Source organism: Fundulus heteroclitus, chromosome 9 (assembly GCF_011125445.2).
Source record: "Fundulus heteroclitus isolate FHET01 chromosome 9, MU-UCD_Fhet_4.1, whole genome shotgun sequence".
In the NCBI taxonomy this organism is placed as follows: domain Eukaryota; kingdom Metazoa; phylum Chordata; class Actinopteri; order Cyprinodontiformes; family Fundulidae; genus Fundulus; species Fundulus heteroclitus.
Window position 1 is genome coordinate 33,952,166 of NC_046369.1, and position 71,750 is coordinate 34,023,915.

Sequence of the window (71,750 nt, forward strand, 5' to 3'; positions counted from 1 at the left end):
CAGAGCCAGTTCAATCACGAACAAAGCTCCCACAGCACTGTTCAGTTCATCATCTGAAAACAGGAAGAGTACGCTACAACTGCAAATCGACTAAGGCATGGATGGCCATCCACCTCAAATTACACTCTGGGGATAGAGTGCATTAATCAGAGAAGCAGTCGAGAGACGTTTGGTAACTTTGGGAGGAGATACAGAGGCTTTGAGGTATTTTGCAAAGAAGAATGGACAGATTTTGGTGTGTGGATGTGTAAAACTGGTAAAGACATGCCCCTAAAGACTTGCATCTCTGCAAGGAATGGAGGTTCTACAATGTCTTCACATAGGTGGCTGGATACAAATGCATAAATTGCATTGAAGTTTGGGGTAATATGAAAAAAATGCTAAAGACTACTTATTCAACACAATGGGTGCTATTAAAGTGCAGGAAACCTGTTATTACAATGGGACGTCACAGTATAAAATAACAATAAGGGGAAGATCTTGGTAACATGTTCTGCTTGTAAAAACATTGTCATGTTTCCACTCTGCTTGCATGGTGCTTCTGAAGCATCTGGTTTTTAAACAGACTGGTTTTTACATCTTTTATGTTGCAAAATCTCCACCCAAACCAGTACCCGTTTGTACATGTGTGTAATCATCAGGTCTGAGAACTCTGCAAAAACACCATGGCTGCAGCACCATATCAGCGCTGCAGCTAAAGTGAGGAAGATACTTGTACTGTTTAGAGGGCAGATAGTTTTTTTTCCCTGCGGCCCCCACCTGGTGAAATGAGAGCAGTGGATCTTATACAAATAAATCAAGTACATCATGACTTTTTGCAAGTCATATCTAAACTTAATTTATAATGATGTCCCCTACATATTTTCAATGTTAAAGGCTTCATCTATTAACAGTCAAGCGCTTCCTAATTCTTATTTGCTTTTCCAGATAATTGGGAGCCCATCCTCCCCAAATGTTGTGCACGCTCATCACGGCTGCCAAATGAAGCTGAAGTTAAATCAGATTTACAGGTTTTCTTATGTATACTTTAACTTAAAAATCAACAGAGCTTTTTAAATTTGACCTGTATATAGATTACCTTTATGCTATTTGTAGAAAAACCATGCAACAAACAAATTTCAATACATATTCAGCCTTGGAACTACCTTAGCTTGAAGGAAATTTGAAGATTTCCCTGCCATTCATGCAAGAAGAATAAGAACAACTTAATGTTACACGTGTTTAACTAATGCAGCTCACTTCTGTGGTGTAGTTCCCTCTAAATAACTTTTTTCTTTTTAGGGGGATTAGGAAAACTTTAATTTCTATTTAAGTGTAACTTTTTAATTTAAATTTATCTTTAAATTAAATTTAACTTTAAATTTATCATTTCCCGATTATTCCTCCCAAGATTGGAAAATAATGATTACGTTATTGTGTTTTTTGCGTTTTGGGTGGCATTTTCGGGATCTTTGTTTTTCTGAGTTACTTTATATTTTTGTGTGTGTGTGTTTTCTCATTCAAATCGAAACGAGAAAAGAACTTCACGACCGCGCATCGAGTCCTTGTGAAGAGATCTGGCGCCCCCTCGTGGCGGACTGCGCTCATCGCTTACTTCCGCTTCTGGCTACGCAAAATCCGGCTGTGCAGCAGCCATTTTGTCTGTTCGGGCAAGTCTACCCCTGACCGTTGCGAACTGCAGTTCCACCTTAGCAAACAAATTAAAATGTTGTTTTGGCGCGTCCGTTTCACGTCAACTATAATCTAGGGGTCTCATAAAAATCGCACATCTCCCCCGAGGACCGAGGAGGCCTCTCTAACTCGAGATAAGGCCGCGTTTCTGCGGGAAACACGCGGGTAAGCCGAGCCATGTCGTGTGAAGAAAGCTACTTGGCTATCATACGCTATCTGACGGATGAACGGGAACCATATGCGCCGGGGACGCCCGGTAACACAAAGAGAAAAATCCGCAAAGCGGCGGCGTGCTACGTGGTGAGGAGCGGGACTCTGTTTTACCAGCGTCGGCAGAAAGGCCAGAATGAGTTCACCGAGCTGGAGGTGGTGCTGCAGGACAGCCGGAGGAGGGAACTCATCCACCAGGCGCACGTTACAGAGGGAGGGGAGCACCTCAACCAGCAGCTCACCTGGGAAATCATCTCCCAGAAGTACTGGTGGAGAGGTAAGAGCCGGGGCCAGCCTCCCCGGCAGACCGCCTGGACGCAGACCGAGCGGGCTCGGTCAGGCAGTCCGTGTAAATATTAGGAATAAGCGGACGTCGCTGGTTAGCTGCTTCCAGGCGCCGAGCTACTCTGTGCTGCCACCTAGCGCCGAACTGACGCAAGGGTCGTTTTTGGGGGGAAGAAAACGTTCTCAGGTGTACTTTAATTCATCTGGGGGCGTGGCCAATGGGTCACTAGGTTTGGCCACCCAGCACAATCTAACCTGCAGCCCTAAAGCAGTGACCTAAAGCGCCTGTGTCATGCAATGCATAGATATGTCCCTCGCCTCTCCCCGTACGGGTCTTTTCAGCACAACAACAGCGGATTGATTTCACGTAGACATCCTGCTGCCATCCGAACAAAGGCTTCAAACTTAAATTGCACTTCTCACCTTGTCATTCTTCTCGTCTGAAATGATTTCTGATTGTTTATATTTGTAAATCCTGCCGCTGGCTGTCAGATGAGCGCCTACGTCATCGCTACAACACCCCCTCGACCCATTAAGGCCGCTTTGCCCCCGTAGAAGGGCAGAGCGGATGCACCTTGATCCTGCCGGTGTGTTACCAGCAGGATCTACTATGCATGTGTGCCACTGAGCTATATAATACACTGGAGTGCTGATTTTGCCGAAAAACTGAAGTCACTGGCCGCCATCTTGCTACTCCCTACTCTCACAGAATCCCACAGGATTTGGTTGCAACAACAAGCAGCTTTCTGGCTGTGTGAAAACGGTTCACAGGTAATTCTACAGTCAGTGGATGTACTAACACTATCAACTACTAGGAAATTAGGTGCTGAAATATTTTACGTTATTCATATTAAATATATATAAGTTTGTGTATATGTATATATATGTATACACGCATGTAAATATATGTTTTTGTATATTGTTATTTATATATTTATAAATGTTAAACATATATATTTAAATGAATAAAATGCAAAATATTTCAGCACATGACTTTCTCAGTACTTGATATTTTTAGAACATAACATAAAACTATATGGCGTTTGTCATTTTAAAATTCTTAAGCCCCCCCTGAACATGAGAAAATCCTCGTTATTCGATGCTGTAGCGCACATATTCCCTAGTTACTGAGGGGAAATAGGGAGTACCAATATGGCGGCAGGTGGCTTCAAAGATGTGTGCATGTAAATCACCAGCGTTATCACAATACAATGCTACGTGGATTGGTTTGGATGGCGATATTTCATAAAGTCTGTTACGATTTTCAAGCAATTGACCAATAATGATGCGATATTATCTGCATATTATTTACATCGAGGTCAACTCACAAAAAAAAGATAAACATGATTTGACCATTTTATTTCTAAGCTGTTACTTCTAAAACAACAATCAAAAACAGCATTCTTCTCATTTTAAAATAATAATAATGATGATGGTAGATCACCTGATCATTATAGTCTCATGCCTGAATGTAAAAAAAAAAACGCATCTTAAAAATGACTATGGATCAATTTTTTCACTAGCATTGATTTAATTGGATAATTAATAATTTAATCGATATATGCATGTGCGTCGATGTGTTGCCACACAGCTATGCACAATGTACTTTTTTTGCACAAACCTCTGTACTGGAAGTCCAGTCTATTGCGACCAGTTTGACTAAATTTATAGAATTTTAGAAATAAATCATCTTAAGTTACGAAAATGGCCATCAAGTTACAGTGGTCCTCTCGTCATACCCTAAATACGACTTTATGTCACAAAGGTGACACAGATGATTGATGGTTGATTACTCCGTCAAGTTTTCATGTCTTGTACTATACATTCAGATAAAGTAGTGTTGCAGTGATTTACAGTATTTGCAAAAGGATTGCCTGAGAAATGGAAATGTTTGGTGCTCCTTAGCAGCAGGACGGACGGCAGTCGGCCAGATGAGCTGTTGTTGGTGTTAATGTTGTCTCTCTGAAACCTGCAGGTATCCTGAAGAATGTCAAAGACCACATCAGGGAGTGCGCCCAGTGTCAGAGCAAGCGCAGCGTCGACGAGGGCTCCGGACCTCGGCCCTTCTCGCGGCAAGGGAGGCGGAAGCTCGGGCCAATGGAGGAAGAGGATGACGAGGAGGAGGAGGAGGAAGAGGACTTTTTGTTCATGACTGACGTGTCTTCCCAGAGACCCAAGTTGGCCAAGGGGATGGCCAAGCATGAAGTGGTGTTTGTACGTGGCTTCTAATGTGTCATGAACGTGGAACCTGCGGTCGTTTGAGCGCGTGATCCCAGAGAGGACGTTGTTTCAGTCGTTTCTGCTTTGCGTCGTTTTAGGTGGACAGCAAGGGGGAGGTGAACCAGTTCCTGCCCAAACACAGCCAGACCATGTTGGACAAACTCAACCAGCAGCGCCTCAGTAACCAGTTCTGCGACATCACGCTGCTGATCGAAGGGGAGGAACACCGCGCCCACAAAGCCGTGCTGGCCGCCTGCAGCGAATACTTCAACGAGCTCTTTTTTGAGAAGGGGGCTATGGCCACCCACGAAGCTGTGGTGGACCTGTCTGGTGAGCGCTTTGCTTCTCTGGGCCAGGGTACCTGTGGGGCTAGCATGGATTGGGACTTCAGGGTTTTTCAGGTCTGAATAAGTAAAATGTTTGTGTTGCCACACTTAAATCCTTCGTCCTTCCTCCTTTGTCCCTTATGTCTTTCAATTCCTTCTCCTTCGTCCTTCCTCCTATCAGTTAAATTTTATTTTATTTATAGTGCCAATTCACAACACATGTCATCTCAAGGCACTTTACAAAATCATATTCAATCAAATCATACAGATAGTAAAAAATCTGTATGATTGCATCAAGTCTTGACAAGCAGCTTTCACTCCTCCTGAAAGAGCGTAGAGCCACAGTGGACAATCGTCTGCATTGTACATGGCTTTGCAGCAATCCCTCATACTGAGCATGCATGAAGCGACAGTGGAGAGGAAAACTCCCCTTTGACAGGGAGGAAAACCTCCAGCAGAACCAGAACCAGGCTCAGTGTGAACGCTCATCTGCCTCGACCCACTGGGGGTTAGAGAAGACAGAGCAGAGAAAGAAAAGCACAGAAGCACACACTGATCTTTTCTACGTTATATGGTAGTAGCGAGTGATCTGTCTTCTCTGGATGATGTCACAGCTAACAGAACGCTAGACCAGGTGTACCTTCTATGAAGAAAAAAAAAATGACAGAGAACAAAAAGTTAAAAGCTGAAATAACAACAAACAATTCAAATTGGAGAGCAGTAGGAGAACTCAGCAGAGTGAGATAAATAGACCCTGATGTCCTCCAGCAGCCTAAGCCTATAGCAGCATAACTATAGAGATAGCTCAGGGTAACATGAGCCACTCTAACTATAAGCTTTGTCAAAAAGGAAAGTTTAAGCAGATCTGCAGTCAGGGAGTGAAGTGCTCATATGGGGTAATCAGATCTCTGATATATGATCATCCATCCTCTGTTATGTTTGCATATTTAAACCCCACCCACTTTAGAAATGTCTATTACAAAAAAAATCGTGTTCAATTATTTGTCTGTAATGTTTAAATTAAAATGTTGCTAAAAGGGATTCATCTTCCACCGTTCTCTCCAGGTTTTGCCAAGACCAGCTTTCTGCCGCTGCTGGATTTTGCGTACACCTCTGTGCTCACGTTTAATTTCTGTGTGATGGCCGACATCGCCAACCTCGCCCGACACCTGCTCATGACCGAGGTCCTGCAGATATGCGAGTCTGTGCACAGGCAGGTGGAGGAGCAGAAGCTGACGGTGTATCAGAAAGGAGACGTGCACACCGTGGTGGCGGGACCGGTGGTCACCAAGGAGGAGCCCGATGCCTACATGGTGACCGTCCAGGGCGACGAGAGCGCCGTGGTCACGCAGAGCGCCGTGGCCGTTTCAGGTGACGCCTTGGCTTTCATCGAGCAGCCCAGCGAAGCCTGCATCCAGCAGCCAGTGGCAGTTCTCACTCACGTAGTGGAGGGCGACGCAGTACACGCCGCCGAGGCTGGACAGGGTGGGACTGTGGCGCTGATCGCTCACAGCGGGGAGGTTGAGGCCGGCGAGACCCTCACGCTCATTTCGGGATGTGCCGAGGGGCTGGAGGGCGACACCATGACTGTGGTTACCCACAGCGGGCAGGCCGGGGCCAGCGAGTCCCTCGCTGTGGTGTCGGCCTGTTTGGCCATGGAGCAGCCACAGGCCGCCGAGGCCGGGGCTTTTGTGATAGACGTGGACTCGGACAAAGACGGCCACTCAGAGGAAGTCGTGCTGGAATCTGAGGCGGCTGCTCCCCAGGTAGAAATGACAGAGGCTCAGAAAGAGGAAGCTGTGCCCGTTCCTCCAAAACGCAAGCGGGGCCGTCCGCCCAAGGTGAAAAAGGTGGTGGAGGAGGAGGGGCCGATAACACCAGAAGAAGATCCTTCTGCAGACGACGAGCATGCCGACAAGCAGGAGGGGACCGCCGACGACCGAAGCAAAAGACGACTCCGGCAGCGCTCTATGGCCGAGGGCGGCTATGCCCGTCTTCATATGGGGCTGGAGGAAGAAGAGGAGGGGAAGAGTACAACTCCACCACCTGCCACTCTCCCAAAGGTACAGGTGAAGGTACGAGGTCCCGATTTACACGTTTGAAGTTAGTTTAGTCGGATGCTAAAGAATGCGTTTGTGTTATGCAGCATACAGAACTACAGTGTGGCCCCTCCCCCGCTTGTTTCTGCATAATACTAGCCAGCTGGGTGAATACAGAGACTTTGTGCTGCTGAATGCATCAGTTTTGCATCTAAGCGAACCAAATGAATCCAGACAAACCCGCTAAAGGTAGAGTCAGCATTTTTTCCAGAAATCTTTCCAGAAACACGAACGCCGTTCGCTTCATATGACTCACAGCCATGTTCAAAGTCTACTGTGAAAGCAGTGGAGCTACAGTGAACGGCTAACACCGAAGCTAGCCGCTAAGCTAACTGGATACATAAACACTAGAAGTTTGCATGTGCAGCCAGGAAGTGAACGAGCACGCACACTGGCGTTACGTGAGCGAGTCAGAATGATCGGCATGTGGGACAAACAATAGATATGATGATACCCCCAGAGCTTGAGGAACAGAGGGGGGTGTTTTATGAAATGTTTATTTCGGGATCGGGAGAGATCGGCAAACACAAATAGGGACTCAAACACTGTTTCTGTTAGAATATAAGGCCCACATTTATTATTCCCCACAGAACACAGCAACACAAAACAGCAAGCACTTCGCACACGCAAAGTACCAAGCACTTAAAGCCGATAAGCTTTCAAACAGGCGTGTTGTTCCATCTCTTAGGACTGGGAAGTCGGTCAGTCCGGTTAGAGAGCAATCCACGCGGCCGGGCGTCCATACAACCCACGGCTGACTTCAACGATTGAGGGCGGTTCTCTCCTTTTTATACCAACAAACAAAGTATCAGATGGGAGCGAGAGTGGCCACTTCTCCCTCCCATCTGAGTTGTTCGTCCCGTTTCCAAAACGGAAACCGTTCCCAGCATCTCAGCAGTGTGTGAAGCAAAATAATATTGCAAACTCAGATAATAGCGCTAATATAAGCAAAATAAGGAATACAGAATCAGTCTTTCCCACAACACATTGTCATAGGTTCCCACCATAAGTTAAAAGAAGTTAACGCATGTTGTTCTTAGTTTTATGTGAGCAACAGAACAGGCACGAGCATATATGTTGCTCTTAGTTTAAAACTAAGCAGTTTTTCCCAAAATACATTGTCAAAGAACAAAAATAATTATTTAATATATCAGGGGGTGAGGGCAGGACCAATCCTCTGACCAGTCCCTGCTCTTCAGACTGAACGGCAGGGATTGGTCAGAGTTTTTACAGGCCTGCAGCTTTCACAGAGTTTTTTTTTAACTGCCTTTTCTGAATACATAATGTGTTAGCTATTGTCAGGATGGAAGGACCATTTCACCCAGAATAACAAAAAGTCTTCCTGAACAGAGATTACCAGCTATAGCTTTAATGATGCATGCAGTTCATTAGCCACGTCATCCTGCTAGCTTAATCTCCCCGACATCTTGTCACCTGCAGCGGTTTCCATCATAGTCAGTGGTCTCCAGGCCAGTTTGCGCGCTACGTTTTCTCTGGTTTTGCGGCTCAGACCTGTGAAAGGCCTTGTAAACCTCGGACTGTAGAGGAGCCCGACTACTGACGGCGTTGTAGGGAGTTATTGTTAACAAATTAGGCCAGGGGCATCCTATGTTTCCCCTTTCAAAGGTCCTTCCCACATGACATCCCCGTTATTCCATTTTTTTTAAGTAGAGTTGCACAATACATGGAATGAGTTGGTGTAATTCTGCAATCACAAAGGACCACTGGGAGTATCAGACAGTCACGATCTGCATGCATGTGCTATACATGACCAGGTTTGCATTTGTATTTATTTATTTGTAAAGGGACAATGTATATCAGTGAACATAATGCCAGATTATAACCAGTGATCTGTCCCAACCACAGCTGATGTTTTCATTACCATTACACAATGTAATGGTAACAAAAGAAAAATGTGGGTTAGTTGTAATCAATGCCGTAATGTTTTAGCAATAGTATCGCAATAACCTATTTTCCTGAAATCATGCAGTCCTAGTTTTAAGGAAGGCTGTAATAAAGATGGGCTTTCTTTTCCTATACAGCTGTACTTATGAGGACATCTTTCTTTAAACAAAAACGTTGGTTTTCACTGAAGGGAAGCTAAAGCTGCCGATGCTTAAATGTGACATGAGTAAACGCCTTTATTTATACTGTGACAATAGTAATAGCAATAATCTTCTTAGCCTCTACAGTCTTAACTACAAACAACATTATAAATAGATCGAATGACGGATTGGTTCTTACCTCGGTGCTCTGTTTCTGTTTATGAACGAGAATTTTGTTTCTCTGTGATGTTCTGATATGAGGCTTTTAGATTTTAGTTTATTTAATTAATAACGGTTGGTCTTCAATCACCATGAGGCACTGCAGAGGGTCAGACTCCTTCTGGCATTATTTATTAGTGATTTATTAGTCGCCATCTGGTTTTCTAATAGTTCTGTGATACTTCCAGTAGATGGCGCCACGTCTGTTTATATTTGCTCAACGTGCCATTGCTGGGATTCTATTTAGGCTGAAAACACTATCAAGATGCAGGCTTGGTGTATTTAGCCTTATTTTATCATGATCAAACGGTTTTGGTCTTTTTTTTTATAAGCATATAATGTGGCTATATACCTTTTAAAAGCATCAGAGTTCAGATATTTGTTTGGTTGGTTTGCAGGACGCGCTGGGTTCTCATCAGTACATCTCAGAGTAACGGGCTTTTACACTGAAAGTTGTCAAAATTACGCTGAAATTAAGCGTAACGGCCAGTACAACATGGAACAGTGTAGCCCGGATGTTTGAGAGTAAATAGAAAGGCCAGTAAAGCTCTTGAGCGTGCATCAGCGCGGCTCTAAACCTCCTGGACAACATGAGCCAACGTTAGCTGCTATCAGCTGGACAAACAGCCCCGCTGTAGCTGCACTACGCTCCGCTGCGAGAAGCCGCCCAGAGAAGCAGCCCGTACGCTGCTGAGGACCCTGATGTGCTGGCAGACATGGCTGCTCAGAGCCAGGCTGAAACAATCTGAAGTCAGGAAGTTAAGGCTGTAAAGAAGAGGCAGGGGATGTCTTTCTGAAATCAGAATGACCAGAGATCCACGTTTAATTAGTCAGTTACGTTTAAGTTTGCATATTAACTTAAGGAATCTTATTTAAATTGAAATTAGAAACACATTTAAAATAATCTGTCTTAAAAAAAATTATTTTCTAGGTGGGTCCCAGGAAAAGAGGAAGACCGCCAAAGAGACCGACAGAGGCGAGATCTGAGGGCGAGGGCGAGGCCGTCATCGTGGTAGAGGACGGCGCCGTGGAGAGCGTGGCAGCTGCAGAGCTGCAAGCAGAGGAGGCGCCAGCTAAGGGGGCGGAGCCAGAGGCCGTAGCCAGGCAGCAAGGAGCCCCGCCAGAGAGCACCGTGGACGGAGAACACACCTGCTCCGAGTGCGGCATGTCCTTCCAGAGGCGCTACTCTCTCATCATGCACACGCTGAAACACGAGAAGGCGCGCGGCTACAAGTGCAGCGTGAGTGTCGGCGAGTTCACGGCAGAGCGTCGCCGCATGCTTGATTTCACAGATTCAGCCTGACATCATTACACACAGAGGGATTTACTTCAGCCGTTTATCTCTGTTCATGTGACTTACAGCTGAAGAAAACTCAAGATTGAAGGTGTTCAGGAAATCTGACTATAATCCAATAAACAGGATTGTTAGTACAGAGATGCAGGCCTGCTGGAACTGTCTCCATGTCCAGTAGCTCTGCTCTGTCAGGGTCAGGGTGGCAGCGGTCCGCCTGTGGTGCTGCTGAGGGGGTTTATCAGTGAGAATGCTGATTGTTTTCTTGTTTTTCTTTATTATTATTATTCCGTCGGCGTCTAACTACTCCCGCATACTTCAGCCGATTGCAACAATTTTGGTATCAAAACGTTCGACTCATTCCCGGCATGACTGCGATACCTCATGGTTTTGCTGACTTTTACACTTTTTAAAATATTTCACTTTTTGTGCGTTTTTTTTTGCTTGCTCCCATTGAAATCAATGCAAATTCCCTCAAATTCTTAAATTCCTTCAAATTCTTCACATTCTTCTATTTCTTGACATTCTTCTATTTCTTTTTATTCTTATTTCAATTTTCTTTCAAATTTTTCAAATTTTTTTCAAATTCTTCATTCTTCAAATTTTTGACATTCTTCTATTTCTTCTAATTCTTCAAATTTTTCAAATTCTTTTTAAATTCTTCAATTTTTTCAAATTCTTCAAATCTGATTTCAATGTTTTTCAGCTACTTTATCTTTTCTGCAGGGATCTTCTGCATCTTCTGCTGAAATCATTCTGCAGATTAGCATTCTCCCTCGCTGTTACGCAGGAACAGCTTTTTCTAGTGTAGTTTGCTTTTCTCAATCCAACTCCAGCAACGATCCTCTGTGTGTTCAGCTCTGCAGCAAGGAGTTCCAGTACGCCGCCTCGCTCCAAGCTCACCTGGCCCGGCACAAGCAGCAGAGGAGCCAGCGAGGGCCCGTCCTCAAAGCGCCGGCCGAGCCGGGCCCCGGGGACAGGGCGGAGGACGAGCTGCTCAACAAGTCGCCGTCGTCGTACACCAAGAGGGAGTTCGTGTGCGACATCTGCGGGAAGACTTTGCCCAAGCTGTACTCGCTGAGGATCCACATGCTGACCCACACGGGCGTGCGGCCCCACTCCTGCAAGGCGTGCGGCAAGACCTTCGCCCACAAGCACAGCCTGAAGATGCACCGCGTGCTGCACGACGTCACCAAGCAGTTCCAGTGCGAGTACTGCAAGAAGACGTTCGTGAGCAAGAGGAGCATGGAGGAGCACACCAGCCTGCACACAGGTCCCCCCCCCCCCTCCCCGGCTCCAAGCGTCTGGAGGTTAGACACGTAGCAGCAGTGGTGACGGTGTTTCTTCTTCTTCTTTTACAGGCGAGTCAAAGTACCTCTGCAACACGTGTGGCGCCACCTTCCACCGAGCCTCCGCCCTGAGCAAGCACCTGAAGAAGCACCAGCCCAAACCCGAAGTGCGGCCCTTCTCCTGTTCTCAGTGAGTAGCCGGCGGGGTGGGCATGTGGGAGCTGATGCAGCAGCAGGACTCACTGACCCCGCCTCTCCTCCTCCCTCCTCCCCCCGCAGCTGCGACAAGAGTTTTTATGAAGCAAAGGATCTGCAGCAGCACATGAACAAGCACATGGGCCTGAAGCCCTTCCAGTGCCAGGTGTGCGGCAAGTGCTACAGCTGGAAGAAGGACTGGTACTCGCACGTCAAGTCCCACAGCGTGGCGGAGCCCTTCAGGTACGTGTGAGCACAGGCTGGCAGCTTCACAGGAAGAACGTCGCAGTAGATTGAAGATTCTCCTGCTCTCCTCCTCGTTAGGAGCCAATCTAGATATTACAGAAGTAGTCCCACCTCCATATTAGGTTGTGTCAGAATGGGTTTTAATGGGGTTTGAAATGGTAAGAGCTGGAAGAGGAGCAGCTTATGTTATGGCCACTTCTGATCTCTGGTTCAGTTGCACCATGACGTCCATTTATCGTCATAAACTGCTCAGTATATGAAAACATTGCTTTAGGCCAATTCTCCCAGCCCCAGTGCAGCACTTTATCAAGTCCTGAGGACCCCAAATGGCTTCCTGCTACACTCCCACATTCACCCGCTGACGGTGGTGAGCTCCATCGTAGCCACAGCTGCCCTGAGCAGACTACAGGAGCGAGGCTGCCACTTGGCGCTCTGACCACCGTCAGCAGGCAATGGGGTGAAGTGTCTTACCCCCGACTTTTGTCCAAGGACACAGTTAGCATGGAGAGAGCAGGGATTTGAACCTGCAACCTAGCCCCTGTGTAGCCCCTGTGTAGCCCCTGTGGATGAGACGGAACAGCACACATAATTGTGAAGTGGAAGGAAAATGATACGTTTTATGCAAAATCTGTCCAAGAAAAGACGCTCTGGAAAAGTTTATTCTGCCCCTTTACTCTCCAACCAGTGGATACAATCCAGAGCTTTTGACCAATCACCGTCAGACATCGTGTGATTAATCCCTGAGCAGAGGTTCACCTCCCAACCCACTAACCTGATGAAAACTGGCCTCTGTAATGTTTGAACAATAGCAGCACACAGGGAGAGTCCTCCCAATACCTCCCAGGACCACCAGAGGGAGACATTTTGACTCTTAAGAGGAAGCTGAATAACGCTTTAAAAAGCTGTCTTACTTCATCTTCCCTGCTAAAAGTTAATTGACCAACAAATGACAAAGAGTATAAAACAATCCGTGTAATGTTGGCGTTTTACTCCACAGCCTATACTTTTATTTATTAGTTTATTACTATAGTTCTGGGGCTGTTCTGTGTTGGGCCACAGAGAACCCAGGAAATCCTGCTCGGTCATAAGAGGCCTGAGTGTCACAGCCCTGCTGGAATATTCCTCCAGCACCTTTCAAGCTGATCTTAGTATTGTTTTTCTGGGATGACTGACGGCGTTCTCCTCTTACCCCTCCAGGCAACGCTTTAATTTAAGTCTGGATCCAACTGTAGTTTCCAGCGCACTGCAGTTCAGTTCAGACCCATCTGTGCTCCTCTATCTAAACCAGGGTCTCTGCTCTGTGGCCAATATAAAGTTGACCTAGATGCACTGCAAAGGATGGGATTGATTTTAGAAAAACAGCACGATCCGTGAGGCTAAACAAAGTGGAATGTGGCTCGGTTTGATTTGATGACAGAACAAAAAGCAAAAGAAATGATCCGTGCAACCGATGATAACTAATTAGTTACCTTGATTTAACAACTACGTTAGACGAGCAGGTCCCGTCTGACTAGTCCGCCTGACTTACAGCTTCCAGAGACAATGGAACCCAGCAGGCTACAGATGAGCCCGACACCCATTCAGTAACTCAGCAGCAAAATGCTTCTCCTATTATTACAACCAACCAACACAATGTTAGCTTTCAAGAGTTTTTCTTCTCCAACCTCATAGAAACCATGTGGCGTCGCGCCATAAGGCCGGACGTGTTTAACGAAGGCTGCGGCTTCGCATCTGTTTTTAAACGAGCAGCACTGTCTGAAAGGTGCTGGTAGTTAGCCGGTGTACGCATCACCACCACCATCACCATCTTTAATCATGGTTTCTTACCTTCACTCCCGTAACGCCAGGTGTGGCGTGCTTTCTAACAAGCAGTGGATGTGAGCCAGAGGCGGAAACCCCATTAATAGACTGATGCGAAATCATTTTCCTTCCACTTTTCACCTACTTTCTGTTGCCGTGGGTGTTGATGCTTCTGTCGGAGCACGAATCCGTCCAGCGGGTCACCCCCCCCCCCACGCCCCCCCAGATCCCGGCCTTTTGTCAGGTTGCCAGCGATTGGTTGATGGGAGAATGCCCAGCGTCAGTGAGCATCTCTGTGTCGGCAGGTGTAACGTCTGTGGGAAGGAGTTCTTTGAGAAGGCTCTTTTCAGGAGGCACGTGAAGAAAGCCACGCACGGCAAGAAGGGCCGCGTGAAGCAGAACCTGGAGCGGCAGTGTCAGCAGTGTGGCAGGAAGTTCACTCAGCTCCGAGAGTACCGGCGCCACATCAACAACCACCAGGGTGAGCCCTCAGTGGGGCACATTCATTCATGAACAACCTGTGTGTCTGTGAACGTCCTCTGTTTTTACTCTAATTATTATTATTTTTTTAGGAGTGAAGCCTTTTGAATGTCTGACCTGCGGGGTAGCCTGGGCCGACGCCCGCTCTCTCAAACGTCACGTCCGGACTCACACGGGGGAGCGGCCGTACGTGTGCCCCATGTGCCAGGAGGCCCACATCGACGCGCGCACGCTGCGCAAACACATGACCAAGTTCCACGAAGACAGCCTGCCTGGCAAGATCATGCTGGAGAAGGACACCCTCCAGTTCCACAACCAGGGCACCCAGGTGGAGCACGCCGTCAGCATCCTGGCCTCCGACCTGCCCCCCGAGCTCAGGCCCGCCCACCAGGCGTCCACGGATGAGCTGGAGACGGTGCTGATCACGGAGGAGACGGTGGAAGCCGTGGAGGCTGTCCAGGCCACAACCGAAGGGTCGGTGGCGACGCTTTCTGATCAGGGCATCATGCAGGTCGTGAACTACGTCCTGGCCCAACAGGCCCTGTCTGGGGTCAAGTCGGAGGAGACCCCCGAGGAGATCCAGACCATGGAGGTGGAGGTGGCCCATGTGGCCGAGGTAGAGTGACGAGCCTGCTGGCCCTCGGAGCCGGGCTCTGGACTCCTCTCCGAACTTGTGCAGACTTTTTTACAGTCTGTATGAATGCAGAAACCAGTACGATTCTCTATGAAACGATGTAAAAGAGGCCTATTTTTGTGTCGATGTACATTAATGTAAATTAATCTGTCTTTGCGACTTGAGAGACGTGTCAGCGCACAGCTTTGTGGTTTTCTGTAAATAACTTAACTGAAGCAAGACCTGACCAGTAATGTGTACGAAATCAGGAGAAATAAAAGCAGAAACAACAAACATTTTATTATTTGGTCTTTTTTTTAATTAGTGCCTCAGCTGGCAACCGCCACCATTTCACACACCGGTTCCCATGTTTTCAGGCTCAGATGCTGATCAATGTGACATTCTGGATATTTGAGTACAGAATTTGCCAGGCTGGACTTTATCATCTGTACGTCCAACAACCCAGCGATGGTGGTTTCTAGGTGGGCACGTGGTTATGGGTTGGTTCTCTTGGCATCGGATCGGTCCTACTGTACATCAACCCTGTTAAGATTCTTTAAAGCAACGTTTTGTGATTGTAGAAAGCCTCGCTCAACAAAGAAAGTGGTAAACACAATGCCCATATAGCAGGTTGCTTAATCAGGTCTACTTAGAACCAGGCTCTGTAGTTTGTCTTATCTTTCAGACACAGAAACCATCAAAATGAGTTGGAAGAAAAGTAAATTTATCTACTTTATTGTCCAAGGTATTTGCTCACAGACCAAACAGAAAACCCTCTCCCAAACAGTCCTTAGCTGTCAGTGGTATTCAAACAAAGCAATATGCCACAAACTGATGGAGCAGCAAACATGAGGTCATAGGGCTAACTTTGTGGGGACCGTTTGGAGATGGCCCCTTCTTCTTCCAACCTGCCTGCACCTGAGCATGAAGCTCCATGAAGGTCCAGAGACATGGAGCGTTTGGTGTGGATGACCTTGACTGACCTTCACACAGCAGAAGCTGTTAAAGCTGCGAAGGACCAGAACTCTACGGGTGAAGAATGGGAGGTCACTGAAGATCATGTGACTCTAGGCAGGGGAGCGAATACTTTCTGGAAGTCATTTTTTAATCTTTTTGATAATGAAACAAAGTGTATTGTCCAACATTTTTCCACACTGACTTCTATTTTCTTGACTCCTTTAGATGTTTTAATCATCTTTATCGCTGTAATGTACATTCCTATACAATGTGTTCTCTGCTTTTAACCCATCCCCTTGGAGAGCAGTGGGCTGCCACTGTGCGGCGCCCAGGGAGTAATCTGGGGTTAAGGGTCTTGCTCAGGGACCCAGAGTGGCAGTTGAACCCAGAACCTCCGGAACAAAAACACTATGCTCTAATCACTAGGCAAGCACTCCCCTAAAAATCTTTTTTAAATGGACGTGTTGGAGCTTTGGCTTTATAGCCCAGTGCCGTATCCCCAACTGTAATTGAGCAAACCTTGACGTGATTGCAGATGTTTGAAGCCAGTAGAGGAACCCTGAAAACATTCAAAAACAATCAACGTGTACTTTCCTCAAGAAGACAAAAGAAATGACAAGGTATTAACATGCAATACAGCAAGTATGGAAGTTTATTTTGGATTTATATCAAACTAAGCTTGATGTATTTACATAAGATACAAAAATATGAAACAGCATGTACTTCCTGCTTTCTTACCATCATAACTCACTGATCTAAGCTGAACCGACTCTCGGACGGTTCCTGCATATGAACCCCTGGTAATACTTGGTTCCTCTTGGAAGACTATACAAAGGTTATGTACAAACATTTTGGGTTCTGGTCACTTATTCAATGAAAGAATACCAAAACAAGTCTGCAGGGTTTAAAACAAATCCCAGCATGAAAGAAAAAGGGAGGCGATGCGTCGCGGTAAACAAAACTTAAAGACATCAGTCATAGTAAAACATAAAGTAAAACACTGGGTCAAGAGCATTAGGCCTATAGTTGGCTACATCAAATGAATGACCTGTCGATGAAACGCATACTTCAAAGCTGGCTGAATAAGGTGACACACAAAGAACTACAGCTACAGTGGAAAACAAGTTGTCCCTCCTGTCACTTAATACTTCTTAAAGAAGAGCGCATGAAATGTTTACAATCTATTGCGACTTGTGCCACAAATGCTTACCAGTGTACCGGACTAACTTACAGAATAGTGTCACAGAGAACAGTGATGACCCACCATTAAAGCTTTATTTATACGGGTCGTCCCACTTGAGACGTGAGACCTTGCTAAGGTGAAACAACAACCCAGACAAGCACACCAGCTTCCAGTCATCCTTTTCAAACAAAACAAAACACAAACGCTTGGCAACAACATTGAAATACTCAGCATTTCTTAAGTGCTCTCAAGAAATAACATAAAAAAAAGCTGTTACTCGTTAACAAAAATCTCCTCTGCTGAAAAAAAAACAAGCGATACAAAATGAAAATAAGTGCACTTCGGCAATCGGTATACAGGATTCCAGGGTAGAGCCTTTGCACCAAGAAAGTTTTTTTTTTTTCTGAAATGTTCCATCATCTGGCGTGAAATGAGAATCTGGGGGTATGGAGGGTGGGTGGGGGGGGGGGGGGGGGAGTCGTCGTCCTACTCCCCTTCTTCCTTGATGCGCTGCTGTTTGTTGCGGCGAGAATCCAGATCAAAAGAAAAGTCGGACCACTCGTCGCGCGGCGGGAAGGAGATTGTCTGGCGAAGGGTGAAACGTACGGCGTCAATGACGCGCTCGCTCCGGGCCTCAGAGGAGCCCACGCTGACGGTGGAGGCTCCGCTGGAGGTGCGCACTATGTGTGGAGGGGGGGGGAAATCAATGACCTGTCGGTGCTCCATGATGCCCTTCCAGATGATGTGCTGGAACTCTGCAGGGATCTTCAGCCTGGACAGGTCCTAATGGTCATTACACAGGGGAGCGTTAGTATTCGCAGGCGGCGCCACTCTTCTCTCTAACCCATCATATGACTCGTGTTGGATAGGCAAGGGCTCACCTCCATGTTATAGTTCTCAATCTGGTACATGTTGCTTAGGCCTTGTGCTGTGAAGTAATCCAAGCAGCCTGCACAGCCCAGCCGTAGGAGGAAGCTGCAGGAGGAGGAGGAGGAGGAGGAGAAGTGTTGATCTACTTTGTCATCAGACCACTGGTATATGTAAAAACATTTAGCGTCTGCTACTGCTTCCATAAATGTCCTTTAGTATTCAAAACTCTTTAGCTCATGATGTGACCACATAAGAAATCTGAAACCAAGCATGCCAAAGGTTTTTAATCAAAGTGTGATGCTGTCAGATGAGGTGTGATTCCTAGCAACTATCAGGGTAAACTAGCTGAATTATCCATTTAGTGGGTGCTGTTCCTGAAACATTAAAGCCTGCAAAGGTAAAACCAAACAGGACAAGTCAAAGAAGCAGCAAGGATGTGTGGCGTCAAGCGTTGCTTAGATACCTGGAGATGCTGCTGTCCATGGGGTATGGAGGAGGGGGGGTACAGTGGGAGGAGGGCACCAGGGGCAGCTGTTGCTGCAGTGGGTGTGTGGGGCTCAGTGAACTCATGTCAGCACTCATGGGGAGGTGGGAGCCCATAATGGGAGTCACTGCAGAGACAAAGGGAGCTAACGTGAGCCTTCTCTCACTGCTCTGGGTGGACAGGTGATGTATAGTCAGCTGAAACCCGGGAACGGGACGCGCAGAAGTTACTTTTAATGACTTAAGATGCTGGTGGACGGAAGCGGCAGGTTTTACCCAATCAGAAAACCCACCGTACAGAAGCACCGTGTGGTCACGTTGACAACAACACTCAAAGAAAAGTTTTTTCCCCATCTGTGAGCTGTTCTAAATGAAGTCAGAGGACGTAGTGAAGAACCTGCTACACAGGAAACTGTGTTCTACGGCTCTACTGCAGCTGCTCACTGAGGCTGCCCCACCAGAGAGTGAGACTTCAGCAGACAACAGGAAGCCGCCATTTGGTTGGATTCTTCAAAAGGATCAAAACCAGAGCGACTTTACTGCATCACCCCTGCTACGTACGACGCACTAGGAGAAGTGGCGGTCGTTTAGAAATCTCACAGATAAGGAAAACAGAGTAACAGGGTTCTCATCAGTGCATTTCAGCATCATGGACGCTGAATGTTGTCAAAGTTACGCGGAAATAAGACGGTTTGCTAATATTTAATGAGCGTAAGGGTCAGTACGACCTGGAACAGTACAACACAACTATGCTGCTCTATGCTGAGAGCAACATAGAGAAGTCAGTACAGCTCTTAAACGTGCATCAGCGCAGCTATAAACCTCCTGAACAACATGAGCTAACGTTAGCGGCTATTAGCTTGGCGAACATCACTCCCCACTACGCAACACTGCTGTGGGAACGCATCCAGAAAAGTAGCAGAATGACACAACACCCCCCCCCCCCCCCAAACACACAAACGCACGCACGCGCTTGCACGCAAAAAACTCCTGGTGAGGACCCAGAGTAATGCTAACAGTGCTAACCGTAACCAATATAAGGCTACGTTCACACTGCAGGTCTTGATGCTCAATTCCGATTTTTCTACTGGACTCGGATTTTTTTGAGGTGGCCGTTCATACTACTATTAAATGCGACCACCATCACACTTTTGTTTTGTCTGAACAGTTCAAGAACACAAAGCGACACGCGTGTGCAGATAACGGAAGGAGACGTCACACAGCAGAACCGAAATAAAACAAACAGATTCCGGCCGGCATCTCTCCATGTGATTATTAGAAAGCTGTTGAGCAATGAGAGACGACAATATTAAGACCACATCATAGCAAGACCAAGTAAGGCAAGAAGAAAGCAGCACAGCTATTAATGGTCTTTTATGGAGCACTAACCGCTGCTGTGTGTTGATGTGTGGTTGGAGACAGAAGAGTGATGTGAAAGACGGATGAAATGCAACAAGACCGTTCAGACAGCGGACGGTTTGAAAAAATTCCAATACGTATCCGAATTAGTACCATGTGGAAGTGGCACAGATCAGATTTTTTTCGGGGCCGTTGACATTGCCATGAAAAAGAGGGATGTGGGTCGCATTTCCCTGCAGTGTGAACGTAACCCAATCACGGTTTAAATGTCAACTCTGTAATCACGCTGACTTGTAGCACAGACTCTCACACAGTGTGACGTCGCCCCTGCTCTTGATAATAAAATTGCTGATTGCTTTAAAGACTCCTGTATAGTTACAATAAGTATATTAATTATACGTAAGTATATAAGTATAAGTATAAGTATAAGTATGTTAATTATTTAACAAATCAAGAGACTTTTCCTGTCAAACATTAGGCTGGACACAGCTGTTACTTCTTTACTTGTCTCTTATTTGTGGATGCCCATAACCTGGGGGGTATTTCAGTGGGTCTGCTCTGCAACTGTTTTTTTGGCCACAAACCTTCTGATCGGAGCACCTCTACTTTTAACATGATTCGTACCAGATTCAGCGGAAACATCTGAAGCTTTCTTTAGCCTTATTTGGGGGTGAAAGGACATGCAGTAAGCCCAGAGGGTTTTGGGTAAAGGCGTGTGGGTTCTGGAGGATATGTCAGGGGACAGACGGCAGGAGAAAAGAGAGGATAGACTTACGGTCAGTGAGGCCTCCAGACATGCTGGATGGGGTGAGCGTGTTGCGCTGCTGGGGGTTGATGAGCTGGCTCACGGATGGGAGCTTGTTGACTTTTCCGTGAGTTGGGGAGCTGGAGCCGAAGGAGGTCGGAGACTGCATGGAGGTTCTGGAGCAGGAGACAAGTGGTGACGGGCTGTTAGCAGCATCTTCCAAGACTCAGTCCAGGAAATATTCAAGTGTGAATACGATCATCCTCCTACATGTGCATTATTAGCTCATACTTATTTTATTTATGGCAGAAAAAGAATCAAACTTCAGCAAGAAAAGCAATTTATTCCATTATATGACAGATGAAAGTGCAGAAGCCAGCAGGATAAAAGGGTCCGTTTCAAACAGAGAGGTCACATAGTGCACATCTCAAGATTGATCTATAAGAAGCCAACTTTAAGGAAAACTTCAACACACAAACTGTCCTGCAGTGACTTAAGAAGACATGACCTGCACTAGCAAATAGTTTACTTATGTCTTTACCCTCAAAACCCCCCAAAAAACGTTTGAGTCCAGCTCTCATGACAATGCAAAGGCTCAAAATGTTTACTTAAGTAGTCTCTGTAATCAAGTACAATAAAAAAGAATCAATCAGGCAATGTTCCTGTACAAACCTCAGCCCACAGGCTGAAAGATGGGAACGCTTCACAAACAGCATGCAAGGCAGTCAAACAAGTCTGTCCAGCAAAAGGAGGAGGGGACATCCTAGACAGTTCATATCCTCAAAGCAGAAACCCAGGACAGGATGAAGAAAGGACAGATCAGGGAAAAAAAATGGTAAAAAGGAGACAGAGAGGAGGTCCGTGTAGGTCGGAGGAAGATGAGCAGGAGGAAGAGGAGGAGGAGGAATGTGGTGCAGAGTTTCAGGAGGAGCTGCAGCGCCGCCTCTGCTCTCCTGCAGACTCCAGGAGCTGGCTGCCCAGACGGCTTTTTATCAGGCTGCAGGGAGGAACCAGAGACAAGAGAGAGAGCAGAAATAAGGGCTCACCGCTGGAGGAGAAAAGAGTTAGAGACCCTGGAGAGGTCTGGAGGTGAAAAAAAGCTGCACAACTTGAGTTACAGGAAAATAAACACACTGTTGGATCACAAACTTTTCACTAGCAGTCAACTCATGTACAACTGGAGCAGAGCAGTACAGCTACAGGCCAGAAGGTGGCAGTATACACACACACATCACAGCATTCACCACAGGGCCGTACAGGGAGGCTTAGTATGAGTAAAACACTATCCACAAAACTATTAATTGGAGAAGCTGCGAGGGAGATGGAGCTGCTACCGGGATTCTGTGAGCAGGAACAAGCAAAACCACAAAGTCCAAACAAGTGAAACACCACAGGAAACAAATCCACCAAGATCCTGAGAGAAATGTTGATCTCTGGTGTTCTGGGCTGGAATCAACAAATCCTCTAGCTGTTAAACGCCTGTTTACTGAAGGAGCTGCAGAGCCTGCCAGGTAGCAAAACCCAAGACAATGTAAGCATGACCTCACAGTGAGGCTGTCAGCCCCTTAATGTGAAACCAGAACATAAGCAGTAATTACCATCACAGGCCTGTCTCCTGCTTTCCATGGCTTTAAGTAAAAAAGGGCAGGAGCAGCAAAGTGGAGGCAGACATGAGCATCTGACACGTTTTCTAAGTGTGCAGAGGCCGGCGCTGTTAAAGCACCCAAAGGTGTTACCGCAAACTGCTGAACACCTCTCACTTAAAGCGCAGCCAGGTAGACTTGCTGGGCTGCCGTCCCATGAGAGAGTGAGAGGGCGAAGCAGAAAACGAGCTGTGCTTAATGCGAGGCTCGCCCTGTAAAGCTGGCAGCGCCGACAACCTCTGGGTTATTTCTCTGCAGCTGCAGAACGTCGTTACAACATCTGTCATCTTTTCTAGACAACTGCAATGCTTCATCAGCCGCACCGTCAACACGTCACCCACGGCCTTTATCAGTGGCAGCAGATCATTCACGTAAAGCCAGTTAGTCACATTTAGCTGCAGTCAGACGGCAAAACATGCAGTTTAGGAAGCTGAGGCAGAAGACAAGGAAGCATCTGAGCTAAAAGCTGAACCTAGCAGGTAGAAATGCACCAAGAAATCAGCTGGCGACTGGATCAGCCTGACCCGCCCTGACGGGTGAGCGGCCCGTTGGGACCTCAAACCTTTTTCTGATCCGTGAACGCACCACAACTAAGTGCTAATGAGTCAGACAACAACGATGTGTGGTTACTGAGGAAAGACTCAAAGTGAGCTATTTTCACTGAGGTGTTGGACATCAGGGGAGGAACAGAGATGTTAAGCAGCTTCTACGATGGCATGACTGCGGTTCCATCAACCTACAGCCTAAACGGGGGCTAGACTTCAGCAGATAACAGGAAGCTGAACAATAAGCAGCACGTTTCTCTCTGTTATCCTTTGGTGCATTCAGCCTCTGGTGTGGAACATGTTGGCTTTAGCAATGTTTCAGAAATCTTAACGTTCAGTTTCTAGTGAATACACACAGGAACTGTGGCAGCAGTGCTAATCAGTAACAGAGGAGGCTAAAGAGTAATGGCTCACAAAAGCACTCCTTTTATCGTTGTTTTAAACGATAAAACCCTATTTTAAGGTGAACGCTCCCTCACCCAGTGTGACGTCGCCTCTGCTTCTAATGGGAACCGTTCAGGACCATATGTTGAGCACTTTTAATTCTGGTCCCTAAACAGAAATCAGGATTGGCTGGGACTGATTCTGGCTAGTAAGCGCTATTCAAAAACCAGAGAGAGAAGTCGGCCACAAAGCTGATGGGTGCATTTCTACTCTTGCTGGAGAACATTCTGGTTGGAGCCGGGACTCACTGCTTCTGAAGGAGGTTCTGCTGCTGCTGTCTGTAGGACTCTATTGTGTGCTGTGGCAGGAACTGCATTAGCTCCAGAGACTCTTTGATTTTCACCAGCATCTCATAGATTTCACGACCTTTGATCTACAGCGGATGGAGAGAACAGAGTTAGGGATCAGCGGTGAGATCAGAACAAGGTTTCACCATGAGATACGACAAGTCAAACTTACGGGTAAACAAAAAACTTCCTCATCTGTAGATCGTCTCTTCTTGATGGTGGACATTTGGATGCTTTGGGAAATTTGGCGGTAAGCTGAAAAGAGGAGAATAAAACCGAGTGAATAAAAGGTGCTGGTGTGTAGAGCGGTTAGCCTGAGCTACGACAGGAGGAAAACAAGCAGGGCAGCAGGCAGAGGGTCCAGTCAAGGGTTGCTTACATTCCCTGAGTGTTAGTGGTTGAGGCTCCTTGACGCCGTCAGCATGCCACGTAAAGCCAAAGCTCATCAGCCCGTCACCAACCCCAGCCCTACTTACGGCGTTTCGTACCCTCACTGCTCTTTGAGTTGTCAGTTACGTGCTGCTTGCGGATGCTGTCCTCGTCTGCCTTGCGGTCTCGGCCCGGGCAGGCGCAGATCCTGGCTTCGAAGCAGCGGCGGCCCAACACCTGGCCACTGGGAGAGGACAGGGACACGGAGAGGAGACGGTCAGACACCAGCTAAGTGAACATGTCAGGCTACTGAGGAGGACGATGAAGTGGGCCTTACTCTCTGGTCTCCAGAGTGACGATAATGAGGATCGGGCGTCTGTTCATTCCACCCACGCAGCTCGAGTTGCACATAAAATTATACAAAATTGTTGTGAATTCTGTCCCAACCTAAAGAGGAGAACAACAACAAAGAGTCACGCCGCTGGCAGACAGGAAAACAGATTTATTCTGATTTCAGACTGAGCTTTGGCATTCTAACTGTTCTGGACAGAAATAATTTTAAAACCTGCTGTTACATACTTTTACATTTGCTTTTTCCTTAGAAAAGCTGAAGACACTTTGCATAAGTATTCACACCCCTTGAACTTTTTCCATTCTTGGCATGTTACAACCCGAAATACCATTGACTTTATATGCCAGACCAACACAAAGTAGTTCATAATAGTGAAGTGGCTGGAAAATGATTTTCACATTGTTAGGTGTGGAGTACTTTTGAAACGCACCCCTCCTGAGTCAGTACTATGTAGAAGCCACTTTTGCTGCAATTACAGCAGCAAGTATGTTGGGGTTATGCCTTTAGCAGCGTTCTATCACAAAGAATGACATTTCTGCCCATTCTTCTTTGCATAATAGCTCCAGTTGAACCCGATAGGATGGAGAGCTTCCGTGAGCAGCTCGTTTCAAGCCTTGCCAGATTGTGAAATGGATCTGGGTCCGGTCTTTGACTGGGCCATTCAAACACACAGAAGTCCTGCTGGAAGGTGAAAGTTCACCACAGTCTCAGGTCTTTTCTGATTGGCCCGTGTTTAGTGGCTTCCCTGTCCCTGCTGAGGCAGAGCATCTCCACAGCGCGATGCTGCCGCCACCATGGTTTGCAGCTGTGATGATGGTGTGAATTTGGACTTGATGTGGTTCTAGATTCCCACCAAACACAGTTTTACATGTAGACCAACAAAGCTTAAATGTGGTATTCCCTGAGCTTACCTTCATCCCCATGTTTACTGTGACCCTGACATGGCTTGTGGCAAACTTGAAATAAGTTCCAATGTCTTTTTTTGTGCTACTTTTCCATGAAGGACATATCTGTGGTGCTCGAGACTGATAGCTGTCCTGTAAACAGGTTCTGTGGATCTCTGCATCTCCTCCAGAGGTAAACCTCTGAGGCCTTCAGAGATCAGCAGTATTCACAGTGGCATTAAATTATAGGCAGGTGGACTAAATTAATATATATTATTAGGGGATATTTGAAGGTAATTGGTTACCCCTGATGTTATTCAGGGTTAATAAGGTAAAAGGAGTTAAAAATGCCCTAAAACAATTTTGTGAGTTTTTTGGAAATGTCTTTAAACCCATTTATTGCTTTCCTTCATAGTTATGTTTCTACTTTGTGTTCGTCTATCACATAAAAAATCCCAATAAAATACATTGATGGTTATAGTTGGGCAAAATGGGAATAAGTAATAAATAAAATGGGGAGTGAAAGCTTCTACAAGGTACTGGATGTATTGTTTGTAAAGGAGCTAACTAGAGAGCACAACTAGAGAAAGTAGTCCAGGCTCAACTGATCATGTCAGCTGGATGATGGTGAAACCCTCACCTGGGGCGGCTCGTATGGAACTAGTACGCTCTGTCGTCCAGTGATGGTGTCCTCCAAGTACTGGGCGTGGTTGTTTCCCTCCACGCGGATCAGATGGCTCGGCGGTGCAATCTGACCTGGAAGCGGCAGGATCGGTGTCATTAAACGTCCCCCCGACAGACAACAATGACTGAGGTGAGATGTCAGACTGACCATCGTTGAACTCGCGGCTCAGCTCGTGGTTCGGGCAGCGTTTCACCACCTCGGTCACATGCTCGGCTTTCTTGTATACGGGCATGGCCCTGATCACGGCTCCCTGCGGAGGGGGGGTCAGCACTTTGATCTGAATCGGACAGGTCTTGGCGATCTGGCAGTAGAGCTTCTTCAAGTCTGTTGAGTACTAAACGATGAAAGGGAAAAAGATTAGAACTTGAAACATGCATGCGGTGAAACAAACAGGAGACGGTCTCTAAACAAACTGCTCTGATGCCGCTTTCGATTTTGCAGTTTGCTTTTATTATTTTTCACAGATTTATCTCTGTAACACCTGTTGCCCCGACTGAACGCTTCTGGTTGCCCTCGAGCAAAAGACACTAAATGCAACACTGTGATTATGACCCACTTAAAGAAACACACACACACACACACAGGAGGTTTGGGGCAACAAGTGTGTATTGGCAACCTCAAAGATGTCTTCCAGAGACCCTCTGGGACTTCCGCCATAAAATGGACCCCTCCAGGAGCAATTAAACGGGGTCCTGGCTTTCATCTCCGAGGAGGGAGTGCTCTGCTGAAGCATCTGATGGCTACTCATCACACAGAGCCGAGCTTCTGAAGCGGCTGGCGAGCTCCAGCTACATATGGGTGCAGATTTTACTTGTGCGCTTGGATGGAAATGAATCACTCTCAGGTCTGGGTGCAGGAGTGGAGGACTAATCGCGAGATCCAGCCGTGACTGATGCCGAAATGTGATGGTTGCTCAAACACAAACTGGCTCACGTTCAAGTTTGCGAGCCAAGAGTCATAAATAATGGATGTGCCTTGATCCCTGGCACTGTGGGGATTGATAAGCAGTAAGCCATCAGAAAGACTGAATTGTTACTAATAGGCACAACCCAACTGTGTAAACAAACCATTCAAATCACTGCTGTGTAAGCAAGGCTTGAAATCCTCTGTGTGCAGAAGACACAGGCTGGGGGTGGAGGTGAATATTTTCTTGTCAGCTTCATTTGTGAGAGAAAGAAAGTGCCCATAAAAAAAGGAAAACACCAGGGGCTGTTTGGTAATAATGCAACATAACATTCCTCCTCGGAGTGTATTTCCAATGAATCGGGGAATTCTTGCCAGCACAAGGATGTGTTGATTTTTAATGTTACACAAACTTGGCACAGACATATCTGACTCTTCTCTCCAAGCAAAACCTGTTTCCATTAAGACCAACCCAACCAGCAGTTTGTTTATCTCTTCTTAAGAAGCGCTGCCTAGCAGAAATTTCACATTTTCACCTTTTGTCACATTGCAACTGTAAACTGCAGCCTATGGGAACGACCAACATGTACGCAACAGAAGTGGAAAGGAAACGCGGTTTTAAAACTTGTATTCGTATTCAGCCTCCCTGAGTCAGCGCTTTTCTCACATGCAAAATAACTCAAGGTAATTCAGATTCAACACAGGACAGCAATTTTCAGTCTTGCCATATATTGGATTTAATGGAACCCCTTTGCTCTAAATCACTCCTATGGGACTCTGACATGTTCCTGGTTGGTTTCCTGCTGGTCTGGCTAACCCGTGGGACCTCAGTCTCTGGGTCTTTTACAGTCTCCAGCACGGTTTCCTCCAGAATTTTGCAGGAGCTGTGAAACTCTGCAGCTCCTCCAGAGTTACCATGGACCTCCAGGCTACTCTCGCCGCCCGGGCTGTCAGTTTAGGTGCAGAGCAACATCTTGGTAGTTTTGCTGCTGCGGCATATATGGGTGATTTCTGAGCATGACTGGTTTCAGCGGGCTTTATTTAGCGGTGTCAGAGTAAAGGGGGCTGAATACTTAGCATGACTGGACTTTTAACTTCAGCCCAACCTTCTACCTGGCCGACCTCATTTTATTTAGATATATTCCAGTGTAGAGGGGTAAATAATAATGTACACCATACTTTTAGATATTAATACAAAACATAATACAAGTTTTGCAAGCTGTGATGCTGCTCAACTTCCCTCCGCGTAGGTTACCAAGATAAAGCGAAACGCTACAGCAAAGGAATGAGGATTTCTATAAACGGTTCAATCCTTGTGACGTGTGTCAACAAAACGGCTGAACTGACTCTTCCTTAAAGTCAAAGCTCCTTTCCAAAGCCTCTTCTTTTTAAGAAAAAAAAGAAGAGTTTAAGATAAATAGGGGTGCTTGTCCCCTCGCTTCTAACCTGATACTCCCCGTACGCCTCTGTCAATCAGCTAAATGAGGTGGAGAAGCCAAGCACAGGCGTGAGGAAAGAGAAAAATAGAGCCAAGGATTAGGAGGCGAAAAGAAAGAGAGAAGTGCCGTCTGAAAAAGGGTCATTTTATGGTGTCTGAAGGAATCACACTGAACTGGATTTATGCAGCCGAGGACAAAAACAACACGAGTTAATGCACAATGATCTAATCAGCGATGTTTGAAGCTCAAAACCCAAGTTTGTTCTGATGATATGCCGCTGTCTTTAACCGCAGCGGCTACACTCAATCACATCCAAAACGCACAACACGGAGCAGAGCACCATCCCAGCCCTGGAGCTACAAACTTTAAGAGCCCAACTATGTGCTGCTGGGTGCTGTGTTTGCTGAGCAGTGAGCGAGCACAGGAGCCGCTGCTGAGAGCGGCACGCAGCGCTTAGGGTGGAGGGCGGCTGGTTGACTGATGGGATCCAGTGGCTCACACTGGGTGCGGTGCTCAGGTGTTAACATGTAATTATGGGCCTTTCATTGGTCACAATGTGAGTTACAGAGCCGAGAAACAACACGGCGCGCAGTGCAGAGCTGCTTAATCACAAGCATTTGGAAGAAAACTGTTGGCCAGAATCACACGTGATTTGCCACTGGACATATCCACAAGTGGCAGCGAGCCAGAGTATAACTAACATAAAGGTGTTGGTTGCCTCGGCACGGACACAACAGCGCTGCCGCTGCTGAGCCAGTATCAGCAGAGAAGGAGGGTTAGCGCTGATGTTCAAACCATTGTGTATGTGGGCCATTACTTTCTAAATCCTGCTGAACTCCCCCCAAAAAAGAGAAAGACACTTCCTTTGCGGCGCAGGTTGAGGCAGGCCCACAGCTGTAGCGTTCTTTTCTCGCTGACAGCCGCTGCGGGCGCATGCAGGAGTCAAGTCCCGACAAACATCAGGCCTTAAACAAGCAGCGTTTGGCGCCTCTGGTCTTGTCTTCTTCATACCTGACAAGTCATGTCATGCCTGGAGCTTCTCCCAAACCTGTTTAAATCAACAATAATCCAAGAAGTTTTTTCCCCCTCTTTCCTTTTTTTTTTTTTTTTAAACCATTTTAAGCCATATAAGGAAAAAACTTATTATTGGAGCCAAAATGTAAAGAAATTAAGCATTTTAAAAGATAATGAAAAGGTTCCTTCCTCCACATAGAAAAATGTTTGCCCAGTGTCGGCAGCACTTATCTCGACCACCCGATCACAGTGATGACACACGTCCTGAGGCTAACGCTGCCCTGTGGCCTCTCGTAGTCTGACGATCCAACAAACATCGCTGTCTTGTTAAACTCACTGCCCCCTCCACCCTTTGTGGTGAGAGGTACAAGCTGCCATAGACATCCATATTAAAAACCAGAAGGGATTCATTTTGAAGAAAAAGCGGGCTGTTAAACTGTTTTTTTTTTAAAAATATTCCTTGATTGGCTTTACTGAATCAATAGCAGGACAAGTCATGTCAGGTTCAGGCAGTTAAGTGGACAGGCCACAACAACTACGGAAAGACAAAAATTACTGACAAAGAAGAAAAATAGATGACAGGAATCAGGGAAACAGTAAAAAAAAAGTGTAATCATAATGAAAAAAGTTGAAGATCAGTTTGATTTTATAAATATGCAAAAGACGTATATGCAAAGTAAAAACAGCTAAACAAAGTTTCTTAGCACTGAGCCAAAGGGGGAAAAAAAAAATCTGGTAATTGCAGCTGTAGAAGAATGTGCTTTTCCATGACGATCATGGAGAGATCCCAAAGCTGTCATAAAACCTTTCCAACTCTGCCTTTAAAAAAAAATTCCCCTCCACCTTTTCCCATCTGCAGCTCTCAGGGCTTGTCTCTCTGTGATGGGCGAGTCGTGACAAGCTCATTGACACAAACAAGTCTCAGCCCAATTTCGTGAGGCGTGGGACGGGCCCGCAGATGTTCCAGGGGCAAGCTGCGTCTTGCCGCCTTTCGCTGGAACACTCTTCTCTTTGAGCATTCACAGGCTCTCCTCCTCCTCCTCCGGCGCAATGTGAGATGCAGCCATCAAGCTTAACTCTCCTCAAAAAGACAGAGCTCTCTGCTAGAGCATAGGGTTCAGGAAAGAGGCACGCAGTATTTACCCAAGTATTACCTACAGGCCCTCAATCCATTACTGTAATCCCTCTGAGCTCCGCAGCATCCCAGTGATAGCCCAGACCATGACATTCCTCCTCTTTGACTGTGCGTGGTGGCAGTTAATACACATGGCAAACACAAGCAATCGTCAGCCTGACAATGGCTGAATCAGTAGCCAAGAATGGCCGGCTCATTTGCAACACTCCATTAACTCACAAAAGGAGATAAAATATCTTCAGGGCGCTTATTCGTTTGACCCTCTGCTTTCCTCTGACCAATGGCTGAAGGTGGGAACACCTTGGAGGCTGAGGCAGTGCCAACAAGGAAACTGTGTGGGAGAAATTCTGGGAAGGGTTGGCAGGTTGTGTGTGTCACAGTCATTCTAGACAGGAAGAGGTTAAGGTGTGGGTTAGGGATTAGGTGTGTCTCCATAAGAACAGTCATCAAAAAGTACAGTACACAGTCCATTAAGTCCTGTGGAAGATCCCACAGGCCTTCAAAAAGGGAGCATTAGCAGATCTATGCGCCTAGGAAAGCTGTGCTGGTGACATCTTCTGTGGCTCTCTGCCATCTGTCCATCAGTCCGGCAATTGAGCTATTGGGCTGAGCTTAGGAAAGCTTTGAGAAAGATCTCCTGAGATCAGGTGAGGTAGTCTCCTTTAAGAAGAGAACCGACACTATAATCACTCGTCTTTAGACTGAGGTGGGCCGCTCCAGGGGCGAGCTGAAGAGGACTCCCTGTGAGGCCAGGACAAAAAATATACTAAAGCGATGCAAAGCTGTCACGCCTGATGAAAGTTTTCAGTCCCATTAATCTTCAAAGATTCAGGTTAAAAGCTCAAGGATTTGTGATGAAAAAAACAACAACAAGGAAACAACATGAGTTTAACCTGGGTAGCACACGCACACACCTCTGTTGGAATGAAAAATAGACCACAAATACTTTCAAAATGTTTTCCACATTTATGAGATTTATCCTACTATTCAACTGAAAAATGAATAAAAAATAAAAAATCTATTGGAAGGAAAAAGTAAGAAGTGTAAAGTAATAAATGCACACATTCGTAAATAAAGCCTTTGTTGAAGCATCTTTTCATTTAAGCGTTCAGTTTTCTTTGATAAGAGTCTGCCCCCATCTTGACCCACTCCACCTTGCAGAGGTTTAACAAATCTCTCAGATTGCGAGGATATTTCTTGTCAACATTCCTCTTCAGGTGAGTGATCAGATTAAATCTGGGATTTATTTCTGAACTTGGCTGTTCTAAAACAAATTACCCTCCAATGCAGTCATTCTCTTATTCATTTTGATGCCTGTTTTGACTCAGGGTATTGCTAAAACATAAAATCCATATTGACTGTCAGCTTTCTAGCAGACACCTGAAGCTTCAGAGCAAAACTTGACAGGAGCCAGGAACCATGTATAACTTCAATCACCCCAGTTCCACCCATAGAAAACTAAGCCCATAGCATGATGCTGCCACTGCCATGTCTCACTATAGATAAGGTTTGCCTTTGGTAATGCTCTGTGTTGTTTTTGTGAAAATAATCTTTTGGAACTGTGACCCAAAGGTTCAAGTATGGTTTACTTAAATTACAAATTCTGCCACGAGGCTTTGGGATCTACTCTTAAGTGAGACATTTGAACAATAGCATTTCGAAAATGCAAAATGTGACTTTACCTAAAAGTTGCAAATATTACAGCGGAACTTAATTTTGGGTCAATTTGTTTCACTACAATCGACGGAAAATATGAAGACAAGACGCCTGGATGCATGAACTGAATCAGAAATGCTTCAACAAAGTATTACCTTTAAGGATCTGCACATTTATGCAACAAAGTTATAACAACTTTGTTATATTTTAGAGTCTGTTGTCCTTTTATCTTTTACAAGGCTGGACTATCAGAAAAGTTAAAGGCTGAAGACTAAACCAAACTGGAAACAAGAACTAAGTCCCCAGTGTTTATCTGTTTTCCAAATAACTAAAAACCTTTAGTTTTATTTCTAAGTCAGTCAACATTAGAGGAAGGTGTTTCTTGGGGATATTCAGTGTAACAACATTAAGATGATTATCCACCGGTTTTCCATTTTAAGTAAGACCGAACCAACCGGTCTTTCATCATGTGTTGTGACTCTGGGACACAGTCTGTTTGAATACATGTGTGTATTATGGGATGTGTAGTAAAGCAGGCTCTGGGGCGTGTCCCTCATGAACCAACTCTCAACCACCTTATGGCTCTGCATGAGACAAACACTTTTGTTTTTGGGCTGTGAAAATGAGAGGGATGAGTGAGGCGGTGTGGGAATTAGGTGAATGCTGCAATCCCACAGTTGGTGTGGCAAGTGAGCAAAGAGAGCACTCCCTGAGTTTATATGGAAGGCAGAGTGCGCTAAAATCAGAGCGGACTGTGGTTGACACGAGGACTTGAGCAGTCTCATTCAAGCTGGGGTTGGTAAATTAAGGCTGGTGATTTAGGATTTAGGTGAGCATGTCTCAGTGGGCCCATGATGCACTCAACAAAGGTTTGACATCCTAATTCTCTAGGTTGCAGTTGTTGGCCCCCTCGGCCATCTTTCCTGGTGGCTTTTCCCAATAAACCGCCCGAAGCGGCGACTTTTACAGTAGGAGAGTTGTTTGCTATGTTGTCCGCTAGAGAGCATCGGTAAACCAAGCAGTCAGCCTGTCACAACGTCGACAGAGAGGTGCAGATCAGACACATAAACAACCAAGCAGGTGGAGCACTGATGCAACAGCTGTCCTTCAGACCTGTCCCACATGATCAGAGAGCAGGAGGAGCTGGTTGTGTAGCTTTACTTAGCGCCACTCGGTGACATCTAACTGTGCAGAGCATCACCACACCTGGAGCAACGATTCAACTTGTTTACTTCTTTTGTCAACATGACGCTGGTGAACTTTGGCCAACTTAAAGGTGAAATGAGGCCACAGTAACATTGTTTTCCAACCTTTCTGATGGGGTTTCATTAGATGCCTTTTCACTCATCTTTAGTCCAGTCCTACTGAACCATGTTTCCCCCAGACGGGACTTACCCACTGTGACAACCTGTGATTTTCTTTAATGCTTTATAATCTAAATATAGTGTGTTTTAAATAAATATAGTTAAATGATGCCAAAGCTGGGCTCCTTTTTGTAGGCTAAACATTCTGGAGATATAAGGTAAACATTTCCCTATTTGGGGTTTATTATCTGTATTTTCCACAAATCATAAAGAATCTGATGATCTCTGTTTAAAATCTATAAAACATAGAATTGTCCGGACTGGGCTGGGTTATCTTCCAGCTAATAGATTCTTAAATCTTTAAATTGATCTGTATTACGTTAACCTTATTTTGTCAAAAGGTATCAACACCATACACACTTTGCAAAACCCTTTTTTAAGATAGTCTACAGGCTCAAACATTAGTGAGTCAGTAAATCTAAACCACAACAATAGATTAGATAAACACGTGACTTCTGGTGTAGTTGATCAAAAACAAAGGAGATCATTTAGATATGAATTGGTGCAAAAAAAAGAAGGAATTTTTGTTTCTGAATCCTGACTTTTTTATCTGTTTGACAAAAGAATAAGGATTAAAAACATATTTCTTTCATACTTCTTCAGATTTGGAAAATGATAAAATCCAACTCCATACTGTTCCAGACTTCAAGATTATGCAAAGAGCCTTTAAGTCATTGATCAGAGACCTATGAGTGACTGAAGCCCTCCGAACCCACCACTGGTGTGTCAACACAATTAAGACAAAGAAACAAACTCATCTAAATAGTTTCTTTAGGGCCTTTCATTGTGAGTTTTCTGGGTCATTTCGAAAGGCTCATCAAAGGAAAGCTCTTATTTAGACGATCTGTAATGTGTAGACACAATAAGGACTCATTCCTTAGGTCCCATTGTTCTGTTAGAATGATAAGCAGACAAAGCAAAACATTAAACAAACAAAAAGGAAAGGCTGTCTACTTGGACTAAAATGAAAATACCACATTGGACAAAAGTGAATTTCACTTTAAGCTAATTCATTTCACCCTGTTAGGTTTTTTACGTCTGACGGCAGGGCAGTAAATGTCTTGGGTGGTGATGGGGTCTGTGGTGAGTGATGCTTCCCCCTCCTTTTCTGTCAGCAAGTTAACCAGAAGTGCCTGAGGTTTAGACATGATTTGAAGCTATACATCTAAAGTGACATTCCTCCCTTCCCAAATGTAATTGTGCAATTCAGGACCTTTAACGTACACCTGAATTTGCCTAGAGCACTGGCAGTCAGATAAGGAGTTGAAATGTAAGAGAGTTCCTTTAACCTCTAACCTGAGAAATTGTGTGGCTTCATTTTATTAATTTTTTTTAAATCACTGCCCTGTTTATACTTAAAGCTTAAAAAAAACTGAAGTATGCGCTACAAAATATTAAAGCCAATAAAAAGGTTAAAACGTAAAGTGTGAAGAAAGCTTAAATGTACAAACTACAGCCACAGGGAGTCGTGACGGCTCAGCCAGCAAACAATAATCAGTAACTTACCTGGAGTTGCCCCAGACTGACCTTGACAGCTTGGCAATACATAAGAAACTGTTTAGCAACTTTTCTTTGCTGCTGCAAACCAGAAAGCTCTTTCCCTTAGATTTAAACCGTACTACAGTAGAAGAGTACTTCATCAGCGATACATTCTAGGAACCAGGACCAGTGAGAGATTGTCCTGATTTGATGAACTCCAATAAAATGCCAGCTTTATTGCAGTATTTACACAAAAACCTCTAAAATGTAGAACCAATATCTGTTATTTAAAACAGATAATAATAATTAATCCCAACGCAGATAAAAAATAAAGCAACATATTTAATTTTAAAGTAAATATGTAACATTTATTGCTATTTTGATATACTGGCTAAACCATAAATTAGAAAAACCATGTGCTAAATGCAGTCGTTTTCTATTGCTAATTGTGTTGAATATTGTCCCTTCTTGTTCTGCTCTTTATAGAGTAACAAACTTATCCAAATCAGATAGTTAATTAGTCTGCGTACGCGCTCAGGTAGGCAGCCTGTGGTCAGCTGGTTAAGACATGCAGCTAGTTTGTAGTTTTAAAACAGTGAGACCTTAATAAAACCTTTCACCCCACAACCATCTTCATGACAGAAACCATTTCCAAACAACCAAATCTGTCTTTCTTGTGTGCAAGGGTAAATGTGTAAAGTGCCTTCTTTCAGCTGGCTGACTGGCAGTGTGCAGCAACATGTGGGGGAGGGAGAACGCTGCACTGCTCCACGCTTAAAACAGCCAGAAAGAGCTTCTGGAAAGGTACGATGTTAAACTGCAGTGATTTGGGAACTGTAGCGTTATAAAACCATGGTGTATTTCACAATGGCCCATGCCTAGTGGGTCGCATGCAGAAACCCCCAGGAGACAGGAGTCTACCCCCTCAGTAAAAAGGAAACGATAGAGCTAACCATGGGTGGATGGGACTCTTACCGTCCAGGTGGCAGACTTCGCTGTGCTGGACTGCTGGAAGGACACGTCGAAGGTGTGCGGCCCGGCATAGTCTGTGTTGGATGGGATGGCCGGTGACGGAGACAGGGCGTCGAAGGTGGAGCTGGGCTGGGCGTATGGGGACGGCGCCGTCACGCTGTTCTGAGCATGGTCGTTATTGTATGGGCTGGTGGAGGTGGAGCCGTTGTTTTGCTCCATGCTGTTTAGGAGCCCCAGGTTGGTATACGGAGGCTACAAAATGAAGAGAAAGACAGAAAAAAACAAAAGGAACATGTTCAGTTATTACATGGGAGATTTTATTTTTGTACATTTAACAATTAAAAAGGTGGGACTGATGGCTCCTAACCACACAAACAGGAGATCTGACACAGAACTGTTCGTAAATAGACTTTTTAAATCAGAATAAAGTAATCATTAGGAAAGATATTACAGGAATGGACTTCATTTAAACCCAACATACATTAACAGAATATAGTTATAAACAAGTATCATTAATTTAGCATGTTGTGTAAACCTCAGAAAAAGAATCTATTAAATATTCTTTTATCCGCGGTCCGACAGGAGGAATTCAAATGTCAGCCTTCGGACAGGATGGAGAGTACGTCTGGGTCAGAGCCAGGCCCTTCCTGCCAGCTCTGCTTGCCATTCACTCCATTCCTTTCCATTTATAAACGACACATTCCTGGACGAGGTGCCATGTCTCTCGCTCTTCGGACGGTCATTAATCTCTCAGGGGCCCCTTGTTTATTTCAAGCACGGCTGACCACAGCTGTCCGACTCACACCCACCGTGTTGCCAGGTGTTAGTGTTGTGCCAGGTGACCAGCAAAACACAGCGAGAGGACGAGGTTTATACAACTAATAGTGAAGGAGGTGAATCAATAATCAATGGAAATTAGTAATCCGTCTTCATTATTCCCAGATCCACACATTGTGACTCAGGCTGAGTCAAAGAAAAGAGCCAGACAGACACACCTGGGGAAGGTCATCTGAGTAAACCTTGATGTATTTGTGCAACAGGGGCATCGGGGGGGAGCTCGCTGCTTGGATGAGGGTCACTTAGCCTCCACCTCCCCCCCGGAAACAATGACAACAGAGCTCACGGGAGCTTTTCTGCAGGACAATTATGGCGGTCATGCAGGTGTTAGAAGACAAGTGTTTTGTGAACAGAGCGCACATACTCTAAGACCAAAAGAAAAACTCCTTCTGTTGGAGATCCTCCAGCTTTTTGCAGAGGAAGGCTTCTACAAACACAAGCTCTCCCACAAAGGACTAATTACACGCATGTATTAGGAGGGTTTCAACTCGATGGGCGGCAGAGGTTTCGTGCCTGTGATCCTACAGCAGGAGAAAAAACAGACTTCTCTATTGGTTCTGTTTCAAAGTTAGAAACTTTATTAGTGTTCTCGCTTTTGCACTCTGCATAAAAATTAAAAAGGAGTTCCCAGAGTGGCTTAATTTCCTGTTTGGGCGGCGTTTTCCCGTATGTGAGAGTGACTGATGATCATATCAGAGCGATTCCTTTGAACTGTGGTGTAATCCCATTGAGGCGCAAAGGCAGTAAGATGACACAGCCACCCCTAGCACCTGATGCAGGGAGCTGCCGTGGGGGATGTGACAGGCACCAATTACCAAAGTTAAATTATCATTCTAAAGAAAAGGCTGATGCTGGTCTGAGACCAAACACAGATAAACTCTAGGACACAAAGCAGAGCGTCTGGCACGCTTCCAAATAATGCTCTTCATGGTCCGACTGAATACAAGGATCAAAGATGAGAAGCGGAGGACAAAGCCGTGATTGGCTAGTTAACGGAGTCTGGCCTCAGCTCATCGTTTTATGTTTAATTGGCTGGAAGCGGGATATCAGCTTTTCAAAATGGGGTAGTGTAAGGCCTGTCTTTGGGTCCTTTAATAAGATCTCATTCCACTATAATACAGCAACTGGTTAATAACCACTTTAGCAGCTCTTAAAAATTCCTGCCGTTTATGGCTGACACTGTGTTTAGGCCTTAAGGATGTTGTGCTCCTAAGCAGCAGCACAGTAAATCAGCAGCCTGCGACTGCTCACAAGCCTTTAATAAAGTTTTTGTTGTCTGTTCCTCTGTCTGTGATGAATGCTGAGTGAGAGAAACCGTTTCAGGCCAGCAGGAGAAAAAAGGGCCGCTGACCTTTACTGTGATTGCCTGTTCACTGCGATGTTGGAATCTGAATTATGCACAACACATATCAGGAATACCTGAAATACACTTGGCAGCACTAATTTAGATGGTACTGATAGGGCCAACACATTGGTATTTGGTATGGCATACTAACACATTAAATTACTCCTTGCTCTGTATTTATTGATAAGCCAAATATTTGAGTTCAACAGAAGCCATCATGTATTTACGGCCTTTCTTGGAAAACCAAGGGACGCAGTGATCCGTTTTCCTGACTAATACCGAGTTTTACTTTTCCTTCATGTCTGAAATATTGATTTGGATTTTTTAAGGACAACATAAAATCTTATGTAAACTATGTATTATTCATTTTGTTATATTTGGGGGGAAAAACAACAACATATATCCACAATAAAAGATACAAATAATAAAACTGCATTAAAGTTAATGTTAGTCGATTGGCTGGAAGGTTTTAATGTGTTTAATGATCAGGGGAAAAGTTCTGATTTTTTAATATTTGACTAGCAGATCACCAACCAGAGCTGATTAACTGGCTGACTGATGGGTACATTGCCTGTGCAAACTAATATTTCTGCATAAACTTCCACCAACCACTCCTCTTGCTGCTACAAAAAAAAATATAAAAACACATTTGTTTAAAATTGCCTTTAAATGTTCCAGTTAAACTGTTTTACTGTTTTTAATGTTCTTTTTTGTTTCTACATTCTATCCCTACTTGCTTTTATTCCTATATTTTAATAATGTAAAGCACTTTGCATTGTTTCTGTACTGAATTGTGCTATATAAATAAATTTGCCTTGCCTTACATTTATTGGGCCAACGCCGATTATACAACAGACTAAGGGCCTAGGAGACAACAGGAGCCAGAGCAGACCTGGCCTGAGGGAGAGAATAACTCCCATTCCAGACTCTGTGGTGACCCTCCACGATCCTTGGGCCAGTGTCTGAGAGCATCTGGGGAACTGTGATGAGTGACCACAGGGGTGGGAGGCATTAAAGGCTCAACGGGGGCTGTGGGGGTTGAGGTGGGACTGGGTGCGGGTCTATCTGCACCTCATACCTGCTGGGGTGGGCAGAGCAGGTGATTGTATCTACATCAACATACCATTAAAGCAATTAGGACCCTGGACCAAACAGCAACGCCTGACCAGCCCTATTCTAATGACTGCAGCGGCTCCCTGGAGACTGGAGACAGGGCAACCTGATACGCCGCGCACTGCAGGCATTGAGCTGGACACCACTTAAAGAAGCCCCTCCACTCTCTGATTTAAAAGACAAGGATGTGACACACCTGCTATCTGCAACCTGCAATCTGAGAATCTATCAACCAGTCAGCTCCTGGACTGGATGGAGAATTAGGCTGGTGAAAGAGATCATCGCAGTACTTGACTAAAGCAGAAATTAAGACAGCCTAAATTTGTTTTTCTACTGCTAGACTTTTCAATTGTACAGCATTTAGGTGTTAAAGGCTAATTTATCTTGTTTGGTATGGATCATAATCGTTAAAAGTAACTGATTTTAAATGACACCTTTAAATAAAAACTTGAATAAGGATCTTGTTTTGCTTAGAGAGATTTTTTTTTCAAAAGATCATTAATACAATTGTTTGTCTGTTTTTTGTTCCAACAGTTTGTAAACATGAAACTATTAAAAAATATGTTTATGCTATCAGGAATAAAAAGAAAACCCAAGCGTTATTTTCAAACCGCTTCATGATCATTCATTCGCTTCATTGATCCTGTTTACATTAATTACACTTTTGTATTTTTAACAGAACAAAAGTACTGAGCAGAACTGCAGACATTTTTAAAAATGTCCAAACGCAAATAAAACCTTCTCAATCTTGATAATTGTGGTGATCTATTTTGGACACTTCTTAATTTTTTTCCCATGTAAATGGGCGCCATCTACACTGAAATCTGTCCACATTAAGATCCAGCGCCACTGGACCGTGTCAGAAACAAGTTTTCATGGCGCGTAAAATGCCCGCTTAACAACAAGCTGAGAGAGCAAATCACAGCCACTGACTAAGGCTGTGCCCAGCCAGACAGCAGCCATTTCACAAGAGTAAAGGATTGAATGTGATTTTCAGGTGTTTACATTCCTCTGCTCTGTCTCTCACACAAAGATGTCCACAAATTTACACTGATAGAGAAAAGAAAAAAAACACCGGGGAAAATAATTGCAATGGTAATTGTTTTTCTGCCGTTACCTGATTATGAATCTTTAGTTTATTTTTCATGTACTTTGAACGCTTTGGTTTGGTTAGCAGGTACCCAGAAGGATAAACGTCTATAAGGATTTGATAACCAGTCAGAATGAAAATAATAACAAATAAATAAAAAAAACAAAGGCCTACACCTTGATGTGTTTTCAACACCACAGAGATGTGCGGATCCAACATATGAAGCGGGAGCGAAAACTGGGGCCCGACTGGCTGATCTTACCTCATTATAAGAATTCGTGGTCCCCGTCTCCAGGTACAACATGTTGGCGCTGAGATTGAGCAGAGCTGCTGCTGTTTGCTCCACTGGCTCCAGGATTCCACAAATCTCTTTTTCTCACTCTAAAGGAGTGATATGGACTACGGATGCAAAGTGGATGAGCAAAAGCTTCTTGAGGAATCTATGGGTAGTTCGTATATAAGTTCTGGAGGAGAGGGGAGTGGTTTAGAGCTACCTGTCCAATACCTGCCTCCACACCCATCCCCAAAAGAAGGATCTTCTCCTTCGTCTATCTTGTGAGGCTTCCTTGAGCTGCTCGCAGGTAAACGTTAAGGAGGAACTTATTTGGATTTAGTAACGCCAAATTTAGTAGAAACATTGAACGTTGAGACGCTGAAGTTCTTAATAAAAGAGAAAATGATACAAGATCAATGTTGTACCATGCTTGTAGGACTTTTCTTGATGCTGCAGCAGACTAAATATATTTAAATATTATTTAAAAAGCTGTTCTAGTCTTTTGTAAAGACAAAAACCATTATAAAGGTTTATTACAGTTTTTACTCAGAATTTCTAATCAAATCAATTTGAATGGGTGTGTGGGGGGGGGGGGTATAAGTGACAATAAGTGGCAATGAGAGTGAGACACTGGGTGTCAGAGTGACAGCTGCAGTCTGGAGGAGTAGAGTTTGCATATGAATCACTCGTCTCTGCATCCTGTAATCAATGGGGCTGGGGGTGGAGGGTCTTTGGAAAAACAATGCGGCTCCTGTAGATTGCTTGTATCTACCAGAGATGACTGTTGTAGATCTGTTTTGGAAACATGTATTGTCTCTCAGACAATGCATGTTGTAAGGATGGCACTGAGACACCAGCTTCTGCGTATCTCTGATACTCAAACTGTCTTGGTTAGGAAGATTTAACGCATTTCATTTTCATAAACTTTACTAGAAAAATAAACTTTTGCAGGAATAATTTTCTTAGAGTGCGTCACAAAATAATTCATAGTTGAACATTTCCACTTTCTTAACCTCAGCATATTTGTCTAAGGATTTTGTCAGAAAGACCAACAAAGATTAGTGCAAAACTGAGAAGTGGAGGGAAATAACAATCTGAAAATTGTGCATTTGGATTCAGACCCTTTCACTACGCTACCGCTACAACAACAAAACGTTTTTTTTTTTTTGCTTTGAACATATCGTAGAGCTTTGCTCAATCAATCATCTGATAATGGACAGAGAGGCACAACTACAGACCTACCAAGACATGTGGGATCACTAATCAGAGAAACAGCCAGGAGACCCATGATAACTCTGGAGGAGCTGCAGAGTTCCACAGCCCAGATGAGAGAATATGTTGATAGGACATCTATGTGTTGTCCCATCAACAGACAAATACTCCACAAATCTGCCCTTCATAGAGGAAATGCATCAAAAAGCCGTTGTTGAAAGAAAATACAGAATTGTTGCTTAAGGTTTGCAAGATTCCCTGTGGCAGAAGGTGATCTGTTCTGATAAGACCAAAATTGAACTTTTTGGCTCCCATGCTAAACATGTGATGTGGAAAACTAGCAGAGCACAACAGAGAAGATGAATGAAAATAAATCCAGGGAAATCCTAGAAGGACCCGTTAAAAGCTGAGGAAAACCTCAGACAGGGGCGTAGGGCCACCTTACAGCAGGACCACTGTGAACATAAAAACATGATGTAATAAGATGTAGACTGTAAGAAATGTGCAGTGGATTCACCCAGCAGACATAGTGAGTGAACAGTACGTGTTGCACTGCTGCGGTCAGTAGGACACAAATCACATGCATTACCACACAGCCAGAGGGCAGAAACTCCTGTCCTGTGGTCAGAGAGATTTGACACTATCTGAAAACTTAAGCGCAGCTATGATGTGAATTTAGCGTCTCCAATCACCGGCCACACCCTGTTCAAAGCCAGGGGCTACAAGCCTGCAGGTCAGCCTGCTACAAAAGGCAAATCAACACTTTAAAGAGCTCAGTCCGATGACCTTCCCGGTAGGTTCATTCATGCTGCTGGACCTTTAGATGTCTGAGTTAATCTATAAGACACTTTGTTCTGCCTAATGAACCATAAGAAACACTTTAATTTAATCTTACTACACTCTTGCAGAAAAAAAAACTATCCTACTGAAATAACACCATCTTATAAACTATTCAATAAAACACTGAAATGATACATTTTACATACATCTCCTGAAGTACTGTCTGTAAGAGAGGAAGCATCCATTTAAACTGTGTAAAATGAAACGCAACAGTGTGAAATGATGTATTGCTATATAGGATCTGCAGGGGGATCCGCAAATCCAGGGGCTCAGACAAAAGAGGCTTTTCTAAAGTTTTTTTCCTTTTTAAGAGCCTGTTCCTAAAGTCGGCCAGATTAGTTTAGTATCAGGTGTCGAGCTGCAGTGTCTGGGTAGGCACAGACACCTGACCTAAACACACAGTAAGCTCTCATCCGAACTGACAGACGCTAGCGGTCAATGGAGCATCACTTGGGTGGCAGTTTCTAAAATCCTTCCAATAAGCTCTTCCCTTTAAGTTTGCTTTAAAGCAGTGTTTCCATGCAATATCCCCATTAAAAAATAAATTAGTAATATCACCTTTGTACACATTTTGGTTTGTCTGAGTGTAAAACCAGCATTTGTTGGACCAAATGTAGCAGTTATTGGTATTTGGTGTGATTGTTACCGTAAATCCCTGAAAAACTGGACAAAGTTACCAAAAACCTGAAGCATCCGTCTGTGCTGCCTAAAGGCTCAAGGATAATTATAAACTAAAACGCAAAATCGCCAAGAAAAACGTACCAACAGCTCCCACTACGCTGATGCTATTAAAGCATCAAGTAACAATGAAAGGGAAAAAACTGTGTGGATAAAAATACGGCTGAGATGAAGTGATTGTGATGGGCAGGTCAAGTCCTGAAAAATCTGGTTTCTTCTTCTAATCAAATCGCTCCATCAAAACTAACAACTAGTCTCTAAACAGATCAACCAAAAGCATGTACTTTGACATACTTTGTGGTAAAGGTAATCACATTTTCTTTGACCAATAAATGGGGATTATCTGATAATTTCTTCTTCCTTTTGGCAGACTACTATTACCAAACAAGCTGGCAGTCTCTTCTTTTCTGTTTAGCAAATTGGCAATGGTGAAAACTGGAATTGGCAAATCAGACCTGAGAGAATCAAACATTATTATCAGTCAAGAAACATCTGATCCAAGTCAAACACTTGGTGAAATAATAAATAGCAGCAGTACATTGCCTCACTTCATATTAGATCCAGAAAACAGGCTACGCTAAAAGAGAACAGATCTGAAAGCAACTTAAAGCCCGATATATGTTTTGAATCGATTAGTAAATCTAAATACAAGCAAAAGGGACACATGCCGGTGAAAAATTGAGACAATAATGTGTTTGAGTTTTAAAATATCCCCTGCGTGTCCCTCTACGTTTTAAAAAAATTAACAGAAAACAGCCTCCATATGTGTTCTGTTGGACCTGGAGAGGCTCATATTACAAACTGCTGCACCTTAAAAACACCTCTTCACACGCTGGAGGCAAATTGGCGGAGCATTAAAACTCTGCATGATGTTTTGCTTATAATACCAGTTAAAAGCCAAGCGGTGCTCAATGTGACTTTGAAGAACTAGAAGAACTGAGGTGGGTGACCTGATTTTTTTTGTTTTCCAGGTAAAACAGAGAAAAAAAAAAAACATTAACAGATGAATGACTGCACCGTATGATGCACCATTTCGTATACATTATTTGGATCATGCGAGCGCTTTGTCCAGCTTTATAAACAGTAGAGAAAAGGCTGGTGCTCACTGACTGAGCGCGGGTGAGGGGTGGGGGTGGAGTTACACTGCAGAGGTGTGGTGAAACAGTACAAACCCCAACACAAACATGTAATTAGATCCCCGGGACGCCGTGTGTCGACTGAGCTACTCCACGGCGAAGCTGTTTAAACTCTGACCTGTGACTGAAGAGGACCTCATTCTGTCAGCTTAACCGCTGCATCTTCCACGCACAGCTGATCACAGCTTTATCTCGGTGTAAAATCAGCTGTTTGGGCTAGGATATAGTTCTCTCCAGCCACTATTCCTGCTACATTCCTCGTGTTATTCAATCTGCTCCTTTCCCCTTGTTCCACCCCCCACCTTTACCTGGAGAAGACACACACTGATAGATGGGAGCAGGGACCTCTGCAGGAGAGGCAGGTGCTGTGTTAAATTGTTGCCCCGAAGCTATAGAAAAGAAAATCCAGAATAAAAAGGAATTTTCAGATTAAACATAAACCCTTCACAATACAAATAGGTCCCCCGGGGCTTTGAGCAGCGAGCTACATACTGAGTGGAGAAAAGGGAACACTTTTTCGGATGATGAAGAAGAGAAGGTGAGGCTGGGTTTGCCCACCGCAGCTTTTAATTAAAGCAGACTTGATAATAACAACCATGGCTTGGTGACTGGCAAGCCGCCATGGCACAGAGCTCCCAGCCCAACATGGATGCTCCCCAAGTTGCTGGCGTGCCAATCACTGAACCACGCCCCTCTTTTGGTGCAGAGGAAAGTGGGTGGTGGGGCCATTAATCACCAGTTCAAGAGAGCACACGCCCCCTTGGGGGATGCATGGGGGTAACATCACTCAGCTCCTTAAAGAAAAATTTTATTTGCTTTTTTTCCCCCTCTCTCTCTCTCTCTCTCCCTGGCTGGACAACGACATTCCAACACAGGGAGGGGAAAATACACATCATCCCCGAGTAGCACACCCGACAAGTAAATGTCCCTCCTTACAGGTCAACCACAGGGGAGATCATAGAGCACATGTTGAGTTAAGCTACAAAAAAAAGATATAAAATCGAAACGTAGACTAAGATAAATCCTATTTTCATTGATTTAAACTTAAAACAAAACCTGTTAGTAAGATTTGTTTTTTTTTAATGGAAATAATAGAATAGAATGGCGAAAGCCTAGTCCATCTGTAGCCGGATGTCTGGCAAGACAAATACATTTTTATGCATTTTGGGTTTAAATCCACACCATAACTAAAAACAGTTTTGAAAACTCCTGCCAAAGTGAAGATTGACAATGTTTTAGGGTCCAGCGCATCACAGTCTGTGACAAATAATGCCACACTGACGGCACATGTGCGGCCATTCTTATAGATAGACCTGGCCATGCAGTGGAGGAAAAATGAATGCTGTCAGAGAGGAGATGATTTCTACATTGGTGTTGTGATCGCCTGTTTACAACATCTGTCTAATTAATGTTAATCTAGATAAATTCCCTGCTACAAAATCAACGGCATCTCTGGTGGTTTATTTCCAACTGACGTAGTTACCCGGGCAACCATACGGCGTTTCCTGTCTTCACCTCGGTATCGGGACTTCAAAGTAAAAGCATACGTGGAACATTATAAACATTACAGTTGCTTCAGACGCTTTTTGCTTGTTTGTTTCTACAAACCCAGCTGCTCCGATGCGTTGAGGTGCAAAAGATAAGGAGCGCTTGGAGGTCAGCAGTTTTACATAAACTCTCCCTCCCAATACGGAGGCACAATGCTCTTCAACGTCGCCATTATTTAGAAGGATTCTGATTGGCTGATAGATTTTAGCTCATCGCTACACTGCCCCCGGTGTTTGGCATGTTTAAAACAAGGTTCAGCGGCGTATTGGTGCAGGCTTGTGTGGATGAAAACTTTTCTAGAAACGATCCTGTGTGCACGATATTATTTCTAATCACAATGTGGGGGAGATATTTGTTTTTCTACCAAGTTCTTGGGGCTTGAAGAAGCAGCCATACTAATTTTTAATGGATTTTATTGCAATTTTAGCTGACAGACTAGCACAAACCACTGCGTAGTGAAAAGTGTAAACTGAGAGGAAAATTATTCATAGTTTTTAAAATTCTTTAAAAGTAAGCAGTGGAAAAAAAACTCCAGGCTGCTTATTTAAGCTTGTTCTATTGGAAGGTGAACCCATAAGCTATTACTGACCGGTTTTCTTCAAGCATTTCTCTAAATTCTTCTTCCCATTAAGGCTGACCAGCTTCCTTGTCACAGCAGAAGTATCTCTACAGCACAACGTTGCCACCGCCATGTTTCACTGTGCAGATTGGGTTCATTGTGATGTGAGGTTTTAGTTTTCACCTCACACTTTGTGTTTTCCTTGTAGGCCAGTCTCCTTTGAGCAAACCACCTGTCAGGATTAATTTTGATATAACACTTTCATTTAGCTCTAGTCAGTCTTTTGCTTAAAATGTAATGTATCCTTAGTTGCATTTTAGACATCTGTAGTCATCTTACTTTTGGTAAAATAAATCTTAATGTAATTTAAGCAACTAAATTCTTTGCCATCTTTAACTCACAGAAATAGGATTTCATAGAGGAATGTCTGGTTGTGTATTGACACAGATTAAAAGGGAAACCATTTCACTACACCTAGTTATAAATATGTATTCTCAACTTTTTACAGCTAAAACCTGACTGGATAGTATCCTCCTGCAATATTTTACTCTTGCTTTTATTCATTCACAAAGAAGTTAATCATTTTCATCATAGTCACTCTCATTCTGACTTCTTATTTAGCTTTAGTTTTGGTTTCATTCACAAAAAGAGGATTTCTTTCCACTCCAGTTTTCTTGCTGCTCCTCTTAAAGGCCAGGTTTGTGGTGTGTAAAACTCACAGGTGTCCTAAGAACAGTGAGTCTCTGTAGCTCCTCCAAAGCTACCAGAGTTCTCCTGGCTGCTTCACTGATGAATGCTCTTCTTCCCTTAAGGTGGATGGCCATGTTTCGGTACATCTGCTGTTGTGCCATGGTGTATTTTCACACTATGGAATGAACAGTTCTCAATGTAATACCCTGCTTTAAACTTCTCTGCAACTTGATCTGTCAGCTGGTCTTTGTGATGCTGTTGGTTCACTGTTCTACAAACCTCAAGGACTTCACAGAATAGCTGAATTTATACTGAGATGGATGTACACACAGGTGGACTATGTGCTAAATATGTGACTTTTAAATTGTGGTACTAGTTGTTTATTGTGGATTATCACAGTAAAAGGCCGAAGGTTGTCAGGTTTATTTGTTACAAAGTTTCCTGTTCCTTCTCCTTTACAGTTTTGAAGTACATTTTTATCATGCTACATTGAAGCTTGTGTTTGCAACTTGACAAAATGTGAAAAAGTATATATTAAGGTTTCAGTATAGGAAGAATAGAAGAAGAAGAAAAAAAATGAAAATCTAAGATATTCACATCTTTTAAATATTGCATCTTCTTTTCATGGGGGGTTGTCAAAAGAGGCAAACTCTCTAATAAAGCTTAAGTTGGTTTTGTTTTCCCAATGGAAGGGATCATGTGACAATCTAAGTTTGCATCCCGGCATTTGGGATCTACTGTTCTCAGGAGCCGAGGGCCACCCAGGTTAAACACAGCTCAGTCTAAATGAGATAAAATCCTTACTGACAACATCTCAGACAGCAACAGATAAACCAGCTTTGCTCACGACTCTGCTGATCTCCACATTTGCACAACCGGCCCATAAACAAATTCCAATGCTAATAGGAAAATTGAAAGTAGAAAGCGCTTTAGCATCAATAGTCCCAGCAAGTCATTTTGAAAGTGGCCTCTGAGGGGGGATAAGCCCCTAAAATTACAGACACTCCATGTTGTATACAGTTCTTATTGTTGTATGTTGTTTTTGTACTCCACAGTATACAAAAATGAATAGAATTTATACTACTAGTGATTGTAAAAAGCAGCTCACAAGCTGAACACATACATGATGATATTATAGTGTTTTTGTTATTGGTGATTGTCTACATTCCCCTGTCAAATAATGGTACATCACAGGCAGCAGCTAACTAGAGTAAAAATAATAATAATAAAAAACATATTGTATTTTTAGGACTAGAAGTTGCGGGATGAACCAACCTATGAAAAAACGTGTGACTTGTCCCAAAAATACGTAACTGTACAGTAAAACTGGTTTCTGTCATATCGACATACTTACGGAAACCAAATCGTCTTGCTCATGCATAGTTATGCAGTCCATGCTGATCTGAATGGTGTTTCCTGCTGATCCAGCGGTTGGACTGTCAGTGAAGTTAAGCTCAATGGGCTGAACTGAGTGAATGGCAGACCTGAACAAGACAAAAACAAGAAAAGAGTTCACATGAACTTTTTTTAGGTCACAGCGGGTCACCGATTTCCATGAATAATTTGGATGTTTTATTTTGTGTAGTATGCACTCACTGGTCCAGCATATCAAACAACTGGTTGAATACATCCTGACTAAAGAAGTCAGTTGTCTGTGCGGACTGGTTCTGAGTCATCGCGGTGAGGAAAGAGCTTTCACTCCAGGACAGGAGGGTTGAAGGGTCCCTGAGTCTGCGAGGAGGCATCAGCAGTCAGGGTTATTTTTACTCCAACAAATTCCAGTAAACACAGGTCATTTCTGTAATTAGGTTTTTACAAAAAGACATCACTTTTTAATTGGTAGTTTTAAAAAGGTGCACTGTCAGCAAACACTCAGTGTAAGAGTTGATGTGAGATGCTGGGATTCGGCCACCCAGCCAGTGGAACAAAGGAGGAGGAGTCCTGCTGGCAGCCATTCATGAAGAGCACATCCATTGTGAAGAAGTCAGCCTGCATAATACTGAATATTTGTACTACACATAATGGTGATTATGCACCATTCAGACAGGGGCACTTTGACCTGCTCCCTTGAAACATTACACCTGCATCAGAGCTCAGCCCGCCATTGTTCCCGCTGAAGTGGCGCACGCTGCAGTCTGAGACCAGCGGAATTCCCCCACTGTCTATACGATAGCGCTGCCACCGCTTCTGGTATGTGTACAGCTGGAGGAGCCTGGGAGGAGGGCCGATGGGGCAGCCATAATCTGAAGCTGGCACTATTTTAGCTTTTGGAATTCCCCAACGGTGTGTGATGAAGGATATTAATACCTGACTTAGAAACACTGGCATATCTAATGAAGCAAAAAATTCTAATTACGCACGAGACGCCCACAGGGGACTGTAGAGTTTCAGATAAGAGATTACATTTCAGTTTGCAATGACTAAAAAATACCAAGAGTGGCATGTTTTCTCCTACAGATGACAAATCCTTTAAATATAATACTTTTGAAATTCCAGAATAAGTTTGAAGCTTGAGTTGATTAAATGCACCACTGACAAAGATAAACTCTACTTGGACTGGATGGACAATGTTGAAGTTAGCTTCAAATTGTACACTTTTGTTTTTGCACCAAGGTAAAGGTCTATTTCACTGCTTTTATTTAGGAATCTGAACCACATACATGTGACGTTAACATGTGGACTGGAATATTATGCGATGGATAATAATCCTTTGCAAAGCTGCAATCTGTGACATATTTCTTCAGATTTAGTCTTTGGAAAATCATGTAACGTATCAAAAGTACAATACTTACAAAGGCCTTTTGTGAGCCAGATAGTGCTACACTGAATAAAGATTCTGTAAAATATGGTTTTGTAATTAGTAAAAACTTAAATCTACTTCTAAAAGTTGAAAAGGGAGCAATTTCAACAGTATTTTTGACATCGATCTAAAGTAAGTTCAAGCTCATCTCTAAAACCAGAGTCACACAGGATAAATTAAACCTAGTCTAAACCAAAGTCTAACATATTCTATACTGAATATGCATTATTATGAGCTGATATTTAGAGCATCTAGGCCAGATCTTGCCGAAACCTGGGATGTGGGTCAGTTTTTAATGTTTTTAACTACATGGTTTGAACAGAGCTGGTCCAAATGTCCCAAAAGTGACCAAAGCTGCACTTTTCATTTCACAAACTGATTTCATTGACCATGCGTCCCATTTCAAAAATTACGTTTTAAACAATTTCACCAAAGTATTGTGGTTCCTAAGATAAGTGGTTGTGATGTAATGATGTCTTGAATTGTGGTTTGTGTATCTAGTTATGGGACTAGATTTAGAACAGAATACAATAGAGAACACTATGTGTTCCACAGTTTTAACGAGACAAAGCAGAACTGCAAATAAATAGCTTAGTCCAGCTATTTTGTCCATGTTTAATGGACACTAAATCCAGCTTGGATACTGCAACTCAGCTTTTGAAGCTTGTACACATCAGGAGGCAAACTCAATACGTGTTTACATCCCTGCTGTTGTAGCAGTGTTTTCTTTCTTACTGTTTTTAATGCATAAATATACACACACTAATATTGTGAGTGTCAAAATAATTCTGCATACTTTGAAAGGTTTTGCATTTAGAAGGGAATCTTTGGACTTGAGCTTCAATACTTACTAATTTAATAACAAAAATGTAATTAAGAGTCATTTGGTTCTTTCATTCCCTTAATGTGTCTTTTCTGAGACTTTACCCACATTTGTGACACCCATCTATAGTGATCCTGATTTAAAAATAATAAACAGACTAATTACTAAAGTAATAAACGGGGGTCCTCAGGACTCCCTGTCCTGCATGTTTCAGATGTGTCTCTGCTCCAGCACACCTGAATCAAATGATTCCATGACCTCCTCAGCCATCAAGGCCTAACCTGGCCAGCCACATTCATAACGCGTAGCACTCTAGCTTGTCTGTGAACCCATAAATATCGCGAGAAATTCATCTTGCAGGCAAGGTTAATCAAGAGTTGCAGACGCCTGTTAACCATCCATTTATATAAATCAGGTGTGTGGAAGCAGGAAAAGACCAAATTAGGCCCTGTCCCAATACCCGCACTTGCACCCGTGTGCCCTTCATATGCGCGTTCCCGCTGAGGCTTTCACAGAATACAAGTTTAACTAATTTCAAACTGAGTTTTATAGAAGCTGTAAAAAAAAGTATCACAGTATGGAAAATTGTATAATTTAAATCCTGAGAAAGGATTACTTCCAATATTGTATCTTGGAAATTAAATGTGGAGTCATTCAGTGGGAATAAAACAAATAAATATAATATATATTGTACTTTTAAAGTAAAAGATACACGTCATTAATTTTCTTCTTTGAAAATCGGGCGACATGTTTTGCAATGAAGAGGTTTAAAGCAATGTTTCTTTGACATACAAGAAAACGTGCTCAAAAATATTCGACTCGGTATATTACCTTTTTTTTTTTTTTTTTTTAAACAAACGACGCAAATAATTTTATTTTTAGTGAATTGGTTGCAAAAAAAGGCTTATTTTATGACTGCCAGATTTATTATTATTAGAAGTCGCTCACCTGCTCTTAAACCAAAGCTAGTAGCCTGTGACCGGGCTAGCACACTTCTCAGAAACTGTTCGCATATATTTTACAAATATATTTTGCATTTAACCCTTCGCTGCACAATAAATAAAAGCTACGTATCGGTCAAGTCCTCTCAGAGACTGCGGTTATTCAAATTACCTGGAAGGTAACAGCCAGTAGCTGTCCTCGAGGCCAGCTGCTCCTCGCTGTTATCAGATAAATCCAAATATCGCGGGATGATAAGTGGCGCACTTACATACAGGCCAATGTTTACGTATGAGCAAAAATACACGCACTTACATGTCTGTGTATAAGCGCAAAAGGTACACAGTGACCGGAAATTCACATAAAGTGCAAGGCTGACAGAGAACATGTGCTGGGCCTATTAAACAAGGAGAGCAGATTAAGGTGTGTTTATCCCAGGGCTTTAATCACCGCTCAGCTCCTTTTAATTTAAACTTTAATCCTCAGTTTGTTAAGTTAAACTAGTTTAACAGACAGCTCATTTTTCTGTCTATAACACTTTTTCCCACAGCATTGTGTACGATTGTCCAGAGTATAATAATAAAACCTGTACATCAGGTTTGTAGTGAAAGAAAGCCAGTGAATAAATTCTTAAATTATTCAAATAATGCAGCAGAAGCCCAACCCTACTGACGTTTGACTCACTCATTTCTTGTAATCTAGTTTCTAATTTTCTTTATAATAATAGACAGTATAGTACTACCAGTGCAATTATGCCTTACTTCAGCCCATTATGGGAGTCTGATTTTATCTGAGTTTCAACACTTGAATCAATAAAAGTGCTTTTAAATGACAAAACAACAGCCATTTAGATGGAAAATCATTGAACTTGAAATAAAATGTTATAAAGCACAATGTTGTTTCATGCAGACATACATGCCACAAAGTAATTTCCCCTTTGTTATTTAGGGTTAATTTTGATAAAATCTTCTATCTTTATTTCATGCAACATTTTAGGTTTGCTGGACTTGCTCGGAGGGTTTTATGCCTTTTCTCGCTGATGTTTCTCTGCGTCCGGGTGTCTGGTTACTGAGAGAGTTTTTCAGGTAGCCAGAGGCAAAGGCTGTTCAGCATCCACTTAAACACAGCGCAGCCCCTCCAGACGAGACAGGGCCAGAGGTCAGCGCTAAACAGGGACGGCCATTGTCTCTCGGCAGGTTGGGCACAGCAGCCGATGAAAATGCAATCAAAACAAACAGCCCTGGCTATCGGAGGCCTTCTCCAGTGTCATTATTAATCACTTTTCAAAGGCTTTAAGACCTTCTCCCCCTCATCCATCAGCCCAGGCTGGAAGAGGGACATGACTGCAAAACAATAGAAAGCCCCAGTGTCCCTTCCTTATCCCTTTACTTTTAGGGAGGCGAAACAGTTGGAAGGTAGTGAAAACAGCACAGTTTTTTTTCATTTGTGGGATAAAATTGACACTTAAATTGTTCAGAAGAAACACAAAAGAATGGTACAAAGCTTCTGACGAGATCCTGAAGGAAAAATAGTCGATTTATTTGTGATGACTGACTCCACTCACAATCTCTGGGCTTAGGTTGTTGTGCTAATGTATTCCAATTATGTTCAATTTCCATTTTTTCTGTATTCTTTACATTTTAACCTTTACTTTATCTTTTTGTTAAATAATTTAAACATACATTTTTATAGCATTGTTTGTTGTTTATAACATGTTAGTTTTTTTTCCCAGTGTTCTTAGTGTATTGTTATTAATTTATATTTCTAACTAGTGTTCAAGCTAAGTTTATTCCTGTTCTTTACTCTTTATAATTATTTCTTATTCATTTATTTCACATCAATGGTCTTTATGGTTTTATGGCCATTGCTCTGTGCGTTGTTGTATTTGTTTTTCCTTTTTGTAAGCAGTGTATTTTTTGTTTTTTTAACTAGTGCTTTTAACAATAATTTATTTTGGTTCATTTGTGCCTTTTTTCTTAATTTTCTTTAAGCTTTCCTACAAAGATTTATATATATATATATATATATATATATATATATATATATATATATATATATATATATATATATATATATAATTGGTTTTTTTTCATGGTATTTACTAATAAACAGTTTTTATTTTAAGCTTTTAAAATTTATGTGATTAAGGATTTTTTTTTTTTGTCAGGTTTTTAGTTATTGCTCATTAGTATGCAGCTACTCCTATACTTCAATTGCTAGTAGGAATGAAATTATTTAAACTCAGTTTGGGTGTGTTTGCTTTAGTTATACGGTACCAGTTAAGAACCCATGTCATCTCAAGACAGGTCCTATTAACTTCTACTACTTCTACTAGAAGATATAACAAAAGCAGCTCATATCAATCCAGTCCAATCTTATTCTAAATTCAATTGAATGCAGCCCAGTTTGATTATAATACAGTTCAACCAAATTCCGGTAATAAAGTAAGGCCAATACAATGCTAAAAATGCATTTAATTTGTCTTTCTGTGACTGGAAAGTTATTATATTACAATGACTAATCATCATAAGCATAACATGAGGAAAGCTGTCAAAAGCTTTTCATGGACTGAGAAAAGCAGGGACCAGTCTGGGTCACCCACTGAATGAGAGGCACCTTATCAAATAATCGTCTTACGTCTATGGTACGAGTTATAGTATGAATCTTTGCAAACAATCAAATGAAGACCTTTGGATAAGATTTTGTGACTGCTATCAGCCCTAAATAACCCTCTGATCTTGCACTGTTGCCATAGGTGGGCCACAAATATAAATATATCAGGACCAAGCAGCAGCTGAGGATCCAGGCAGACAACACGGTTGTCATGTTGCTCTGGACCTCACGACAGACTCAGCGTTAAACAAAGGATATTATATTCCCATTATTAGCGGTGAACAGTCATTTTTAACTAAGCTATGAGGAAAATAGTAATATCAAACACCAACTGTTCATGCAAACTGTTCAGTGCACCTGTTATTGCTAATCGGAGCTTGCTTTTAAAGATTAAGTTTGAAAAATCCCATGAACCTATAAATGTTATATCAAAGAAAACTGTTTAAGTTATCAAGTCAAAGAACAGGCGAGTACTTACCGACGAAATGGGAACTCTGGGTAATACTGCAAAGCTGTGTAAGGTGAGTTCATGTTGTCAGGCCAAGCATCACTTTGAAACAACCAGCTTGTTAGAAACGCTACGTGAAGTAACGCCTGTGCTTGAGCTACAAAATTAAACAGAATCTACAGCAAGAATATGTGACCTCTACATATATGGAAAAAAATTAATTCAGAGGTCGAAGTTAAAGTGCCAGGGGGGTACAGTGCAGAATGGAGAAAGTTTAAGAGATGTTTTGAATTTAGGTATTTCTTCTTAGGCTGCTTTAGAAATGGGAGGGGCCTGGGCCGACTCGCTGACCAATCCCCTGCTACAGCTGTACAAGATATCACTCACTCTCTGTTGCCAGGATATAGATATCAAGCAACTACATTTGACCCCTACGCCCCCACCAACCCAACACACACACGGCGACAGCTACAGCCCCTACATCCTGAAAAGCTCCCTCTTGTCCTCTTCCTCCTCCATGTGCTGCTCTGGCCTTGTTCTGATATTTCCACCCAGATTCCAAAGTGGTTTTGGACAGCTGAGGGCATGTCTGTTGCGTCACGCTTCAATTATAGATCTACCGGTGTTGGAGAGCAGAAAATAATTACTTTACTACTTTTTAAAGGGATAGTTTTGATTTTTTTATGTGAAATTCTGTCAAAAAGGGTACAAGCAGGTAACATCTTAGCTAAGGCAGAGAACTCCTTTGGTGTCGTCATACATATACAGTATGAATCCAAATGAGTTGGTCCTGGGAGTTGAGGCTAAAGACTAGATGGCGAGGGGTAGAAGTCAAAGTGGACTTCGGCCCTTTTGAAAGAACTCCAATTTCAAAGCATTGTTCACTCAAGTGCTATTTTATAATTTGCCCTGTGATTGACTGGCGACGTGTCCAGGATGTACTCCATCTCTCGCCCAAAGACACAGATAGGCACCAGCTCTCCCACCCCATGACCCTGCACGGATAAGTGGGTAGCCTATGGATAATGGATAGATGGATGGACATGTATGACGGAAGTTCACACCACATGTCATCTCGGGGCCCTTTACCGAGTCAATTCTATCAAATCATCCAGACAGATTGTTTAAAAGTTCTCTATCTAAAGAAGCCTGTTAGTCAATAAGATAAGATAAGATAAGATAAGATAAGATAAGATAAGATAAGATAAGATAAGATAAGATAAGATAAGATAAGATAAGATAGGCTTTATTGATCTCACATTGGAGAAATTCACATGTCACATTGGCTCAGTAATCAGAAGAAGAAGGTGCCAAGTAGGACAAGGTGCATCAGGTATATACAGTGTGTCCTCGTTTATACCGTGGATCAAAGAGAAGTAGATAAGAAAATAAGAATAAAAATACAAAATAGAAATAAGGCAGAGGATGTCTTACGTACATTCATGGTGACTTATATACATGTGTATTGACAATGCATCAAGTCATTGACTAGCAGCATTCACTCTTCATGAAAGAGTGCATTGTGTAGTTGATTCTGCAGTAATCCTTCATACCGAGCATGCATGTAGCGACAGTGGAGAGGAAAACTCCCCTTTATCAGGAAGAAACCTCCAGTAGAACCATGCTCCGTGTGAGCAGGTATCTGCCACGGCGTACTGGGGGTTTGAGAAGACAGAGTAGAGGCACAAAAGCACAGAAGCACTGATCCGGGAACAGTTTCCATGTTAGGGAGGGTAGTGGCAGACCAGCTCCCCAGGTGGCTTTGTCTTGGAAAGAAACACTGTTAAAGCAGAAAGGGTCTGAGCCAGTTTTTGGGTCTGGAGGATGAAAGAGAGCTCAGACAGTTAGTTGCAGTAAAAGCTCAGCCAGCAGCTATGTCTACGATAGAAACAGAACTAAACACTGAAAGACAGGGCCAAGTGTACCATCTATAACATGAAGCTGTTGACAGGAGCTCAGCTAGACCCCCCCCCACCAGATGTTGTCACAGCTACAGCAACAGAGCGCCAGACCAGATGCAGCTACAGTGACCAGAAACCCTTTTCATGTTTAGTTTTCATGTCTTTTACGCAGGAAGATCACGGATGGTGCAGAGCCTCCTTCTTCTGTTTCCTGTGCAAACACTAATAGGCTTTTTTTTATACAAATAAGAGCCCAATGTGAACATGGCAACATTTTCCAAAATGTCTTTCACATAAACTACTATGGGTACTTGAGAATGGGGTTGTTTTGAGTTGCTAAAAGTCCACTTTGGCCCTTGTCCCTCTTAGACTGACTGTTACCTTCACCCTCCAGGACCATCTTATCTGGATTTACAGGTTATTGTGAGGAAACTTCACATTTTTAACAAATAACTTTTTTTTTGGTTGCTTTAAAAAAAAATCAAAAATCAAATGTCAGGCTTGCAAATTAAAAAACATTTTGCTCATATTTTCTACATTTTAACATAGGGGTGTAAAATATATACATTTGTATGTTGTAAATTGGATGTTCAGAAAAATACTGACTTTGTTGAAGACGTAGAGATCTCAGAAATATTTGTATCAAAAATTATACATTTGGAGTTATAGGATTACGATGGAAAGACAAGTTTTACACAGGTGAAAAGAAATTAACTTAAAGCTTTGAATGGAACCTATTTCAAAACTTCCCATCTATCAATTTAAATAACAGCACCTTTAATCATGTGCCAATCCAGTGCAGAGAGTCGGTGGGGAAAAAAAGCACAAGTTATCAAAGGGTTTAATTTCACGGAAACTAACCCATCCTTTACATGCCTTGTCAGATGCAGGTTGCATAAAACAAAACAGAAATCTGCTGTAAGCTTGAGCAGTCATTTATTTAGCCTCCATCAACTCGTGCAACATCTCTGCACCCACTTCCCCTCATCCCAGCAGCATTGCAATGTAAACCTAGATGTCTTGTGCGGTTTTCAGAGATGAACAGTAGATGAATCAGCATGCTAAAATAAAAAGATCGGGTCACGGTGGGGGAATGATAATAAATAGATGTGGTGTATCCAGGGAACACAAACCTCTAAGCTGGTCTCTTGTACTTTTAATAAAGATGTAAAGTATCAGTCTCCCTCCCTCAGAGCCCAACCTGTACCTGGGAAAAAAACACACAGATACAGCAGCTTTTCATACTGTCCGCCTGGCATTCAGATACTGTGGGCAGAGTAATATTATTCTTTAAACTTTGTATTTACACCTATTTTCTTTTTCACATCGTGACAGTAAAACCTACAAGCTGGCTTTGTGAGATAGACTAACAAAATGTAAGTTATTATTGTGAACTTCAATGAAAACGATGCATGGTTTATCATACAATTTAATTCAATTCAATTATCTATATAACACCAATTCACACCACATGTCATCTCAAGGCACTTTACAAAGTCAAACACAAAGACAGCAATCCGAAAAGTGCGGTTTGCAATTTACTCAGCCCCTTTTACTCTAATACAGCTAAAACTCAATGCTGCCAATTTCCAGTCATGTAATTTAATCTCAGTATAAATCCAGCTGTTCTGTGAAGGCCTCGGAGTGTCATGATTTGGGTTTTGTTTTGGTTTATGTTTATCATTTGATCAGCTAGTCTTGTCTTCCACCTCAGGTTTTGTTTCTGTTCTGTCTGGTTTTGGATTCTTCAGCTTCTGTACTGTTTTAATTTATCCGGTCTTTGTATTTAGTTCTGATCTCCCTTCGGTGCTCTGTGTAGTCTTAGTTTATCTTCTATCTTAGGTTCGTTCTTCGTGGTTATTTATGTTCTAGGGTCTGTTCCTTTCCATGTGTTTTCTGTCAGCTTGGTTCCTCCTGCAGCCTCTTTCCCCCCTCTGATTACATCCACCTGTTTATGGTTAATTGGCTCACTCTCTCTCCTTTGTTCTCCTGCCTTTTTTAAGCCTCCCTCCTCTGCCACTTCCCTGCCAGTTCATCGTCAATTCTAGTCATGTCAGTTGTGTCTTTCCATGTCAAGTCTCCGGTGAGTTTAAGTTCCACATTTTTTCCTGTACTGTCTACTTCTGGATCAAAAACTGGCTCAATTATGCATTATGTGTTGTCATTTCTGCTTTAACTTTCTGTTCTCTCTCTTTTCTCTTCATAGTAGGTACACCTGGTCTGGCGTTCTGTTAACTGTGACATCATCCAGAGAAGACGGCTCACCCGCTACTACCATCTAATGTAGAACAGATTACTAGATCAATGTGTGCTTCTGTGCTTTTTGTCTCTCTTGTTGTGTCTCTGTTCTGTCTTCTGTAACCCCAGTCGGTCGAGGCAGATGACCGTTCATACTGAGCCCGGTTCTGCCGGAGGTTTTTTTTCCCGTTAATGGGGAGTTTTTCTTCCCACTGTCGCTTCATGCTTGCTCAGTATGAGGGATTGCAGCAAAGCCATGTACAATGCAGATGACTCTTCCTGTGGCTCTACGGTTCCCCAGGAGTGAATGCTGCTTGTCGGGACTTTGATGCAATCAACTGGTTTCCTTATATAGGACATTTTTGACCAATCTGTATAATCTGACCCAATCTGTATAATATGATTGAACTTGACTTTGTAAAGTGCCTTGAGATGACATGTTTCATGATTTGGCGCTATATAAATAAAATTGAATTGAATTGAATTTAAGTTTGCCACCTCCCGGTATGAGTTTTTTGGACTGCCTTTGTTTGTATCATTTTTGGATTAGGATTTTTGACCTCTGTTTTGCCTTAATTTAATCATTAAATCCTGCTTGATCTCATACCTCTTTGTCTGGTTGAATTCTGGGTCTTCCTGTCTCTGAGCTTCATGACACGGAGGTTTCTTAGAGAACAGTGTTGAAATAACTGCAGCCGAAAAACACAGAAGACAGGGCAGAGATAAAGTTGCGGAGAAGTATAGATTAAGGTATTATAAACCAATATCCATCTAAACATCTTATGGTCTCAACTTTGAGTGACATACTCCACAAATAAGATGTTTATTGAAAAAATCAGCAACATAAGAACAACACCACTGTTGAAAGAAAATGCATAAGATGTCCTATTTGTGACAAGCCATGTAGCACCACAGTAAACATTTAGAAGACGCTGCTGAAACAGAAGCTTTTATGCAAAATATAAAACTACGTGTGATGGAAACCTTATTCTGAACATCAAACCTGAAAACCCCAACCACACAGTGAAACATGGGGGTGGCAGCATCATGCTGCTGGGATGCTGCAGAGGACTGGAGACGTAGAAGGAGGTTCACTATCCAATGACCCTAAACATATATTAGAATCTTACCTACATTAGAGAATAACTATCAACTACAAACCTGTGCTTCATGTCTGCTCTAGTTTGAGTTATATTTAGCTGATTTTGATCAATTCAACAAAGACTCCTGGAAATGTTTCAAAACATATTCACAAAAATTGAGTCCAGGTGCCTTCGTTTAAAGCCTTTAGCAGTTGCAATAACTCTGACAATGAGAATCTGCACAGTGATCTGTTCAACAGCCTAACATCAGCCTATCACAGTGCAGTTACTTTCAGCAGAAACATGGGCCCACAACATTTTCTGAGAAAACAAGCTTTGCCAAACATAACTGGGCTGAACCTGAGCTTTGAAAAATAACTTTAAATATTATTCTCATCTGAGAATAAACGTTAATGAGAAATCCCATCATGTGCAAGCAGTTTCATTTATTCTTTCGTTCACAATATTTAGGGAAATGCAGCTAGGTTTTTTGCTGTTGATTAGGACACCATTACACCCAACGGTTTAAAAGTCCAAGGAACCAGTGAGTTAAATGAGTTCAGTTTGTCATATCTAGGTTCAGTTGGATTTGTATGATATTTTTGACCAAAAAAAACAAGAGAAATATCCACTGTTTTGCAAATCAGTTTTCCTTTTTCTTTATTTTAATGAAAGTTATTGAAGGTCCAGGGGTAGCACTGTTGCTTTGCAGCAAGCAGGATCCTGCATATGAAACCTGGATTGTGTTTTCATGTTCTCCCTGTGCATATACATGGGTTCTCTCCAGGTACTCCGGCTTCCTTCCACAATTCAAAAACAAGACTGTTGGTTTAATTGGTCTCTTTAGTTTGCCTTTAGGAGTAAGTGTGTGTGTGCATGGTTGCTTGACCTGTGTCCATGTGATGCCCTGTTATGGACCGGCGACCTATCTTGCCCAATAACTTCTGGAGGTAAGCACCCCCTGCCCTGCAACCCTGCATGAATAAGCAGTTACAGATAATAGATGAACGGATACCAACACAGAGTCAAGAAATGCCTTTAGGAGCACCCCTGCACTTTAAAAGACTTCCCGTAAAGAGCATCAGTCTTGTGACGCCATTGGTTTCACCGATGTTGGAGTCTGAGTGGTCCTCGCTGCGGCGGACCACATTCACCATAACGCTCAGATTTGGTTTGGGTGTTCTGTCTTTGAGATTAACCAGTTTTTGTCTGAGAGTATTGATAGGTTTGAAATTCACCATTATGATACATTTTGAGAAGCGCGAGCCACCAGAATTGACATAGGCTTCTAGATAAGTGTGAAAACATTTTCAGAAAAACTGAGTAGGAGTTCAGTTGCCTCTGATTTAAGCCTGTTTGTGGTTTGCTGAGATTTGGATCTCATTAAATCTTTCAAACACAAATGCGATATTCCATTCATGCTCAGAAGTCAGAGTTCCTAAAGTCTTACTCAAAAATTCACCTGAAACAATCCATGAACCAGGAATGCCTACTTGGGAAGTCAGGGGTCTTGAGCAATCCTGACTCAAATTCAACATGGCTGCTGTGAATATGAAACAGTGAACGCTGTAACATAAGCTCATTATTAGTGCTTCTGTTGGTATAAATTGTAAATGGCCTTGGGGTTACGTGCCTTGGCAAGGGACACATGAACATATGGCAGCAGGAAGCTGGAATCAAATCAAAAACTTTCAGATTGAAACAAGTACTCTTCCCACTCAGCCACAGTCGCTCTCTGAGAGGATCTTAGGCAAACCATTTGTTAAATACGGTGGTGGCTGTTACCTGTCTCCAGCGGTCAAAGGGCTAGAGGCAGGGAATACCATGGATAGATCCTCACTCCATCTCATACAGGATACAAATCTATGCGTGCACATAGTCACTCCGATTGGGATAGTTTTAGAGATGCCAATTAACCAAACATGTGTGTTTCTGAACAGAGGGAGGAAGCTGGACTGCCCTCAGAGAACCCACAGATGCACAGAGACCCAGAATGGGATTTAAACCCAAACCTTTAAAGGCAGTAGAACTAACAGCTGCTCCACCGTGCAGCCTGTTAAGTCACTATACAAGAGTCTTTTGTTGCTCTGGTTTTGGTTGTGTCTGAGGAAACTGCTGATAAACTTCCTTCACTTTGGAAAGTGACGCTGGTTTTCTCGCATTTTTTAGTTTAATTAAAGCCCTAACCTTAGTCCTTTTGACAGCTCATGTAGCATTCTTAAAATCCTGGTGTGTGCCAGGAAAGCAACAAATTGAATTAATCTTACCATTGCCACCAAGAAGAAGGGACAAACATCCAGCAGGAATTGTGCCTAGGAGCTTGTTGATGGCTGTAAAATGCATGTGGTCAAGGTGTAATATGGTTAGAAACACTTATCCCAAGATCGGCAGGGTGTTTGTATATATTTCAGTTTGGGTACCTAATTTAGATCCAGTGACAATTAGAGAAAAGCCACAGTGAATTAAAACACAAGAACCTAATTTTTTATATATATATATATGAGTATGTATGTCCTAAAAAATGGATTAGAACCATGAAAAATCATGGTTCAAATCCATCATTTAATGGCCAAAGACCATGACATTTCTAGCAACAATGAGCATCTATATAAACTTCTGATCATCACTGTATACCAGAATCTCCATAATCTGCTGTCTTGCGTATCAGTAATAGGCAACTGCAGCAACAGCTGAATGTCTCTCCTTGTTCACTGCGAGTGATGCTAATCAGTTTGTTCAGCTGCTCCGCAGAAAATCAAAGCTCAGTTGTCGCGTATGGAAACACATCCAGAGTTAAAAAGCAGCTTGTAAAACTTCATGGTACTTTATTATGTTATGTTTACAACAGATTCTCTCTCATAAGCCCTTTAACTCGTCCTCTTTGACTCCGTCTGCCTCTCAACACAACAAGGACAAACTGACCTCAAGATGTCATTAAATCCGATATTTACAATGACACCTGAAACCCTTACATCATTAATTACTCTAAGGCTCAGGCGTTGGGTAGCAGTCACCGAAGCCCTATTACTTCATATCAGATGCATGCGTGTGTTTATGATTTGGCAGCTACGTCAGCGACATCTCTGGTACTGTCATCAGTAGGAGCTCACTTCTGTCTAATGTGGTTATTATTCTCGCAAGGCTCTGGTTAGGAAGCGCTAAGCCCGCTTTAATCTGCAACTGTATCTGTAGTCAAAAACATACAGTGGACGGCGAGCGGCCTGTGTGATCATTACGGCCCAATATCTCTTTAATTCACGCTAGAGTCTCCGTTGTCCTGAAGGCATTATGCGGCCCCGTTCGCACAGCCTTATGAATTTACTGGATGCCAAAGAGCAGTTGGCGGAGCAGCTGATGAAGAAGGCCCGACGCTTCGCTGCGCTATAGAGGGCTGTGTTATCCGTGTCAGTCATATACACCGCGTTGTAGCCGGTCTCTCTCGCACTATGAGGGGGATATGTGGGCATACTTGTGCGCGTCTGTGTGTATATTCCAGTTGGTGACTAATGCAGGGGAAATCCAGATGAGTCAAAACTACCAGTGTCCAGTGAAGAGTCCGAGAGGTGACAATTTACAGCCTATGGACTAAACTGCCCAGCAACGTATTGTTTGTAACCTCCCAGGAAACTTTCATCGCAAAAGTGACAGCGGGATAATCAGTGCTTCACAAAAGTATTTGTACCCGTTAAACCTTTCAGCATTTTGTCCCAATAAAATTTGTATTTTATCAGGATCTTACTTAAGACGCTAAGACAAAGTAGTGCATGAGTGTGAAGTGGAAAGAAAAGGATCCATGATTTTTTTTTAAACCTTTTTCAATTCAATTTCAATTCAATTTATTTATATAGCGCCAAATCATGAAACATGTCATCTCAAGGCACTTTACAAAATCAAGTTCAATCATATTATACAGATTGGGTCAGATTATACAGATTGGTCAAAAATGTCCTATATAAGGAAACCAGTTGATTGCATCAAAGTCCCGACAAGCAGCATTCACTCCTGGGGAACCGTAGAGCCACATGGAGAGTCGTCTGCATTGTACATGGCTTTGCTGCAATCCCTCATACTGAGCAAGCATGAAGCGACAGTGGGAAGAAAAACTCCCCATTAACGGGAAGGAGAACCTCCAGCAGAACCGGGCTCAGTATGAATGGTCATCTGCCTCGACCGACTGGGGTTACAGAAGACAGAGCAGAGACACAACAAGAGAAACAAAAAAGCACAGAAGCACACATTGATCTAGTAATCTGTTCTACATTAGATGGAAGTAGCGGGTGAGCCGTCTTCTCTGGATGATGTCACAGTTAACAGAACACCAGACCAGGTGTACCTACTATGAAGAAAAGAGAGAGAGCAAAAAGTTAAAAGCTGAAATGACGACAGTCATTTCAATGTAATACAATGCAAAACTGGAGAACAGTAAAAATCAGTAGAGTGAGAAAAATAGACCCTTATGTCCTCCAGCAGCCTAGGCCTATCACAGCACAACTATAGAGATAGCTCAGGGTATGAGCCACTCTAACTATAAGCTTTGTCAAAAAGGAAAGTTTTAACATTAGTCTTAAAAATAGATAGGGTGTCTGCCTCACGGACCAAAACTGGGAGTTGGTTCCACAGGAGAGGAGCCTGATAGCTAAAGGATCTGCCTCCCATTCTACTTTTAGAGACTCTAGGAACCACCAGCAGACCTGCAGTCTGAGAGCGAAGTGCTCTGTTAGGAACATACGGGGTAATCAGAGCTCTGATATATGATGGAGCTTGATTATTAAGGGCTTTATACGTTAGAAGGAGAATTTTAAATTCTATTCTTGATTTAACAGGAAGCCAATGAAGGGAAGCTAAAATTGGAGAAATATGATCCCTCTTGTTCATTTTCATCAGAACTCTTGCCGCAGCATTTTGGATCAGCTGAAGACTTTGAACTGCATTTTGTGGACTTCCTGATAGTAAAGAATTACAATAGTCCAGCCTTGAAGTAACAAATGCATGGACCAGTTTTTCAGCATCACTCCTGGACAGAATGTTTCTAATTTTGGCGATATTCCGGAGGTGAAAAAAGGAAACTCTGGAAACCTGTTTAATATGGGATTTAAATGACATGTCTTGGTCGAAAACAACACCAAGATTTTTAACTTTATTACCAGAGGCCAAGTTAATGCCATCCAGATGAAGTGATTGATTAAGAACTTTATTTTTTGAAGATTCTGGCCCAAAGATTAAAACTTCTGTCTTGTCAGAATTTAAATGCAGGAAATTTAAAGTCATCCAGCTTTTGATGTCATCAAGACATGACTGCAGTCGAAGTAACTGATTGGATTCATCAGGATTTATGGATAAATATAGCTGAGTGTCATCAGCATAACAGTGGAAATTAATCCCATGCTGTCTGATAATTTTGCCAATCGGAAGCATATATATAGTAAATAGAATTGGTCCAAGGACTGAACCCTGTGGTACTCCACAGGTGACCCTAGAGTTTGAGGAAGATTTATTATTAACATGGACAAACTGGAATCTGTCCGACAGATAAGATTTAAACCAGCCTAATGCTTTCCCCTTAATCCCTACAGTATGCTCAAGTCTTTGTAGGAGAATATTGTGATCAACTGTATCAAATGCAGCACTGAGATCTAACAGGACAAGTATAGACACAAGTCCATTATCTGAGGCCATGAGAATATCATTGGTGACCTTCACCAGAGCTGTTTCACTGCTATGATGAGCTCTAAAGCCTGACTGAAACTCCTCAAGTAGGTCATTACTTTGTAAATGTTCACATAGTTGATTAGCAACTACTTTCTCAAGAATTTTAGATAAGAAAAGAAGATTAGATATAGGTCTGTAATTTACTAACTCATCTTGATCAAGAGATGGTTTCTTAAGTAAAGGTTTAATAACAGCTACTTTAAAAGCCTGTGGTACATATCCATTTACCAAGGATAGATTAATCATGTCTAAAATAGGACCACTGATCAGAGGGAATACCTCCTTAAACAACTTGGTTGGGATTGGGTCTAACATACAGGTAGAAGGTTTAGATGAAGCTAAAATTTTAGATAGCTCAGAAAGCTCTACTGCTTCAGTTCAGACACTGCACAGGTTCTAAGGATTCCTCCAATGCTGCCTCACTTACTGAGGATGAGGTAATCATGTTTGGGAGGATGCCAATTATTTTATTTTTAATGGAATCAATTTTATTTATGAAGAATCCCATAAAATCATTACTGCTAAGAGCTAAGGGTATGGATGTATCAACAGAGCTGTGGCTCTGGGTAAGTTTGGCAACTGTACTGAAGATAAATCTAGGATTATTCCTATTCTCCTCAATTAATGATGAAAAATATGCTGCTCTAACTCTGCGAAGGTTCTTGTTATACAACAATAGACTGTCCCTCCAGATTAGGTAGGATTCATCTTGGTGTGTAGAGCGCCATTTTCTCTCCAATTTCCTAACATTGTGCTTCAAGGAACGCAGCTCTGAATTAAAAATTTTCATAAATAAAAACCTGAAAATATGGGGTGCATTTGCAGAACGATCAGAGCAAGCTTGTGTCGACCTGTGGGAAACATTATTGAACAAACGGCATCAAGAAGACAGAGGATCAGAGCAGAAAGCTGAGGGATGAAGGTGTTGGGAAGTTTAAAGCAGGGTTACGTTTTAAAAGAGCATCCCAAGCTTTGAACATCTCAGACAACATTTTAATCTGCAATTCAAACATAGAAAGCTTATGACACCACATGACCACTCATCTAAGAGACAAGGTTGCGTCTTGAAGTGAGAACTGTTTCTGAAATATTTTACCCGTTAAAATAACGTTGTTGTTGTTTCTCTACTAAAAAAAAAAAAGAGAAAACAAGGGGGGTTAGCAGTGAAATGGTCCATGCCATTTCAGGAAGAACCAAGGTTAAAGTGGAAGAGGCGAACAGCATATGAGGGTTCTCTGGTCAGATGAGATTAAAATGGACCTTTGTGGCAAAAGACTGCATATCAGAACGCATCTTCATAGTGAAACATGGTGGTGGCATGCTTTCTCCAGCTGGTGTACTACATACAGGGTAGTCCTGGTAGAACATTTATTAGATGCTGCAAATACATTTATTTTTTTTAATAAAAAATGCTTGTTTTATACATACTGTAGTATATTGTAGGTATTTATGTATACAAATATATTTAAATTAGTTTGGATCTTAATATTCAAGAACAATTTTGGTTTTGTTTTTAGGTTTAATAAATATTTTTTCTTTTGGGGCATTAGATTTTTTAGGAAACAAAACTAAAAAGTATAATTTGCAACCTACTGACAAAAAAAACAAAAAAAAGAAAAAAGAAAAAAAACAACTTCATAAAAACTACTATTCCAGAAAGTTTTAGTGTCATTCTTAGTGGGAAGGTGAGGCCTATATTGTTTGGAAACACCAAGGAAAAACCACCTAATGATAACTTAATTTCCTTTACACATTAAAACATTGTTCAATTCTTTAACAGTTCTAGCCAAAATGATTTAAGAGCCATAGAGGAGAGTGTAAAGAGTCACATGTGGTTCAAGAGCCACAGGTTTCCGACCGCTGGTTTAGAACAAAGCATCATTTGTCATATTAAGTTCAGTCGAAGCCCAGCCCTAGATTTAGTCAAGAATCTGTTGCCAGAATTAAAACATTTTTTTTTTCATTTTCAATTTGACTGAGTTTGAGGTAAAAACTTCAGTCACCACATGTGCAAAGCTGGTAGAGACATAGCCCAGAAGATTTGCAGCGGTAACTGCAGCGGGACAAAGTTCTACAAGCTATTGACCCAGGCTGACTGAAAATAAATGCATAACACACATTTAAGATCAGTAAAAAAAAAAAAAGCATCATTTTCCTACCACTTCCCAATTATACATTGCTTTGTTTTGGTCTATCACATAAAGTCCCAATGAAATAAATCGGGTTTGGAGTTGTAATTTGACACAATGGAGAAAAGTTTCGAGGGGTGGGTGTGAAGACTTCAGGAAGCTGTAACTGTGGGAAACTGATGGGAACTTCTGAGGACAGAAAAACAAAAATCAACAGCTCGTTTGTGACAGCAAAATGAATCAAAACATGTTTACAGTTAAGCGTAAATTCACTTCCTTGAGCGTAAAATACTTTGCTCTCATAGAACCAGTCCTACACATCCATAACGGCACTGAAGAAGTACAATCGTGAGATGGCATTGGCTTTCCTTGTAACCAGTTGTACCTGTTTTTCCGTGGATTCACTGAATCCTGTGTGGTAATATTTAGATTCCCAGACAATTAGAGATTCTTTCCCACGATATGATTTGGCCATTTTCTTTCTCCGTATGTGAGCCTTTTGTCACAGGTTCTTTAACACCAGCTCCTTGCGATCTTGGGAAAATCAATCCAGCCCCCAGCTAAAATGGCAAGAAGCCAAGCAGGAACAACCCGACCCGTCCAACCACCTTCAGTTGGGAACCTGAATTGTTTGTTTGATCCTTTTGACTTAAAATTCATCAAGCAGTAACTGATAAACCTAAAAGAAATCATTTGATAGCTGCAAAGGCACTTTTAACAGAGCATTCTTCAGACGCAATATTTATCAAGAGCGAGCAACGCAATTAGATTTTTTCAAGCCCAAAGCCATCAGAAAAAGATCGTACTCTTTCTGAACCACCTTAACGGTGTCATGTAAGCTCCAAGTTTGCATCATCGCTGGTCAGGAGGATAAGCATATATGTTGCAGCTTGCAGCTCGTTCTGATTGCATGGAAATTCGGTATGTTCACACCAACAGTTAGGTAAATACTTGATGCTTTACCACTGAGAGAAGTTTGCACAGAAAACCTGCTTTGTAAGTACACAATCATCAATCCGGGGGCACACCTGCTACTTTCACTTTGCGTCTGTTTTACTATTTGTGAGTTGATGCATCGCTACAGCAGGAAATCCAACATCGAAGTTGAGATAACTAAGAGGAAGCATTTTTATGACAGTTTGCTTTGGCGTTTAAAGGGTTTGGTTGATTTTGGCGAGCAAATATCAGCATTTAGTTGGCCGTAGCTAGTCGGAGTGACTCACTGTTTACAAACCAGCTAATGTTTGTATTTTTACTGATAAAGAATCTGGAGCACATTACTCATTGAGAAGTAAAAACCTACTACTGCCACCATGTGTACCCTAATGACGCAGATGTTTGAATTATTGCTTTTAAATCATTTGTATGACAGGAATTGAAAAAAATATATGTTTTCTTTGCAACTTCTTTGAAATTAGCTTTTAAATTCTTCATCAAAACAATTTTAATATTTGTATAGTTTTATGTTACTTGCAAGGAAATATTAAAAGCATACCGGCCCAAGCTAGTAGCAGGTTACTTATAACCAGATATAACCACAGTCCCAATCACAGTATTTTGTAATATTATTGTATAATATTTTTGTGCTACAGGGGTGTAATTGCTACTGCAGACCAGGTGAGGAGTGAGACTTCAGATTGGACTCTTCATTTTAAAAATCACTGCCCAATTTTACACTCTATATTTTGTTGAACAATTTTGAGTTTTAATAAAAAAAAAATTTCACTACCTTTAAGGCTATACATTGTGAGAGAGAAACTGTATCGGCTGCTGTGCCTTCCTCTCTGGCTGTGTCTTGTAAGCTGCTTTGTGCAGCTTCCTCAATGGAAAAATAATTAAAGGTTCCTTGAAAAGGATCTTATAGGGAGAAACCCAGGGCTAGGTTTTGGACCCAGGACCCTCTGGCAGCCAGGAAACACTGCTACCAGCTGTGTAACAGCTTAATGTTCCAAGTTGATGAAGCAGGTGAACAGTTTCACTGCTTTACTTTAACAAGAATACGCCACCCAGCGTGGTTGTGGGTCCATTTGGATTTGTGGTGGCAGTTCTAACCTTCACTTGGTACTTTAACTCACAAAGACAAACCAGGAAATGATAACACCCTGACCATATCGTAGATGGAACATGCTCTGTCAAAATTTTACCATCACAACCCAAAAGATAATGTTCATCACTAAAATGGTCACATTCAAAAACATGTTTTCCCCACTTTTACGGAATCAAAATAAAGATTTATGCTAGTTGTTGACTTCCTTAGAAATTTCCTTTAACAGACAATTTAAAGATTCTTTTTCATTTAATCGAGTTAGTCTAATTATAAATGTCTCAATATAAAGGTCTGAATCCATTCTGATTTGCAGAAGGTTCTTGGTCCAGGGCCTTTCTGTGTGGCATATGTTTTCCCTGTGCTTAAAAGGGGTTTCTGCAGGCACTCCTGCTTTCTCTCTACATCTAAAGGATGCATATTAGAAAAAATTGAACCTCTAAACTCACCACAAATTCCTCCTTCCTGTGTATTTGTTCTGTCCTGAGAACAAATTCATAGGGAAGAGGAATCTTTAGGTTGTAGTTGAAACTTAAGTCTGATTCAGTGATTCTATGATAATACAAGTCTACAACAAGGGCTTCTTCCGTTTCTGTATTAGAATGGAGGACATTTAGACTCAATCACATATTCAAGCTATAGTTGGTAATCCTGTTCAGAAACAATTTTTGTTATACTGGGTAAAATGGTCCTTTCATCCTCAAAGTAGTCAATACATTATTTATTCAACAAAAGGAGGTTAAAAAACAGTTTTCTGTGGGAGCTGCAGGCCTGTTAAAACTCTAACAAATCCCTGCCACTCGGTCCGACAGGCAGGGATTTGACAGTTTTGTTCCTGTATTCATTCCCCTCTGTACCTCAACTTCCGGGGGTATCGCCAAATCTATTGGTTGTCCCACATGTCAATCATTCTGATGCGCTCACGCAACGGCAGTGTCCGTGCTCGTTCCTTCATAGTTTCCACTTGCTGGCTTCGCATGCGCACTTCTAGTCTTTATGTATCCGGTTAGCTTAGCTAACCGCTAACCCAGCGGCTAGCTCCACTGCTCTCACCGCAGACTTTGAACATGGCTGAGATTTGCATGAAGCGAACCGCGTTCATGTTTATGAGAAGAAAAGGATGGCCTCAGCAGAAAGAAATAAGACCAGAGTGGATTTGGGAGGTTTTTAAGATGCAATCTCACTGAAGAGCGTAAGAGTGAAGCCGGTCTTGTGCATGCACAGTTACTCAAAAAGGGACTGGAAGCTTCCGAAAAAAAATCACTGACCCTAGCTTTAAGAGCCACTGGAAGATATAGACTGAGATCAAGTTGCGACACAGAAATATCAAGCTGCATGTCATCAGTAAAAATATTGTATCGATTGTTGTAATTTTGCTTAAACTGAGCAGGGAGTATCATGTGGTTATTAAATGCCGAAAATGTAGTCCTGAGGAACCCCAAGTGTGATCTTTCTTTGCTTTGATTTGTAGTAACTACAGGACAGAAAATTCTCACTTTTGGTTCACCATCATGATCAGTAAAAATTGTACAGGCTTTTTTCATTCTCATTTATTTATTTTGAATTGTTAGAAAAACCAAAGATTTCAAGACAAAATGGCTTTAAAGCTTTACATCAGTGAACTTTTAATCCGTTTTTGCCATCAAAAAATTTAAATAACACAGTAAAATCTAAGTTAAATATTAATTTGGCTGTTGACTTATTTTTGGAAGTGCAATACACTGGAAAAGTATTTGGCTTTCATTTAGAAGTAAAACCAAAAAGAAGCAAGAGTTCTAGGATATAAAGTAACATAATCAGCTATGAAACAAAAACATTAGCAACAGTTTGTTCTCAGACATAACCTGGATAAGCAGGAGGCCACAGAGGATTGGAGACGAAAAAACAAAAAAAAAAAAAACAAGAACCTGTGGATTAAAACTGCTTCAGTTCAGACGAGTACAAT

At 42.6% G+C, this 71,750-nt stretch overlaps 2 protein-coding genes across 9 annotated transcripts; one reads left to right on the forward strand and one right to left on the reverse strand.

Moving 5' to 3' along the window:
• The first annotated feature begins 1,617 nt into the window (after positions 1 to 1,617).
• zbtb11 (zinc finger and BTB domain containing 11) lies at positions 1,618 to 15,286 on the forward strand. Of its 2 annotated transcripts, none has more exons than XM_012861148.3 (10): positions 1,618 to 2,158; positions 4,142 to 4,380; positions 4,485 to 4,716; positions 5,778 to 6,787; positions 10,007 to 10,315; positions 11,225 to 11,639; positions 11,728 to 11,845; positions 11,935 to 12,093; positions 14,202 to 14,377; positions 14,469 to 15,286. In XM_012861148.3, exons 1-10 carry the CDS (start codon positions 1,849 to 1,851, stop codon positions 14,999 to 15,001), a joined length of 3,501 nt encoding a protein of 1,166 aa, XP_012716602.2. In that variant the 5' UTR covers positions 1,618 to 1,848; the 3' UTR covers positions 15,002 to 15,286. The 2 variants fall into 2 exon arrangements, with proteins under 2 accessions (XP_012716602.2, XP_021171400.2); XM_021315725.2 differs by having other exon boundaries at positions 1,849 to 2,158; positions 5,778 to 6,775; positions 14,469 to 15,001.
• A 1,283-nt stretch (positions 15,287 to 16,569) lies between these two features.
• Positions 16,570 to 54,970, reverse strand: tp63 (tumor protein p63). 7 transcript variants are annotated; one of them, XM_021315710.2, is made up of 14 exons: positions 54,733 to 54,785; positions 48,676 to 48,810; positions 48,434 to 48,563; positions 35,761 to 36,009; positions 25,943 to 26,129; positions 25,751 to 25,866; positions 24,212 to 24,321; positions 23,982 to 24,118; positions 23,678 to 23,760; positions 23,467 to 23,591; positions 20,617 to 20,762; positions 18,463 to 18,610; positions 18,011 to 18,104; positions 16,570 to 17,912 (listed from the first exon to the last, which is right to left on the reverse strand). In XM_021315710.2, exons 1-14 carry the CDS (start codon positions 54,783 to 54,785, stop codon positions 17,616 to 17,618), a joined length of 2,010 nt encoding a protein of 669 aa, XP_021171385.1. In that variant the 3' UTR covers positions 16,570 to 17,615. The 7 variants fall into 7 exon arrangements, with proteins under 7 accessions (XP_021171385.1, XP_035997439.1, XP_035997440.1 ...); XM_036141546.1 differs by having other exon boundaries at positions 17,616 to 17,912; positions 23,994 to 24,118; XM_036141547.1 differs by lacking the exon at positions 54,733 to 54,785 and adding an exon at positions 51,816 to 51,917 and having other exon boundaries at positions 17,616 to 17,912.
• Between the last annotated feature and the right edge of the window lie 16,780 nt (positions 54,971 to 71,750).

Coding starts and splice junctions, on each gene's coding strand:
- zbtb11 (XM_012861148.3), top strand. CDS start 1,849: ATGTCGTGTGAAGAAAGCTACTTGGCTATCATACGCTATCTGACGGAT. Junction 4,717..5,777: donor AGCTGTGGTGGACCTGTCTG/GTGAGCGCTTTG, acceptor CGTTCTCTCCAG/GTTTTGCCAAGACCAGCTTT. Junction 10,316..11,224: donor CGCGCGGCTACAAGTGCAGC/GTGAGTGTCGGC, acceptor CTGTGTGTTCAG/CTCTGCAGCAAGGAGTTCCA.
- tp63 (XM_021315710.2), bottom strand. CDS start 54,785: ATGAACTCACCTTACACAGCTTTGCAGTATTACCCAGAGTTCCCATTT. Junction 24,119..24,211: donor GTCACTCTGGAGACCAGAGA/GTAAGGCCCACT, acceptor GTCCTCTCCCAG/TGGCCAGGTGTTGGGCCGCC. Junction 18,611..20,616: donor GTCTGGAGGCCTCACTGACC/GTAAGTCTATCC, acceptor TTGTCTCTGCAG/TGACTCCCATTATGGGCTCC.